At 48.6% G+C, this 70,430-nt stretch overlaps 2 protein-coding genes across 12 annotated transcripts in view; both read right to left on the bottom strand.

The window, feature by feature from the left end:
- BCORL1 (BCL6 corepressor like 1) overlaps positions 1–10,447 on the bottom strand; it is a 62,870-nt gene extending 52,423 nt beyond the window's left edge. For 4 of the 9 annotated variants that reach the window (XM_045994598.1, XM_045994597.1, XM_045994606.1 and 1 more), the window contains exons 1-2: positions 9,661–9,812; positions 9,025–9,104 (exon numbers count right to left, since the gene is read on the bottom strand). The gene's annotated coding sequence lies outside the window, so the exon portion shown is untranslated. Of the gene's footprint in view, positions 1–7,883; positions 7,932–8,015; positions 8,154–9,024; positions 9,105–9,660; positions 9,814–10,379 lie in introns of those variants that run through there. The other 5 variants (XM_045994600.1, XM_045994603.1, XM_045994601.1 and 2 more) reach the window with 5 other exon arrangements.
- Positions 10,448–47,487: 37,040 nt separating this feature from the next.
- Positions 47,488–67,293, bottom strand: UTP14A (UTP14A small subunit processome component). 3 transcript variants are annotated; one of them, XM_045996254.1, is made up of 15 exons: positions 67,190–67,293; positions 65,637–65,712; positions 64,343–64,413; positions 62,932–62,996; positions 61,383–61,525; positions 60,925–61,080; positions 55,595–55,714; positions 55,402–55,496; positions 54,677–54,800; positions 54,516–54,593; positions 53,656–54,043; positions 51,374–51,777; positions 50,405–50,598; positions 50,176–50,275; positions 47,488–47,915 (listed from the first exon to the last, which is right to left on the bottom strand). In XM_045996254.1, exons 1-15 carry the CDS (start codon positions 67,213–67,215, stop codon positions 47,643–47,645), a joined length of 2,313 nt encoding a protein of 770 aa, XP_045852210.1. In that variant the 5' UTR covers positions 67,216–67,293; the 3' UTR covers positions 47,488–47,642. The 3 variants fall into 3 exon arrangements, 2 of the variants coding, with proteins under 2 accessions (XP_045852210.1, XP_045852211.1); XR_006816907.1 differs by having other exon boundaries at positions 47,780–47,915; positions 50,497–50,598; XM_045996255.1 differs by lacking the exon at positions 50,176–50,275 and having other exon boundaries at positions 47,701–47,915.
- Positions 67,294–70,430: the final 3,137 nt, after the last annotated feature.

Genomic DNA, 70,430 nt, shown 5'->3' with positions numbered 1-70,430 from the left:
AAAAATAATAAAATTGAGAATAGCAGAAAAGCCATAAAGGGAACAAAGATAATCAATTCCAACAATGAAGGAGGCAAAAACGCAGAAGTTTGAATCTCACTCACATTTTCATATGACCAGTTTGTTTAGCTTTTCTACCCACTGCCATACATTTTCCCTGTTATTCAAGTACTACTTCCATCTCCTGCTGTAAGGAAGTAATTTTACTGCATTTAAGGAAAACACCTCATCATAGCTTTATGCTAGACCTAGGATCTAGCCACAAGATTTTATACAATTTCTAGATATCACCGATATCTAGAAAACCTAAGCAATCGCCATGAAATTAATCAGTCCTTGCCAAATGCAAAGTCACCTCAAAATGGCACGCTAAGTTACTAGGGTCATTTTTGGTTTGCTTTTTAGCGCTTCTCATTTCTCCTAGATCAAAATGAAGAGTTGGCTTTCCTCAGTCTTGGTCTTCAGCAGAACCATATGAATATCTGGTGTGTCTTTCACACTCCAAAGTTGAATCATTGCAATCTGAGACCTGAATCCCTTTTGTGATGCTTGTGTGTCTTCCATGCCATGCACTGTGGCAGTGGCCCTCAGGCGTCTCCATTTCAGTACACGGCATTCATGATAAGGATTTTTTCATCTAAAAAGGATTCCTCCTCACCGAACTTTTACCTTTTTTTTTTTTTTTTAAGTCTCCTGGACCTCTCACACAAATATTTGGAAAGGCCATTATCAGACTTTTTTTTCCACTCTCTCCAGACTACAGGCTCAACTCACTTTGTATAAATTACTCATATATATAAATATATACATATACATACATAGTGTGTATATATATATACACACACATATATATATACTCATCATAGTGTACATATAATATATAGTATATGTATATAATGTGTTGCCTCACAGAGTTTCAAACTCCCAGTACTAACTCAACCTCCCTACCTGTCTATACGTTCCCCAAGGTCAGAAAGAGTATTTTCTGCTTCTTTTAATAGCCACTCCCAATACTGTCTAGCATGATACAAGGAATACAATATGTGAGCAGTAAATACTTGCTGAACTACTGGGGAAAACTGAAAATTCTCGCGAGGTCATATGGAAACCAAGAATCCCATGTAAAAAGCCCTGGTCTGCGGATGCCTTTTACTTTCCTTGCTCTCTCCTAAACTTCCTCTTCTTTCTTTTCCTTGCTTCCACAACAAAGACAATCACAGAAATAAAACTGGGCCAGGGCAAAACGATAAAGTCAACTTCCAATTATCTGAGCATGGTTTAGCCACAGCTAATTTTTAAACCCAGCCAACTTATGGACTGCCTTCTGCCACTTACGGTAGATGTGTACTCAGGGACAACTCATTTTAATGTCTCCCTAAGCAGAATATAAATCGGAAGGTGAATCTGCTGGGTAGGGGGGCAGGTAGAGAATAATACCGCATTTCCAAGCCAAAAAGAAATTATTAATTTGTTAACTGATCTGCTGTTTTAAATTGGCCTGCTATCGCTCTCTCCCTATATTGGCACAGCTGACTGTTGGCACCAAAGTCCACTCTGGCTGCAGAAAGAATCTCTATTTTACAGTCCATCTCTTTTTTTTAGTGTTCAGAAGTTTGGTTTGATGATACCTGAGCTATTCAAAACATGTTTTCTCCCATCCAGTTGCTGATGAACATCCTTGTCATAGAGCCATACAAGACTCAGGCTCTATCTCCCACCCTTCGTAGAACTTCCAGATGTCAGAGACATCTGGAAAGCCCAACCAGTTGTAATTAAATACAGCAGCCCTTTTCAGAAAGCAATGGTTTTTTAAAATGTCACCCCAGTAAACTAGGCTTGGGTCATTTTTTAAGCATGGCCCAAAATGTCCCCTGAAGTTTCAACTGGATATACAGTCTTCAGTTCCTGCCCTAAAATACTGAGCACTGTTACAGCACAGCTGTTAAAGAAGCTGCCACTTCCACCTTAAAGGTGGGTGCAATAAGGGAGTGATGAGCCAAGCTATTTCTTCCTACCACATTGTACAGGCTAAATATGTACTAATACAACAGGAATATGGAGAAAGAGCACAGAGAATCAAGATACACAGGGAGCGCTCAGGAGCCATTGATAGTTTTAGTTCTGCCACCATGTTTACCACAGAGTCATATAAAAGGTCACAGGACTCAATGGAATAAGAAAAACTAGATTATAATATAGTAACAGATGTCATTTATTGGGCTCCTGCTATGGACCTGGTCTGCCACGTCGCTATTATCCTGTGCAATCTTCATAGTCCCGGGAGACTGGGGTTTTCCTCTCCATTTTAGAGAGGAGAAAACTGAGGTTCAAGAGAGTTGAGTGAGTTGCTTCCTGTGACGCAGCTAGGAAGTAGAAAATCAAGGACTCTGACTTAAGGCAGTATGTCTCCAAAGCCCTCCAGGTAATTCTGAGACATGCGAAAGTTTAAGAACCACTGCAAGACACTAACGTCTACAAGGTGCGACCAACTTAAACTGAGTAAAGCTTCATCATCACAAGACACCTCAGCACCTCATGGATCCAGGTGGAGAGTGCACTGACTTGTCCCGGGGATCAGGGTCACATACAATAAACTTCTCTACAGTCCACAGAACTTGGAAAAATGGAAGTCTGCTTGTTTTCCTTGTCCCCGGACACCAAAATTGTAACAAAACTTGACTGTACCCTTACATGGCACCAACACTAAGATTTCTGGGCATACCTTAGCAATGAGGTAACCAAATTTTGTTTCTTAGCCGAAAATCAGTAAAGAAGCCTGAAACACAAAGCTCTGCTGCCCCTCAGTACTCTCAATTTTTCATGGACGCTTAACTTAAGATCTTCTTAAAATCCAAATGAAGACGTATCCTGCCTCACATACCCTCAAAGAATAAATCTGAAAATTACCACATCTTACAAATAATAAATCATCGCTCTTCAAATTCATCACAATTCACTGACCAGGGAAAATATGACCTTGACATGCAGCCTGCAGCCACTTTTTAAACAATTATCCATTTTTAAATGTTTTATGGGGAAAGGGTGGCTTCAGCTTGAAAAAGAAAAAGAGGGAAACAGAACAGCATATTTGAATTACGGGGATAGAAGCAGAGTTAAATTTTACTCTTGACCAGAATTCAACTTCAGTTCACCAAAGAAAGTTTTCATCATGAAAGACTGCTTTCAAGTTATGAACAGTAGGAAAGGGTATGATTTAGAAAGAGAACAGTTCCTACATTACTTTCAGGATAACCATTCAAAAACGGGCATTAAGAAATCCTAGTTAGTATGTGAGATTATGTAAAATACTGTACTAGCATCCTAGTGGCTGAAAGGCAGATTACCTATTACCTCCCTCTTTGGCCACCCTGGCACTAAACCTTCTGGCAAGCATAGACTCATGCCTAACTGGAACTCCAGCATTAAGAAATTTCCTTTCCTTCTAAAAACTCAAAGGTCTAGGGTCCTCCTTCCCTCCTTACGTAATCATAAGTGGCTTGTCCCCCTTCCCATCTGCTGTATCCCAACAATGCTCACTTTCCCCAGGGCTCTCTGTTCCACTCTAGTTAGTGTTCATTTTCCCACCCAGCTTAACCATGAACTCCTCCTCTCTCCATCCCAGATGCTGGCTGATGCTGGAAAACAGCTCTCTACCCCACTGTGGCCATTCTATTCCATCTCAAATTGAGCTCAGCCTAGAATCAATGAACCAGTCCAGATGCCCAACCCCTGATTAGCGCCTCTCCTCCATGCGCCCACCCCACCCTCCAATTCTGGCCCAAGGCTCTAAGGCCACTGTTCTTTTCTCCTGTTTCACTCTGGAATTTCTATAATTCACCTCCCTATATCTAGGATTCCTTCCACTTGCAGACTGGAAAAACTGGTGTATTCCTACTTTCAACTTCTTTCAAGGCCATTCTACTTACATCGGTGAATTGCTTCCACCATCCAGTATGCTTATTTTAGTCTGAATTTTTTAACTAATGCTTAGACTTGTAAGCCCTGGATCTCAGCTAACCTCTGCTGCTTGGGCCCTCCCAGGACAACAGTTATCAAAGGTAACTTTTTACCTTCCCTGACACTTACTCCACATGACATGTGAGTAAACACCTTCTCCCTTTGGTTCCTTATTCTGCCCCCTTTCACATTCTGCATTTTTTAGCCTATATACTATCTCTAAATTCTCTATTTCCCTATGAGTAAATATATATATATTCCTTCCTACATGCCCGTTTCTCTACAACCCTGTTTTTACCCAAGAGAGTCCTCTCTCTCACACCAACCATAATGATTCTAGCATGAAAGCATAAAGAGCCTTAAAGGTTCTTCAAAGTTGACTTCGGAAAAACTTAGCCTGGAAATTTCAGGGTTCCACTTTTTCCTTAGTTGGCCCTGATGTGTAACCAGTGATGATCACTTTTCTTCCCCATTCACTGCCTAAACGACCCTCTTCCTGACTTTTCTTTTTGCCTTCCTTCTTTCTAGTATTCAAGTCCTTTTCTCCCATAATTCTGTTCTCCTAAATGAAGCCCCTCTCTGAAACCCATAATCCAGACTCATCATGTGAGATTCTCTGCCACCTGTACTAAACACTTCTTTCATATGTAGTGAACTATAGCATGAATAAAGCAAACAGACCCCTGGAAGAAACCCTTTTGCTTCCCCCACCAAAAAAAAAAAGTCTAGGCCACTGGTAGTCTATGCTCTACCAGCTCTGAGTAATCAAAACAGCCAGATCTTTGAGTGCCCTTGGTGCTGCCACCATTTCCCGTGGAACTCCCCTGCACTCTGCCCAATCCAGACTCCAACAAAAGAACTTGCCAGGGACTTAGCTTTCCTCTGCCCTATCCCAATAATTTGCTGTCTTTTTCTTACGGCCTATCCTAAAGAAACAGTCCTCCTTAACCCCTTCCTCCATCAATGACTCTCAAGAGCCAGAACAAAAAGAACCCTACCCTTGCTGTGTAGCTGGTAACAGGGTCAGCCCTCTTAAAGTCAGTTTGAGTAAGGCTCTGTGTCTGATGGCCTGGGCCCCTTGTCCTCCCCATCTATCCCAAAGGCAGCTGCCCAGCTGCCTTATCAAAAGATGAGTCTGCCTATCAACAGCCACATGGCTTACTCAAAATGACCATGTCCCTCCTAAACTCTATCAACCTTCAGATTCTCTTAACTTGAGTCACCAAGTCCCCTGCTCCTCCTAGCTCCCCCAGTCCTTCTTACTAACTTTGCCTCTCCATCAAAATTGTACAGATTCCTCCACAAACTTTTGCTTCTATTTGGAGGCTCTGGGTGATTTTGGGGATTGGGTTATCCCATTTAATCCCCAGTGGAATCCTCCAAATTTCTTTCTTGTGTGCTGTCCTCTTCAGTACCACATGGTGACATTGCCGTCTAATTTGAGTACCCCTAAACCCTGCTCCCTCTCCCCCAAAATAAAGCTCCCACTATCCCAACATTTAAGGACAGGTCAGGTAAACGGAGAACAAGATGACCTTTAAAGTCCCTTCCAACCTTGCAACTTTATTATAAACCTAATCCACTTCCAACACCAAATGCTTCCCTTGTTCATTTCACCAACGTTTCAGCAGCATGACTTTGAGAAACAGCCTTCTAAGCTGAAAGAGCCATGCGGCCAACCAGAATAACTCTAACCTACAACTGTACCCACAGAAATCTCACCAAAGATTTTTGCAATTATACTCCACCTCTGTCTATGGGGACGACCTCCAAACTGCCTTGAGAGTATTCAGCTGTCGCTCTAAGTTAGCAGGCCCCCTTCCCACTTTCGCGTAAAGAGCCCCTAAACCCTGAGCTAGACGAGTCCTGGCCAAGCGACGCCTGTCCTTACTGTCTACTCTAGGAGACATCAAGAATGAATAAATATCACCACATCGACAGCTTCCTACAGCCAACACTGAAAATTTCAAAACAATAAAACAAAAACATAGTGCTTGCACTGGGGGAGGGGGAAGGTGCGGGCGGAATAGAAGGGCACCTCCACTGGCCTGGGCTGGTGGCCTCCCGGGTTTGCAGTGTGCTTCCCTCTCGCCTTTCCCCTCGACCACATCTTTCCCTACAACAATCTCGCGTCCCTCCATAACACGAAATCCCCAGCCGAGGTGCGGTCGGCTCCTCCCAGCCCTATCCCGGACGTCCCTCGGCCCAGCCTTCCCTTCGGCGGGACCCCGGCGAGAAGGGCCCCCTCCACCGTCCAATTCACCTCCCTGTCCCTTCCCGGGCCTCTGGGCGCCCCTGCAGGGCTCTGTCCCGAAGCAGAACCTCGAGGAGCCAAGCCCACGAGGCCCGTCGCGGGACCCACCCCCCCTTCCTTCTCCCAGCACCTCGTCCTCCATGCAACCGGCCCCCGGGGCTCTTCGTCGTCGTCGTCCGGGCTCGTACCGCCCCCCGTCGGGGGCTCCACCCCCCGCCTGCCCCCGCCCCCAGGACGGCCCCCTCCCCACCACGCACCGCCTGCGCCCTCTGCCCCGGCACGGGACTCCCTTTGGCCTCCGTTCCCCGCCCAGAAGCGGCGGCGGCGGCGGCAGCAACGGCTGCGGCGGCCCCAGCAGGAGCAGCAGCGGCGGCGGCGGCAACAGCGCCGCCCCAGCCCCGCCCCGCCGCCCGCCGGAGCCCCACGCCCCGCCCGCCCGCCCCGCCGCCGGACTGCTCCCCCCGAAGCCCACCACTAAGCCCCCCCACTCCCCAGCCGCGATCCGCTCGAATCCAGCTCCGCTGGGCCTGCTGTCTGTTCCTCACGCCCCTTAGGACCCGGGGTGGGGGAGCCCTAGGGTTCGCAGCCATCCCTCTCCCTCCTTCAAGGGCTGGGGGATTGCCCCTGATTCCGAAACCCGGCCCCGTAACCGGAGCCTCCCTCCTTCCACCTCTCGGCTACGCTCTCAGACCCCTTGCCTCCAGGCCTGGCGCGGAGCGGGTGGAGAGCTTGCACGCCGGATCTCCCCCTGGCTTGATGGGGCTAGTATGAATTGCCCCCATCTCATCCTCCTTCAATTTAAGCCCCCTCCCCGCCGCGCCCGGCCCGGCGGCCCCCGCCCCTAGAGCGAGGGCAGCGGAGCCAGGGCGCTCCGAAGTCATCCCCCGCCTTTTTTCCAGGGACTCGGATAATTGCCCCTGCCCCCATCACAGCACTCCCACTCCCGAACCCAGGCCCCGCCGCCACCTAGGGGTACCCCTTACCCTACGGTTCCCTCACCCCAACACCGGGGAGAAAGCAGCCCAGAGGAGCAACCGTCGCACCTCCCCTCTGAGGTTGGAGGGTATTTTCTCCAGGTATCTTCAAGACTTCATCACGGACAGCCAACCCCCCCCCCCCCCCCCCGCCAAAAAACAAGCCCTTTCTCGCCCTGCCCTCCTGGCCAGCCTCCCTTCGGATCACTGGATCCTTGCATGGGGGGGGCGGGGGTGTTAGGGCCAGGTAGTTAACAAGACCATAGCCTCCACCCCCCTTTCTGAGGAGTGGGGTAATTCCAATGGTTCCCCCCCCAGGATCAACCAGACCCCCGTTTCCATGGAGACCCCCGCCCAGCCAGGAAGAAGACTCTCAGATCGTGGAGAACAAGTCTCACCTGGCTAAGGGAGAAGGGGGTGAGGAGGGGGTAGGATAGGGCAAGGATGGGGTATGAAGGTGGGAAGTGGAGGGGAGCTGTCCCGAAGGGAGGGGCGAGGACAGAGCGAGCTCCAGGGAGCGCTACGTCCGGGGACGCGAAGAGGACGGCGCCCCCGGGGGGCAAACACAGCGGCCGCGGGGCGAAGAACGGACACGGTCGGGAAAAGGCTTAAGATAGAAAGAAGCGGGTGGGGGGATACGAGAAAGCCGGGGAGTCAAACGGGGTGGAGGGGTTGGGGGAGAGAAAAAAAAGACGCACCTGTTCCCGGGTCGGCTCCGCGGGGAGGCTCAGGCCGCCACCCGGGCTCCCTCTTACCCACTCTGAGCCGCCACCCGCCTAATACTGCCCCGATCTGATGCCCCCCCCCCTCCGCCCCTTATCGCCACCGACCTCCTTCTCCTCTCTCTCGGCGGCGGCGGCGGTCGGACTCTAGGAACTGAGAGGAAGAAGGGAGGGCTCGGCAAAGCGGAGGAGAGACAGAGCCACACACTGGCAGCAGCCGCGGCAAGCGAAAGAGTGAGGGGGAGAGCGGTGTGTGTGTGTGTCTGTGTGTGCGAGCGAAGCCTGGCGGAGTGGGTGCCGGTCGCAGGGTTCGACGGGAAGTGGAGTCCGGCGGGGTTCGCGGGCGGCGCCAGCCGCCGCTCCACGGGACTACAACTCCCAGAATGCCAACTGCTGGGGGGGAGGAATGGGGAGGTGGAGGCGAAGGGAGGGAGCGAGCAAGAGAGGGAGGGACGAAAGCAGGGAGCAAGCGGCGGCGAAGGGGGCAGAGCCAAGCAGCCCCGGTGACACTGGGAGGGGAGGGGAGGAGGAGGGGATCGCTGCGAGGACCGAGCGGATTCCGGAGAGGGAGGCAGCAGCAGTGGCTGCAGCAAGCCGGGCAAAAAGCTAGACTCCCAGGAGAGGCGGAGGCACTCAATCCTAGGGGCTGCAAGAGCCCCACGCCCCCAGCCCTCAATGCCCCTCGAACGGGAAGGTTGAGGAAGAGAAAAGATCAGGGCGCCAAGGCCAGGGGTTTCTGTCTCTTTCCCCCAGGGCTCTCCACCATATGCCCCGACCTGACTTTCTCAGGCCACTGGTGCCCGATCCAGTGTGCAAATCCAGAGACCCCAGATCTCCCTTGCCCGGCAGCACAGAACAGACACATTCAGTCCCCTTCTCCCAGGGGCCTGAGGGAAGCCCCTCCGCCCCGTGCTGGCAGGGTGTGACTCCCCCCTTCTTCCCGCCCCCCCTCGTCGTCACCAATCCCCATGTCCCTCCCCAGAACCCCTCCCCAGAAGCCTGGGCTCGCTTCTCCCTACCTTACAAGAAACGGAGTCCCTCCAGGGGCGACTACCCAGCCCCCTCCTTTATACTGGGTCCCTACCCACCAGTATCTCTTTAGCGTTTCCCCCCTCACCGAAGTAATAGTGGGGGCGACCCGAGTTGGACTGGTGGCTACTTTCCCTCAGAGACTAGCCATCCTTGGCCACGACGACCCTGTGTAGAGATAGAGAAGCAAATTAATACCGCCCCCCAAAGTTCGGGTCCCCATGGAAATGGCTTACATGGAAAGAGGGATTGGTAGTGGAAGTGAGCTGGGGGTGAATTTCAATCCTCAAACCTCGTTCTAGGCGTGGAAATCCAGGGATTCCTCCCTTTCCTTAAAAGCCATCAAATCGCTTGGTGGGGGTGGGGGTGGGGGTAGGTTATCTAAACCCCAATGTCCACAAGACTCAAAGCGACGCTACATGTAGGAATAAGATACGAACTAGGCTGCTGCCGCGGGAGGGAGAGTATATCGCCACCCCCACCCCCAGGCCGTCGTCCACCCCTAAACACAAACCCCTAGGAGAGTCAGATGGCCTAGGAAGGGGGGAGGCGGCGGGAGTGCAGGAGAGTGAAAGGGTTGTGGCGGGGAGGGTCCGCGGCCCCCTGAGAGCAAAATCCAGATGCTAAGAGGTGGGTGGGGGGTGCGGCATAATTGCAGACGGTGTCTTTCCTTGCTTTTCCCGGAATCGCCGCCGAACACCGTCTAACACTCGCAGTTGCTTACCAGTCAGTCCCCTAGCCCCATTTGTGCGCGTGAGGCGGCCGGAGCCCGGGAAGCCCGGGCACAAACTCCGCGGAAGCTGGCCTTCGCTGCCGCCGCGCTGCCGCGGGCCTCCCTCCCTCCGCTGGCGGCCCCGCCGATCTACCTTCGCCCCCGGCCGAGGCCAGACCCCGCTCGCAACTCCACGCCCCTACTCCACCCCCGGCTCCCCCCTTCGCCCTCTCCCCGCGGGTCCGGCCCAGCCCCTAGCGCCGCCCCGCCCTACCGCTCGGTCCCGAGCCCAGCAAGTGCCCCGAACTCGCCCCCCGCCCCCACGCCCAGGCCAGTCCGGCGGGGCCTGGTTTCCCCCTCCCGCCGCGCCCCGCCCCCGAATCCACGTCCTACTTCACCACCCAACTCGGCCCGGTCCGGGTTCGGCCCGCGCCCAGGCCACCGGAGTCTCCGGTTCGGTCCGGTGTGCGGCCACCCACCCCGCCCTTGCCTGGGTGCCGGCCTGGCCCGCTGCCTGCGCCCGCCGAGCCGGCCCAGACGCGCGGTCCGGGTCTGGGTCCCGGTACCGGCCTCGGTCCCAGCGGCGTTGCCGCGTCTCGCCACGAGGGCTCGGTCCACGCAAGATCCGAACCCGCGCGGGGTGGGGGCCACGGAAAGCAAGTTTCTTTATCTTCCCTCCGCCCCCGCCGCAGGGCCGCGCCATCCCCCACCCCCCACGGCGCCCCCTTCACCTGGGCAGAGCCCCCCGGCCGCTGTCGCAACTTTGCTCTTCTCCACGCCGCCGGGGAAGCGGGCGAAGCGAGAGGAGGAGGGAGGTGGCGGGGGGTGCTGGGATCAGGCCGCTGGGCTCCGGGAGGACACGTGGGGGAGGAGGGGAAGGAGGAGGAGGAAGGGGGGGCGGGCCTGCAGTTCTCGGGGCTCCCCCTGCCAGCCCCGGGGAAGCCGGAACCTCTCCGGGCAGCCGCAGACCCCGCACTGGCCACGGGGGAAGAACGGAGCCACCTTCCCCGGCCAGCCCCCGGCTCCAGGAAGGCGGGGGGGCAAGCAACGCGTTCGGGGTCGGAGAGCGAGCGTTTTCGCTCGTGCTTTATGTGTGACTCTGTATCTCTGTTTAGTCTCCGAGTATGGGGGGGCGTGGGGTCTTGCCTGAGGGGGTGTGCCCCCGCCGGACGCCCCGCCTCTTCCCTGGCCCCCCACTTCCCTAACCCGGGCGACCTCGGTGCAGGGCTCTGGCGCTCGGGCCCCGAGGCCGCCCGCGGGCGCAGCCCCAGCCCCGGCGCCGAAGTGGGACAGGTGCTGGGGAAGGGAAAATGCCGGGGCTCGCTGCCTCGTCTCGCGTCTCCCGGGTGGCCCATCCTTCGTGACAACCTTCCGTGCTGCAAACTCCCTGGGCCGCCTTCAAAGGACAGCCCCTGGCCTGGGCGTGGAGACACCTTTGCGGGGGGGGGGGGGGTTCCTGGAGCGAGAGGCCTGAGGGAGGAGGAGAGGGAACGAAAGGTCTGTAAAGGGGGAAGCCTGCACGACTTGGGGCTGAAAACCTGGCTGGAGAAAAACTCGGCTTCTGCTCGCCACCCCCACCCCCACCCCCACCCCGGACCCCGGGCTCCTCAGTCACCAAACCGAGCCCCCTTGACCCTTACTCTTTACCCTAACGACTCCCCGCCTGGCCAAAGGAATAAATCCTCATATGTGTTTACATCCCAGGCCATCCCGCCATCCCCAGGACTGAAGGGCTGAGAAGCCTGCGGTCCACGCTGGAACTCTGATGACTTTACATTAACTCCGAGGAGGAGAGCAGCTTGCGAAGGAGCTGAAGCTGCTGGCAGACTTGCTTTCAGTCTTAGGGTGTTTCTTAGCAGCTCCAACCCTGAGCCCGCGGTTGGGACTTCAAAGGCAGCGCCTCAGCCTAGAGGGTATTAGGGGAGGTGCCCAGCAGTTCCTGGAGGGTTCAGGGCTTTGTAAACACGGAATGTGAAATGAAAAGCAGGAATTTTGGGGGAAAATCTTTGTGTGCAGATATATTGATATTATTTATTATGTATTTATCTACACTAAGGAAGCGGGAGGGTCATTTGGACTAGAAGGAAGCCCTGACGGATTGCTGTTTTCCTCCTCCTCCTCTCCCTGCCCCCCTCCTTTGTCCCAGGCCCAGAGAGGTTCCATCTCTAAGCTAAGGGGTGTCTTCTCTCATTTGGAAGGACTTTAGAGATGGCAGCTGAGACTTGCCTGGTATGTCTCCCTCACCTGGTTTAAAGGAGGAGTATTGCAGATGAAGGTAAGCCGCTAAGGTAGCAGTAGTGGCATTGCCGTTGTCTAAGGCCTGGTGTTCTGTGACCCCGCTGGCTTGTCCTCACCAGACTCAAAATCTACTGCCAGCGATGTGGACGTAACACTTACCATTTCACTTTACTTTGGGAACTTCTTCACTAGCTGTCTTACTTGGCCGGCCATTCCCACCCTCCTGTGCAACCCCCACCACACACACACACACACACACACACACACACACACACACACACACGTGCACACACATACTTTAAAGAATGTTCGGCCTAAGTTGCACCAAGGGAAAGTGAAAATCTGAAATGATTCCTTTAAACTAACCAACATACAAATTCTACAGGCACTATTAAGGTGTGAGGGATCACCTCTGTTGGGCCTGATAATGCAGGCCCCACCAATTCAGCTTTGATTTAAATTTGCTGTCTTCACTGATTTTAATTCTTCTGGTAATTACTAAATTTCCACTTCTTTTAAGGGCCTTGGGGCTACTTTGCTCTTCAGTTTGAGGCTGAAATGGATTCTGGACACCTCTGTTCCCCACTCATCTGTATCTCATCCTTTGGCTGCATCGTTTATCTGGCGAAATGAAGATTGGGGCAAGATGGTTATTTCCTGGCTGAAGCTCTAGCTTGTCTGAGCCCTTCCTGTTGGGGGCCACGCTTCCTGCCCTACAGGAGGTGATGGGAAATCAAGGAGCAGGGTGGGGAGAGCTGTGGGAAACATTGTAAAGACTAGAGATTAATGATTATTATATTTGAGACTAGAACCACCACCACCATAACAACAACATAATAAATAATAATACCTTTGTACAATCTCAGGATGTCTACAAAGCCCTTTCACTTGTGTTCTTTCATTTGTTTTCTCACTACAATCCTCAATTTTGTAATTGAGGCAACTGAGTCTATGAGCATATACGAAAGGCTTGCTCAAAGTCACATGGCTAGTGAGTTCCTGAACCAAGACTGAACCCCAGTAATCCTGACCCCACATCCAGAGTTCTTTTCAACATGGTCTAGCATCTCCATTTAATGGAGATGGAAAATGTTCCTTTTCATGCAGATTTTTAAATAATTGTCTCTTAGATCAATGACAGCTACCAGCCTGGGGTTGGACTCTCAGAGAGTCGGCTTGGTGTGATGGAAAAAGGATTGTTTGGAGAGTTCTAAGAACCAGATTCTAGTTCTGCCTCATTGATGGCTAACAGTGGAACCTCAAGCAAGCCCTAACATTCGAGTAGGGCCCACCCAGTGCCAGGCACTGTGTTTTGGGTCTTCCTCCCAATTCTAAAATAGGGAAATCAATGCACCTATCCTTCCTCTCTCACAAGCACACCCCTGAGCATCAAATGAGATAGTGGATGGGAAAGAATTTTGTGCACTGTGCACTGCTGGACTCATGCCAGTGTTACTATTATCAGCATTGGCATCACCGGCCTCCCTAACACAGAGACCTAGGGGTGACATGGGCCTGGGCTCTGTTCTCCTGGAGCTGACCAGACAAAATAGGGTATTTAAGGCTCATGGGGGTAATTGAGCCTCAAACCAACCTCCGACTTAATTCATAAGATAATTGTTCCAATTCTCTGCTTTGTTCTGAAATCAGAGGTCTTCCTTGTGTTTCTGGTAAAACAGCCCAGTCCTGTAACAGCGATGATGACAGCAACAATGACAGTAATTTCAGTGGCTTAGATCATTGGAGTGTCAGAAGGAAGCGAATTTGACGCTTCTGGTCGTCCCTTCATCCCTAGTCCGCCCACCCCTGGTCAGGTGAAAGTGAAGTCAGATCTGGAACTCAGAGTCTCAGGACCGTCAAAGGGCTCATTTTAAGCCACCGCAGCTGGAAGCAGACTGGGGAGAGAAGGGTACAGAAAGAGCCTTGCAAATTCAGGAAAGAAAGAGTGAGGCTGGTACTAGGTCATCAGAGTTGACCATGAGTTACATATGTTAGGTGCTCTATAATGCTTCCCTTGGTGCCCTGGGAGGGGTTGTGGGGGGAGAATTTATCACCCCTATTCGCTCTTCATGTATCTCAAATGCACTAACCTATTGCAGCAGGTTGCTGCTGGAAATGCATTCCAACAGCCCACTGCATGCTGAGGAAGGCCTATTCTCTGCCCTCTAAGAGCCCTGGGTCTAGATGGGGAGACAACATGTCTGGTTAAACTTAACTCTGTAAACAACTAACAGCCTTTCTGGGTTTTATAGCCAAAGGGGGGAAAATGAGGTAGGGGCTAAAATCACCCCCAGAGGCCTCTCAAGGTCAAGCCTCCCCACTTACCTAAGACTCCTAGGCACTTAACAAAGTTTTTAAGCAAACAGACAGTGTTAGAGATGGAAGAAACCAAGAAATGATCTGCCCTCCGGAAAAACTGGTGATGGCTGCCCACTGCCAACAAAATCAACTTCACCTAGCTTCCACGGCCCTCCCTGATCTTGTTCCAGCCTCCTTCCCATCCATGTCCCTCAAAAGCCTCTGTTCTCAAGAAACCAACCTTCTCACCATTCCTTGACAAGACAAGCGTTTTCTTGACTGCTCCTTCAGCATTTTCTATGCTCTTCTGGGCTTGTTGAAATCCCACTCAACCATTACTCATGCTGGTTCTTTATTCCACTTTCCCGGGGACCCTGACTCCCTCCTCATGGAAGTTAAATGCTCCTCAGGGTTCCCCCTGCCCCCTACTGAGCTTGGCTGGTCCTTTATTAAGCACTTCTACCCTCTGTCTCCAGCCAGATTTCCACTTCCTTGGATTTCTCAGCTGTGTATCACAGCCTCCTTTCTCTCCCCACAACATCCCCCACCATGACATGGAGTAGGCCTTCTACAACTATTTGTTAAATGAATGGATGAAAGGATGATCTAATCTAATCCTCTTATTTCATAGTCGGGAAACGGAGGCCCACACCTGGCTTCCCTTCTTGCCCGTGGAAGACTCAGTTTTAAGTTTTAGCCTCCTTTAGTCTTTCTCTTCCTATTTAGTGCCTACACAGCCTCACAATTTACACAGATATGGTTTGAATCCTAACTCTGCCACTTCCTAGCAATATCACTTTAGACCCTTAATTTCTGGGGTACCTGGGTGGCTCAGTCGTTAAGCGTCTGCCTTTGGCTCAGGTCATGATCCCAGGGCCCTGGGATTGAGCCCTGCATCAGGCTCTCTGCTCTATGGGAAGCCTGCTTCTCCCTCTCCCACTCCCCCTGCTTCTGTTCCCTTTCTCGCTGTCTCTCTCTCTGTCAAATAAATAAATAAAATCTCTCCCAAAAAAGACCCTTAATTTCTGTCTGAGCCTCATTCTTCTCTTATAAAATGGGTGCTAATAAAATACTTCCAGAAAATGTTACAAAGATCGAATGAATTATGGGATGTTAGGCACTTAAAACAGTGCTTGGCACCTAGTAGATACCCCATAGTGGTGGTTCTTTTTTAAGCATGAGGAATTTTTATTTTTATTTATTTTTTAATTTTTATTTTAAGTAGGCTCCACGCCCAATGTGGGGCTCGAACTCACTGACCTGAGATCAGGAGTCACATGCTCTACTGACTGAGCCAGGCAGGCATCCCAAGTATGAGTTTTTAGAGTTCAGAACTTGGGAGCACCTGCTTCATTCAAGCCTGGTGATCAAAGCACAACACAAACATAGGAAGGTGGATTTTTGGCAAGGAAAATGAAACAAAATTTAGCAAGACCTTTCAGCAAAACTATTATCTCTTCCCCCAAAGAGGCTAAAGAATATTGAGACTAGTACCCAGTTCAGTGGCCCGCATTCAGTGGGTGCTCACTCCATTCCACTTCCTCTGGCTGTGGTGGTGATGTTGTACAGGCTCAGAGATATTGGCATGGGATTGAGCTACCCTACTGAACTTACACATCTCTATGCCCACTCCTGTCCACGTGCCTACACTCGAGTTCCTTTCCACCCGGACAATCCTTCAAGCCCCACTTCTACGGAGCTCCCTCTGAATGCTTTTGCCTCTGCATTCTTGGCCCTGTCAGTAAGTACTGCTTAGCGCTTAGTGATTTTCCATGCTCTGTGACTTAGTTCTCCTTCCCCATCTGAGGGCAGGCACTTTGCCATAGAAAGCAGCATCCCCTACAATGCACTCCATGAATATTGGAGACTGATTGACAGTAGGCATTCAATGGGGGCACGGGTCCCCTCAAGTACTGCCCAGCATGCAGTTTGCCAAACCCCCATTCCCCACATGCACGCCACTTCTCAAATCCACCACTCACATGATGCCTAGCTTTTTCAGTAGCCATCTTGTCTCGTAGAACTTGTCAGCACCTGGAAGGAAAGGGCCACATTTTACTGTGTCCTCCACAGAACCCAGCATAGCCCTTCCAACATTCACTGAATGGAGGAAGCATGTAGTTTTGCCACTATAGATAACTTGGTAAATATACCATTCTTATTCCGAGTGTGTGTGTGTTTATATGTATTCTTGTCTGTCTGTTCTTGCTCATGAAGCTACAAGCGGCTCTAGAGGAAGAATTGTCCTAGGGGCTCTGTAGGGAGAATTGGGAAGAAAGTCACAAGATGATCAAAAAATAAGTTGAGACCTGGGGTTTTGATTTTTTAAAAAATCCAGAGAACAAGGGCACCTGGGTGGCTTAGTCAACTGAGTGTCTGCCTCTGGCTCAGATCATGATCCCAAGGTCCTGGGATTGAGTCCTGCATTGGGCTCCGTGCTTGGCAGGGAGCCTACTTCTCCCTCTCCCACTCTCCCTGCTCGTTCTCTCTGTCTCTCTGTCAAATAAGTAAATAAAAGCTTTTAAAAAATCCAGAGAACAATGTCTGCCTTCCACAAACATTCAACCTAAACTCTCACACCAAATTTTCTCAAACTTTAATATACATAAAAATCACTGGGAGGAGCTTGTTAAAATTCAAATTCCAAGACACCCTCCCACCCAGGGTCTTCCTGAATAGGTCTTCCTGAATAGTACCTCATACTCTGAATTTCCAATGTCTACTGGGAATTAGAAACCAGGGGTCTCTTGGGCTACACATTGAAATACACGGAGCACTTTTCCACTTTCATCTTCACCAGAGATCCCCAAACTTGTTACTGCCAAGGGTCTATGTCTTTCCTCTTGTAGATCCCATTAAACACAGTTATACATTACTTAGTATGTACCAGAAACTGTTCTGAGGATTTTACAAATAGTAACTCATCTAATACTCATAACAATCTCATAACACTCTTAAGCACTCATGAGTACTTATGAGTACTCAGAAGTACTCATAAGGTAAGTACTATTGTTTCCCCCTTCTACGGATGAAGAAATTGAAGTACACAGAGTTTCAGTGACTTGCCCAAAGTTGTTCAACGACTAAGTTTTTTAAAAATTGAAGTCAGATTCACTCATGTAATATAAATTAAAAACTACCATTTTAAAGTGCAAGATTCACTATCATTTAGTACATTCACAACTCGGTGCAACCACTGCCTCTACCTAGATCCAAAATATTTTCATGACCCCAAAATAAAACTTCATACCTATTAAGCAGTTGATCCTCTTTCCTCCCTACTCCCACCTCTGCCAGCCTCTTATCTCCTTTCTATTTCTATGGATTTACCTATACTGGATATTTCATGAGTGAAACCGTATGAACTGTGGCTTTTTGGTTTTGGCTTCTTTCATTTAGCATATTTTTTTAAGTAGGCTCCACGCCCAACAGAGAACTTGAACTCATGACCCTGAGAGCAAGTGTGGCAGCCCGGAGTCCCAGCATAAAGTTTCTGAGCTTCATCCACATTGTAACATGTATCAGCACTTCATTCCTTTTTGTGGCTGAATAAGAGTCCATTGTATGGATATACCACAGTTTGTTTGTCCATTCCTAGCTAACAAGTTTTAAAGTTAGGATCTGGGGGCGCCTGGGTGGCTCAGTGGGTTAAAGGCTTTGCCTCCGGCTCAGGTCATGATCCCAGGGTCCTGGGATCGAGCCCCACATGGGTCTCTCTGCTTGGCAGGGAGCCTGCTTCCTCCTCTCTCTCTGCCTGCCTCTCTGTCTGCTTGTGATCTCTGTCTGTCAAATAAATTTAAAAAATCTTAAAAAAAAATAAAGTTAGGATCTGAATCCAGGCAGTCTGGTTCCAGAGTCTGGGCTCTTAACCCTGTGTGTTCAAAATACTTACCTACTTAAACGAGATGTATTTTCAAGTAATAATTTGCCTTTTAAAAGTGTATCAGATTTGGGGTGCCTGGCTAGCTCAGTCAGGAGGGCGTAGGGCTCTTGATCTTGGGGTCATGAATTCAAGCCCCACTTTGGGTAAAAAGATGACTTAAATAAATGAAAAACTTTTAAAAAGTAAAAAAATTAATATGTATCAGATACAAATAAAGCTATGTCAGAACTTCTGATCATCCCAAGATAGTCACACTGAGGTCATTCAATTCCAGCTAAAGCCAACAACACTTGATGTTGCAGTTAACCTCTGCAGCATCATGCAGGTACATTTCACTAGACTGTATGCAATACAAACATAAGTCAGAGACTCTCTCCCAGGCTTTTGTGGGTTGGAGATACCGATTTGGGATCCACTGATGACAAATCCCTGAAAGATGCCCAGTCAACAACGAGAGGCCCCATCAAGTCACTCAGTGAACTCTAACAATTTAGAAAGTGGGCTCATTCATGTTAGAAAGATTTTCCACACCAAGAAGCTAAACAAGAAAGGAGATGGAAGTTAGCTTTGACTAAACTAGAAGATTCCCAAGTCCGGGAAGTCATTCTGCCTAAATGTTCTAGTTAACTCACCAGAGTTCTCTCACCAAGGAAACACATGGCCATATACTGAGGACCAATAAGACAGCCCTTTAACTGCCCCCCAAAATGGTGACAGCCTAAGTTGGACTTACCACTGAGGCCTTCCAGATCCAAAGCATCTGCTCTGACAGAACCTGAGGTGAGAATGTTATTCCAACACAACACTGATCACATGATTTTTCTCCTGACTTTTCAAGTGTGTGGACAAAAAAAAAAAAAAAAAAAAAGCTGTCTCTTCTGGAGTTTGTAACACCTGTGCTCCATGTCCGAGAGCCCCATTGGATGTTCTGAGCACCTCTCTCTCCAAAGGGATCCTTCGTTGCCCCATCAGAGATTGAAGCAACCAGACTAGATTCAAAACCGTTAGCCCTGGCTTCACTCAGCAGACTAAAACGAACATCAATGAGAGTCTTGAAGGGGAAAAACATGCCACAAAACACGTTGCTTGAGAGGTGAGGGGAGAATGATGAGCGATGAGGGCTTCTTCATTTTTATTGCCCCAGGGCCTAGCAGAAGGCCTGGCACAGATGAGAAAGCACTCAAAACATGTTTGTTGATTGAATGACTGAAAGAGAAACTTCTTCTTGGTCTGGAGGTCATTATGGAGGCATTGTAGAGCTGCTCTATGGGGACAGAGAATGGAGGGAGGTTGGCCTGTGTCTGAAGGGCCCTGCCAGGACCTATACAGATCATGTTTTTCTCTGCCTGAAAATTTCTCCCAGGCAAAGTTCTCGGAGCCTGCAAGTCTCAAAAGTAGATTCCTCTGAGCTCACTGTGTGCTTTATTCTACTGAAGTCAAGTCAGAGTGACTTAACAGTGGCATAGTGTTGTGGGGAGAATCTGATGAGAGCACCTGTATAAAAGCGTACTGAAAAAGATAGAGAGCTAGGGAATTCTTATTAACTTAGCCGTACTGGCTTTGCATGATCTAAATGCATTTGGCCAAGTAGCTTTCTATCTATGGGTCTTACCACTGAACACAAACGTGTGCAGACACCCCCCCCAACACATATATTATAATGCAGTCAACTCCTGTTTGCCAAAATCTAAATAACCACAACTGTCAGAGAGTCAGAATGTTCTTTTTGGAATACAGTGCAATAATCCCCTACATTTGTGCGGGGTTTTGCTGGACACAAAGTGCTTCTCCATCCATGACCCCGTTTTTTTTGTTGGTGTTGTTGACTGATGTTCAGAATGGTCCCAAGGCTTTGTAAGAGCCTGGAAAGCCTTGTGAGGAATCAAACAGTAATGACATATGTAGTGTGAGTGACCTTGGCTGTGTGTTGGGCCTCTGAACACCAGGCTCTTGTTGTGGCAGAGACATCGGGGTACGGTGACTCGCTGCTACAGACTTGCAAGGATGCACCAGCACTTGGGGGGACTGGGCTGGTGGGACAGGACTCCTGCCGCTGAAAGAAGCTGAGATGCACGTGATCAGAACTATAGTGGCAGCAAAGAAGGCAGAAGACTTGGAGCACCCCCCCCATTTCCTTCCAGCAGTCATTAAATGGGCAGACATTGGATGCTTGAGCTCCTTCCCCCAGCTTGTTCTGGCTATCGAGGGTACAGAGACAAACAAGACTTGTCTCCCAGACCTCTCTGGCCATATGATTCATGAGGTCTCCACTTCAAGTCTCTTCTTGTTCATTATAACCCATTTTGCCAGGGGACAAATGTTGAGGGAAGGGGTTCCACCTAATCATTCCCTCTCATTTCCTTCTCTCTCTCTCTCTCTCTCTCTCTCTCTCTCTCGTACACAAACTGCGTGTGTACACGATGCTTCACTCAGGGCCTCAAACACCCCAAGTCTAACCTGTGTGTGTCACGTACCTCCATTAAGGAGAATATTGAATACATCGGATCCATGGAAGCAAAATGAAAATTTGTAATTCGTAGTAATAATAATGGTATTCCCTCACATCTGTATAGAACTTAATAGTTTATGAAACCTTTCATTCCTACTCATTTGATCCCATGTCTTGTCATCATTTCATATTCAAGACAATCTTGTGGGGGCACCTGTCTGGCTCAGTCTGTTGAGCAACAGCCTTCATCTCAGGTCATGGTCCTGAAGTCCTAGGCTCAGGTCATGATCCTGGGGTCCTAGGATCCGATGGAGCCCTGTGGGGGGCCAGGGTTCTCTGCTCAGTGGGGAGCCTGCTTCTCCCTCTCCCTCTGCCTGCGACTCCCCCTGCTTGTGCTCTCCCTCTACTCTGTCAAATAAATAAATAAGTAAATAGAATCTTTAAAACAAGGACAATAAAAAGCCCAAAGACAATCTTCTGATTGTGCTCTCCATCTGTGAGTGAAGCAAGACAAAGGCAGGGCTAAGAGTCCTGCCCCCTGGTTTGTTTTTTGTATTTTTTCCTTTCTCTCCTCTCTTTCTCTTCATGTGCTATCTGTGGAAGTTGCCTCTGACTTCCCAGCCTCCTGGGAAGCTGGAACCCCAGGGAAAAGGGCTCCTGATCAGTAGCCACCGCCCCGCCCCCCACAAGCTGGGCTACCAAGCCTTTGGCTTCTGCCAGAATCAGTACCATGGGGAGGGAAGACTTTCTACTTTGGGCAGCCCCAAAGTGAGCACCAACCCACCTTAGGAGATTAGGCAGGCCCCAGAGAAGGGGAGAGTTTCATAAGAACAAGGAAAGGAGTGTGCCATGAAGTTTTTAGTAGATTGTGAAATGTTGCTTTGCAGGGTGCAGACATACCAAAGGAGCCTGGCCTTGCAAGAGAATATTCTAGTGAAGAGCAAAGAGGAGCCCCCATTGTATCCACTGGACTTGTAGACCCTTTTTTAAAAACCTATTACACTCATCCCCATTACCTCCCATACTTCGCTATCTTCTTCATTCCTCCTTCTACCTCATTCCTCTAATGCAGCCACGATTTTCTGAGCTGAAGATGCTTTCAGTCAAAGTCCACTCCTGAGAGTTCTCAAACATTCTCAGACTCCCTTATACCTCTCTCTACAAGGTACTGAGCCCATAGCAATGGCCACACCAGTCACACCCTCCTCCTAGCCCAGAGCTGGCCCCATATGAATGCCTGAGAAACTAGAGAGTAATAGGGGGTATAAAGCCACTGTGCTCTGGTGGTTTGCAGCAGATCAAAGCCTGTCCTCCCTGGTAGGAGGGGTCAGGGCTGTCCTGGCCATCGCAAGCACAGGGGCCAAACAGCAGGGGAAAGCTGCTTTTAGCGGGCGGCCGGGTTAAAAAGAGATGGTGGTGCTGAGTGACTGCCATGCTGTGCTGGGACCCCCGATCCCCTCCATTTATCCCTAGTTGTGACCCGCAGGCAGTTGAGGTTTCCAGTCTCCCCCCAGCCTTGGAAACTCCCTTCCATCAGGGAAAGAGCTTCATTCGGGCCCGTGAGCCCCTGGCTGAGCCCTCTTGCAACCCAGACGCTGACGTCTGGGGCCAGCCGAGTTAGTACTGTCACTCAGGCAGTGGCAGCCAGCGCGGGGTCGGGAGTGTGTAATTGCAACCACTTCCTGCCCCAGCTTGCCCTAGGGCTGGCCCCGCCCCTGAGGACAGTCGGGGCGGGGCCCAGGTACAGTGAGGGAGTCCGATTGGTGGTGGGGGGGCTGCGGAGCAGGGCGGCTCTCAAGGGAAATCAGCTGAGACTCATAAAGGGAGGGGGTGCCCTCGGTTCCAGCCAGCCTGCTGGAAAGGGCCGGGGCCTCGGGGCATTCTATTGGCACATTACGTCCCAGCAAAGGAGGATCCAGAGAACAGTCCCTTTCCGACTGGTTTAAGACCAGTTCCAATATTAGCTTTATTCATGAGGTCTGAACACTCCAAAGCCTCAAAGGAGAGGGGGAGGGGAGAGCTGGGGTCTACACCTTAGGGATGATCTCCACTTTGGCTTTGGCACTGCTCTGCCTGAGCAAGTGAGGACAGAGAGAAGACATTAGGGGTGGGGGCTGCTGAAAAGACCCTGGTGGTACGCAACACCGGATTGAGCAAATGCCTCTCCCTTCCTGGAGACCCCAGGATTTGATGTTTGTATCATCGTTCTGTCTACCCAGGCCTTGGAATGCCCATTGTGTGCAGTGCCAGTTCTACAGCAGGTAGCCTGGAGGTACAAAAAAGGCAAAAAGGCGGCTCTCTCCCTTTGGTGAGCTGGACATCAACTGGGCACTAGAGTGGCGAGTGGGTAAAGTGTGCACTCTGTAGTCAAAGATGGCGATTATGGTATTAGCTGTGTGACCTTGGGCGGCTTGCTTATCTTCTCTGAGCTTCAGTCTCCCGGTGTGTGAAATGAAGGTACTAACACTTGACTTAGAAGGTTGCGGTAGCGATAAAGTCAGACACATACGGGAAAGCGCTTTGAAAGCTATAAAGCACTCTACAAGGCAAGGAAGGGATGCTCATGGTAAATGGGGGTGGAGGTGGGAGGGAGAACTGTGATGGGGGAAAATGGGTAGGCACCAAAAACTTGGGTGCAAACTATCCACGAGAGTGTTAAAGGAGCACGCACGCTGTAATGGGGCTGCCAGAGGCGGTTGGGGGCTTAAGTGTGCCTCGGCTTCCAGTTAGAGGTGGGTCTGAGAGAGGAGATCCGCCCCCAGGGAAAGGCAGGCAGGCAGAAAAAGCTGTAATTTCTCTCCTTTTGAGAAGGACTTGAATGGTCCGGGTTGTCTGCATCATGCCCAGTGAAGAGAGGCCAGCGGTGGGTAACGAGTTCTGTTTGGGGGGAGGGGGCTGCCTGTCAGCCCTCAAAGTGTAAGGCAGCAGCTGGAAGCGCCCGCTTACTTACATACCACGCCTGCAGCGTGCACACAGCTCGCTGGAATGAGCCCGGAATGTCTCCTCTCCTCGCCCTCTGCAGACGGAGAAGAACCAAGGGGAGCCTGGCGAGTCGAACACATTAAATGACAGCTGCAAAACTGTAGGCTTCTCCGTCCCTTTCTGGTCCCCTGGGAAGGGCTGCCCAGGCCCAGGGTGATCCCTGCCCTCCCTTCCCAGATCAGCAGCCACATGGGGGGGGGGGCATCCTCATTTGCTAGGTGGATGTTGGGGGAGGGTGTGCCCTGCTGTAGTGGTGGCACGTGTTACGAGGATGCACCCACATCTATGCATGTCAGCAGCCACTTGTGCAGATCCAGACAGTTGTCTGTGTACACACACATGTCATACATGTGCGTGCTCCAAGTGGTGAGAAGGTGGGACAGATTTCTGCTGCTGCGTGACTTTGGACCTTCTTATCTGGAAAATGGAGAGTGTTGTACCAGAGCATCTCAGAGGGCCCTCTCAGCCCAAAAATTCACTGTTTCTACACATAGGGCTATGGCTGCTTAAAAAAGTCAGGGCAGAAAAAAAAAAAAATCAGCCGAACCAGTTGTGATGTTGGCTGTCGACACTTTAGATGTTTAGGTTTGGAGATTCAATTTTCAAAAGGCCAGTTAACTTGGCATCATGTAACATCTGTTCATTTTCCAAGTAGTGGTCTCAGACTGACACAGGGACTGCGGCAGGAATGTGTTTGTCTCTTTGCTCTGGTTGTGTGTTTACACATGTGTGAGGGCATCTCTGGGTGCATGTTTAATCAAGTATACCTTCTGCCCTCCAGGATCTCACAGTCTAGCCAGGGAGAGAAACATGGAAACAAAAAATTACAATGTGACAATAGTAGTATACATCCTACTATGCTGTGGGAGTAGAGAAGAAAGACTAATTAATTCTGCCCAGGGGTGAAACTGTCTGGGACAGTCTCACAAGCACTCCACAGCTAGTGAGTTTTACCTTCCCCTTCCTACTTCCAAACTATTCATTCTGTTCTCCGCCCCCCCCCCACCCTTCTCTCAGGAAGTCTAGGAAGATGTCTTCAGCACCTGGAAAGGATTGGCCACGTAGCATACTAAGATCCACAGGGCCCACTGGGATCTAACCTGACCTGTATCCTTCTCAGCTACAGGCCAAGAGAGGCTCAAGCAGGGCTAGCTGAGGCTGCCTGTGGCACTGGTGTAGCTCATCTGGGCGTGGAGTTGGAGGCCAAGAGAACTGAGAATTCAGTCCTTCCTGCCTGGCCAAAGGGTTGTGCAGAAAGGGAGGAGAGATCATGCAAAAAGACATGCCCTTTGCGTTTTCTGCCCCCTCCCAATGGGCCGCATCAGGCATCCCCCCTCTCCCTTGCCCAGCGCCCCTGCTGAACAGCAGTGCCCGTTAATGAGATGGTTACTGAGGATAATGGGGCAGCCTTAGTGGGGAGGGCAGATTAGAGCGAAGCTATCTAGCAGAGGGAGAGGAGACAGTAACTGGACCAGGTTCCACCCTTTTCCCTACCTGCCCAAGAGATGGCCGTGTGAGGCTAAGCTCCAGCCCTCCACCTCCACCTAATCTAGTGTCTTTCTTCCTCTCAGGGGGCAGAAGGTGAACACCCTAGGGGTCTACCACCCCACCGGGCGGGCCGGGAGCACTCCCTTCCTCCTCCTACCCCTCAGAGATGCTACGGCGAAGGGAACCCTGGGAGTGTGTCTTGAATGACCCCCAAACACATCTGGATTTTTGGAGTTCAGGCCAGCCCCCGAAACGGACCCCAGGGAAGTGAGCCAGAGGGAGGGGGCGGGGGAAGTCTCAGCGCGGAGTTAAGGGCCTGCAGTTTAGGACTCCCGGCCCCACGACTAGGACCGTCCCAAACTTCCTGTTTCTTCCGGCCGCTCTGACCCCGGGGCTGCAGCTCCGAGATAGCTCGGGGCCTGGAAGTGCATGCTGGGTAAGCGCAGACGGACGGAGTAGGCGAGCAGCTTGCTGTCGCCGCGGCGCCGGGCCGGTGTGGGCGCGCGCTCGGCTTCCTTCCCCGGCGGTCACGCTTTGCATGTGGGATGGGCAGCGGGCAGGTGGCAGGGAGGCCCCCACGCCGAGGGCCCGGGGCGGAGCCTTCGCCGGGGCGGGGGCGGAGGGGGAAGGGGGAGGGGGCGGCCCTAGGGGCGGGGGTGTGGGCCGGGAGTTTCTGCATTTTCAAGGGAAGCAGAGTTGCCTTTGTCGGAGGCCGAAGTTCGAGCAGACCTCGCGGCGCGGAGTGCAGGAAATCCTGAAGGGGCAGCGCAGCCGGCTTAGCCCTGGCCGGCCCCGAGCTCTCGTGCCCCCCAGAAGCCCTAAGGGGATCGTTTAGGAGGAGTAGAAAGAAGCCCTTCTTTGCACAGCGGGGAGAAAACTTAACGGAACTGGTGACCCCCCATACCAAATGCGGGCCACACTGAGCATTTTAAAAAAAAGTAGTGCAGGCAAATGCTCGGCTCCGGAGAGAAGCTAAGGCGATCTCAATCATTGAAGGGTGGAGGTCGGGACGGACAACCGATCCCTCAGTGTCTCCGTCCTCAAGATGGACCGCATGGGGCGGGAGGGGCTGAAGCAGGCGACACCTGACTGCTGTTCCTGAGGTACCTTCTCCCCAACAACCCGCTTTCCTTCCCCGGCGTTGCTCCCGCTTTAAAATGGTGGGGGAGAAGAGGGGCTGTGGAAAGACGGTTAGATACATAAAGATGATTAAGTCAGAATAGACGGTTAACCTTCACCTCTACTCTCACCTTCCTTTGGGGCCCGCACCCCTTGTGCGCAACGGGGCATCTCCCACTCCCACCACCTCTGGATATTCCCCACTCGCCCCAGCTCTGTCAGATGTCTGCATGCATCTGGAAGACGCAGTTATGATCTCACTCTGGGGTCGATGTTTCATATAGGACCAGGCAAGGTGGGAAGTAGGGCACACAGGACACTGTCACAGGGGCCCACTTCACACGTTATGGCTCCCATTTTGAAGATGAAGAAACTGAGGGAGCCCAGAAAGCTTAAACATTTGCTGAGCTCACACAGGGAATTAGTAATAGAGGTTAAAACACAGCTTGGAGATGGTGGAGGGGGGGTTGATGCTTAAGACTCATTAAGCAATCACACCCCCGACTAAGTCTCTCCAGACTCCCTTCCCACTGCTAGATGAATACTACCTTAGCAGTCTTCTCTTATCCTCCCTCTGATGGGACGCCAAGTCAGGGTTCTTTGATTATGTTTCTTTCACCCATGCTCAACCAGGAGTACCTCAATGATGGAGACAGGGTCTTATTTTTTTTTTAAGATTTTTTTTTTTTTTTTACAGAGAGAGACACAGTAGAGAAAGGGAACACAAGCAGGGAGAGTGGGAGAGGGAGAATAGGCTTCCCACGGAGTAGGGAGCCAGATGCAGGGCTCCATCCCAGGACTCTGGGATCATGGTCTGAGCTGAAGGCAGACGCTTAATGGCTGAGCCACCTGGAGACAGGGTCTTAATACTTATTATGTTCTCTCAGTGCCTAGTAAAGTGTCTGGCATACAGAATGTATTCAACAAGTATTTCTTTACTGAACAACAGAATTCAGGAGTCCAGGGATGCCTGGGTGGCTCCGTCCTTAAGCATCTGCCTTTGGCTCTGGTCATGATCCCAGTGTCCTGGGATCGAGTCCTGCAGCACCCCCTCCACATCGGGCTCCCTATTCAGCCTGCTTCTCCCTCTCCCACTCCCCCTGCTCGTATTCCCTCTTTATCTCTCTCTCTGTAGAATAAATAAATAAAATCTTAAAGAAAAAAAAAAAGAAATCAGGAGTCCAGAATCTGGCCCTTGTCAAGTCAAAGTGCTCCTTATCCACTCATCCACTTACATACCTGGCTTAGAAGTACCCCTTTAGGGACAAGATATTTCTATTACTACATATGGCCGGTACTGGATTCTGCACTTAGAGAGGCTTTCAAAAGTAGGCACAGCAGGTGAAGGGCCATCTTGGGCTGGCTGGTTAGTTCACCTAGCCAGGGGCAGTCTCAAGCTGCCCAGTTACAAATCTGTTATGTATGTTATATTTGGTGCCCTGGTGCTCTTCTCCAGAACCAAAATATAGCAGGCAGTGCAAACATTTATGCAAATGAACCAAAAGCTCTGCTGCTTTCAAAAATAAGTGATGGAGGGCGCCTGGGTGGCTCAGTGGGTTAAGCTGCTGTGTTTGGCTCAGGTCATGATCTCAGGGTCCTGGGATCGAGTCCCGCATCGGGCTCTCTGCTCAGCAGCGAGCCTGCTTCCCCCTCTCTCTCTCTGCCTGCCTCTCTGTCTACTTGTGATCTCTCTCTGTCAAATAAATAAATAAAATCTTAAAAAAAAAAATAAGTGATGGAGCCCATATCAGTAGTTGCAGTGTGTCTTGGCAGGGTTTGGAAGGGGCCTTGCCCGCAGCTTGCTAGTTCTCTCTTGGGAAGCTGGGCACAGTGAGAAGCAGTGTCCCCTACCCCTGGCATTCCCCCCTCCCTTCCAAAACTACAAACAGCCACAAACCACATGGCCCACAAGCAACAGAGATTTGTGTCCTTTGGAACCTCCCAGGGCAGGGGTCAGTCAGGAGGTCAACGGGGGTGTAGGCATCGCACAGTCCAGAGTCATTACTCTAATGCCCTCTGGGAGAGTTTTGAATCAATGGGCCTATTTGTCCTCCCTCCAGGGAGGACTGGGGGTAGGGCAGTGGGGGTCTATTATCAAGCCCACCCCCATCCCCCATAAGACTGCTTCCAAGAAACTCACTCTTGGCCTGGCATCCTGCAAATCTCACCATTACCCAAGAAAGACAGAAACCGGAAGTGGGATGGTTTCTATGGGGATGGTCAGATAGGATGGGTCCTTTGGGTTCTGTTAGAAATCTAGAATCTAGACTTTTATTTGGGAGGCTGGAGCATTTACGAAACCAGCAGGATGACTTTGCGCCCCATTGACCCACATTTTGGTTAAGTAGCCAATTTCAGCAAGTTTGTGCCCTGGCCCATGATTGTCCTTGTTCCTTCTGGGAGAGTTTTAAAGTCACTCCTTGTGCGAAAGAGATGGAATAGTCTAGTGGTTAAGGGCCTGGGCTTGTGCATTGGCCAGACCTGGATTCCAAACCCATCTCTGCCACTAACCAGGTGTGTGGCCTCTTCAAGTTACCTTCTCTGAGCCTTAGTGTCCTTATCTGTTAAACTGGGATAATTATAGTGCCTCCCACATGAGACTGTTACTGGGATGAAATATGATGTGTACTATATACTTGGCACTTTGTAGGTGCTCAATAAATTGTAGCTATGGTGACCATTCTTGCTAGGTTTTATTCCCTGCAAGTACTATTCTTGGTACCAGTCAAGCTTGGGGTATTTCTCAGCTCAAGTCCCTCCCTAAAATCCTGGAAAGATAGGATTCCTTCTGGCACCCATCCTCTCCCAACATTTGGATAATTTGTTATTGGGGTTGGCCTGGGATAGGCCTAAGGCACAGCAGGTGTGGCTCTGGCCACAAGCACTATCCTCCAAGGGGATTTAGTTTTATTGACTGGAATGGTTTTAGGTGGTCATTTGAGGGGCTCAGGGCAACTCTCTCCATAGGGTCTAACATGCATACTTGGGGTAACTAGGGCTAGGCCAGTACCATGGCTCTTGCCACTAGCTAAGTGTTCTTCTGCAATGAGGCAGCTTTGAAAATGTCTGGTCTGATTTACTTGATAACTTTCATCTTAAATGGCTTTTGTTTAAAATTTTACCCTGGTGTGGAATGAGAGTTTTCGCGTTTCATTCCAAATTTTGGCGGTGGGGGTTGGTAGGATGGGAAGGAGTTGCGCTGGCTGAGTCCTAAGTGCTAAGCAAGGTAGGCAAGGGAACACAATCTGGTTCTGCCAGAAGTTCACGAAGATGCAGGTCCAGCTCTGCTTTTACGTGGCACTTTCATCACACTTTGAGATTCGTCCATTTTTATTGAGTTTGTACTGTAAAGAGTTTGTCTCTGCCATGAAACTCAAGCTCCCTTAGGTTGCAGACCTCGTCACCCGCCACAGACCAGGAACCTTCCGACGGCGGGCCGAGCCTCCCCCTCCCACCCCCCACTTAGCTGCCCGTTCCCAAGCCTAGGTACCGAGAGAGCTGCCTCCTGTCCTCTGAGCGTCTCCCCCACCCGTGACCAGTGCTTTCCTTGGTATTCCAGACGCCCGGAGGCTCAGCACCCGCAGCAGAGAGATTGGCGCGAACAAGGCCGGGAAAGGTGGTGCAGGGGTGGGGGGCGAAGAGGGGCGAACTCCCGGGACCTCTGGCTGGAAAGAGGAAGGGAGAGAGTTGCACTCGCCCCCGGAGGGAGGAGGCCCTCGTGGGGGGAGCTGCAGTAGGGTGCCCCCGAGTCTGTCTTGGCCCTTTTGTCTGTCCTCCGCGCCGAAGCCCCCCTCCCCAAAGAGGGCTGGCAGCAGGAGAGGAGGGAGGCCCAGCGGGGGAGGGGAGAGGGAGGGAGCACTATGGGGGCTGGGAGAGGCTGGAGGGGTGGAGGGCCAGAGGCCCTGCGGAGAGGAGCGGCCGGAGCTGCCCGGAGCTGCCCGAGAAGGCGAGGAGGAAAAAGCGGAGGAAGGAAACCCATCCTGCCCCCAACACCCGAGTGTCTCCTGTTACCAACCGAAAGGTGCAGCCTCAGGAAGAGGTGATCGGAGCCGTTGAGAGCAGGCAGTCACGTGAACCGAAGAGGGAGAGAGAGAGCGAGAGAGAGCGAGCGAGCTCCGGAGAGCCAGCGCGAGAGAAAGCCGACAGACAGACCGACCGACAGACAAAGAGCCCGAGAGGGAGGCCGGCGGGGACCACGAGAGAAAAGAGGAGCGGGAGGGAGGAGGGCGGCGCGCCCAGTCCTTCCCCTCCCTTTCCGTCTCCTCCCCAGTCTCAACTCTCTGATCACACACTTGGGGGGCCTAGTGACTGAATGGGGACCGGAGAACCTGTCCTCCTGCCAAAGGGGCCCCTTGTTGCTCCGCTGTCTCACTGCCCCTGCAGATAGGTTTGAGGCTTCCTCACTCCTGGAAAGACAAAATCAGCTATCATTAGGCCTGGTAAATACTCCTTTCTAGCTTGCAAAAGAAGGACAACTCCCTGTTATCCGCAGGAGCTCCCCCAGGGTCCTGGGAATCCGGAATCTCCCAGACCATAGAGATGCCCCAACCTTGAAGTCCATGAGTCCATCCCATTGGGCAAGAACAAATGAGGCAAGGGCTAGGAGCCCACTGAGTCAGGCACTGTGCTAGGTCCAGGGGGCTGCTGAGATGAACAGCGGAAAGGCTGTGGCCTCCCTTCACGAAGCTTCTCCTTTCCAGGGAGAGGAGGTCACAGACAGAAATGACTAACTGTGAAAGGGGCTCTACCCAATGCCAGGAAAGTGCTAGAGGGAGTATGGAAGAAAGAGAAAGGACTGAAGAACTCTAAGGCCTCTTGGAGAAAGTAGGATTTGAATGAGGCCTTGAGGGCTGAGGAGAGCTCTGGATTCTGGGGGATATGGGTGCAGGTGGAGGGCTTATTCTGAGCGGAAGGGCAGGAGCCCCTGCCAGTTACTTCTAGCAAGAACTTGCACTGGTTCATAATTATAAAGATAAATCTATTGCTTTAAAACAAATTGAATTGTAAACATCACTATTTTTCTTTATCTAATTGCAGACCCTCCTGTTGGTGCTGATTACTGGGAATTAGCTATAATTTTCCAAAGTGCTACCAGTTCAATGAAAACTTGCCTCACTCCACATTTTGCATTGGGGAAGCTCAGGTCAGGAGGAAATGAAGTCATTATGCTGTCCCCTGTCCCCCTGTCCCACAGAGATCGGAGGTGGCCACCCACTTGGTGAGTAGAGAACAGGGGCACCCAGAGGTTTGCCTTAGCCCTGCCCTTCCCTCTCATCATTGCTTGGCCTCACCCGGTGGAGTCACTAAGCAGGGATTCTAAATCCAGGTTCCAAGTACCAGTAAGCAGGTCAGGTGTTCTTTGGCCATTCTGGTCCTTTCTTCTTGGCGTATTAATCATGTGAATTCCTTTATCGGTTATCCTTTTTAGCTTGCAAAACACAGTCAACTTCCTGTTATCTACAGGGCTTTCCAGGGGTGCGCTAAGAATCCAGCATCTCCCTGACCTTAAACCTCTTTCCCCTCCAGCCTGCTAGGAGCTGGGGCCTAAGAACAAAGGGGTATTTCAGTGTTCAGTGTGGGGAGGGACCGGGTAGGAATAAGCCTTGGATAGCAGGCCCAGCACATGGAGTTCCCAAGGCTAGGGATATCACTTGAGATACGGCTGGCCAGCTGGCCAAGTTGCTCAAAGCAAGGGGACCCAAGCTTCCTAGGAAAACTTTCAGCCTAATGGCACCCTTCTCAACATTCTAGTGAAAAGGCTGAACCCTCCCCAAGCAGCCTGTGCATACAAGGCTTAACATCATCACTGTTAGCTTGTTCATGACCGGTACTCATGTATTCCTTCATTCAGTCTTTTGTCCCACAGACATCTGTTCAGCACCACTGTGTACACCTCTGTGCTCAGAACCGGGGACTTGGTCCCTCCCCACCATTAGCTCCTGCTCTGCTGAGAAAGAGATCACAGGTTCTATGGAGCAAGAGAGAATGCTACCCTTTGTTCCTAATCCGGGAAGGGTTAATTAGATGAAGAAAGGGACAGTTGGGAAAAGGTAGAAAAATGACATGTTCATTGTCAAATTTTGGAAAATAGAGAGTAGCAGAAACGTAAGTTTTAATCAATAATTTTTAACGATGCCACTTCTGAGCTATGTGGATTTTAGCGAGCTGGCCTCTGGGAGCCTCAGTTCTCCCTCCTGTAAATTGCCACCCAGGGCTGCTGTGCAAAGGCGTGCGATAATTTAAGTAAGTTAAATGCCAAGACGGAACCTGGTACATAAGAGGCTCTTCGTATTTAGCAGGTATCTAGTAGCGTTATGTAGTTACCGTCCAAAAGAATCAAATGCTGCTAGCATTTTGGGTACATTTCCCTCCCATTTTTAAAATGCATTTTTCCCATGCAGTTTGTGATTCAACTCAGGTTACCATTGTATAGCTTGACTCTTTAGTTTTACTTAAAGTTATAACAAGGATTTCCCCCATGTTATCACAAAGGGTCCCTGAGAGCATCATCTTAGTGGTCATGTCCATTGTTTAGATTCCGGTCCCTTTCTAAAAGCTCCCAGGTTATGAGTCAGTTATATTTCAATAAAGCTGGAAAACAAAGAAGGAGAGCTTTCCAGCCTGCTGTCTCCTTCATCCTTTACCCGTCACCACCCTAGCCATGCCAGGCCTTTACTGAAGACAGTTATGGAACATGTTTCCCACCCCCACTCCCATTCAGATCCAGTCATTTCTTGAGACATTGATTGGGATCGGTCCTTTCATTTGGGCATTTCTGCCCTATCATACACTCCTTGGCAGCCAGGACAGTCTCAGCCCTTGAGGTACCCTGTTGTAACTGGATACAACCACTGCCTTGGAGGACTCCTGCTCTCTCCCTTCAGCATCATTGCCTTTCCCCACTCCCCAGCCTGCCTGGACTGGAGGTTCCTCAAGGACTCTCTGGATGCCAGTCCCGTTTCCACCTTTGCAGCCAGAGAGGGCACCTCCACTGCCCTACAAACTCAGTTTTGATGTCACCAAGAAAGTAGGCCAGAAGGCAAGCACTGTAGCCACTGGCAGGCTTCTGGAGGGCTGAATCAAGCTCTCCTGTGTCAGGAGGAAGGTTAATAGGTCCCTTTCTCGCCTCAGTCTTGCTCCAGGTGAGAATGAGAATTACAGAATAGGGAGCCAGGGAGGGGATGGGCTGAGAATGCGTGTTTGTCTTGGGCCATTTCTTTTTCTCATTAGGTAAATCCCTGCAGCCTTTCGGAATTTCTCCAAAGTGGAACGGAACTTGTCAAATAGATGGCATGGCTTGCTGCAGGGAGACCCAAAGCCAGCAGACATGTCTCCCAACACAGTCCTCCAGCTTTTAAGGCAAGGAAATCATTACATGTCCAGAGGGTTCAGTATTGAGCAGGCAGCCTAGGGTCCTAGAACATGACACTTTTCTTGGAGGGAAGAGAATAGAAAACTGTCTGGGGTTCTAAGAGAGGTGTGGGATTCTAGTCAATAGGACAGTCCCAAGGGCGAGAGCTCACTCAATAGAGAATGTCACCTATTTCAAATCAGTGGGGGAAAGAATGGGTTATTTAATTAATGATTTGTGGCTATCTGATGATTTGGAGTGTGGCGGGGGAAGTTAGCACCTCATGCCATCCACCAAAGTAAATTCCAGAGTTAAATCTTGGTAACCTGATCAGTCAGGTTCTTGGTTGCAAACCACAGAAACCAATAGTAACTGAAGCAGAAAAGGAGTTTGTTGGAAGGCTACTGGAGATTTCACTGTGAGTGGAAACAAAGAACCAGCCTCAGGAAAAGGGTAGGAACTAAGGGGAGCAGGCACAGTCAGGATCATGCCACAGCACAGGCGACCTTGCTCAGGATGTCGGAAGTGTGTGGTCCCCTCCAATGACTTGCTGTTGCCCTTCTAGAGGCCTGGCTGCTGAGACCTTCAGGAATAATTACTGCTCTCCCCTGCAGGGCTCTATGCTGAAGTACCAAAGTCCAAAGGGAGAGAGAGCATCTGACTGACAGACCCTGGGCCACATCCCCATTACCTTAGCTGTCAGTGGATAGGGAGAGGGAATATCTATTTACCTTCCTTGTCTCTCGAGATTTGCTTCAAATCATCAGGGTGTTTGGAAACTGAGCAACCAAAACCAAAAGTGACCAATTACAGTCGCAAGTGTTTCTTGAGCACTAGCTGTGTGCTAGGTGTTGGGCTGATTGCCTTACATATATTGTTTAATTTAATCCTGAAAACAACCCTGCAATTTGCAAACTATTATTTATGTCCACCTTATAGAGGAGGAATCTGAAGATGCCCTTGGTCACACAGCTAGTAAGTAAGGGATGGAGCTGAGGTATGGTCCCAGGGTGAGAATTTGTGTTTATGCGCTATGCTCCAGATTGGTCAAGAATGACCAAAAAAAAAAAAAAAAAAAAATAGACCAACAATAAGACCATAAGAAACCTAGAAGAAAGTAGGTGAATGAATATTCCTTTGATCCAGAGTGTAGGGAAAGTCATTCTAGGCATAGAGATAAACCAAGAAACAATAAAGACACAAAAATACACTTTTGGTTATGTAAAAATGTAAAACTTCTGCATTTTAATCCCCTTCACCCACTTCTCCTACCCCTCACCCCCCTCACCCCTTACACCTCTGGCAACTATTTATCTGTTCTCTGTATCTATGAGCTTGTTTTGTTTTGTTTTTAGATTCAACATGTAAGAGAGATTTTGTCTTTCCCTGTCTGGCTTGAGGAAAAAAAACTCCTGTATTTTAAAAATGATGATGCCACAAGCAAAATTAGAAGGGCTAAAGTCAAGGAGTACTTGAAATATATGACAAAATTGTGGTAGCTTTGAGATATAAAGAAGTTTTACAAATCTACAAGAGAGGGTCCCTGGGTGGTTCAGTCCTTAAGCATTTACCTTCAACTCAGGTCAGGATCCCATAGTCCTGAGATCAAGCCCCACATGAGCCCCACATCAGGCTCCCTGCTCAGAGAGAAGCTTGCTTTTCCCTCTCCCACTCCCCCTGCTGTGTTCCCTCTCTCACTGTTCTCTCTCTCTGTCAAATAAATAAATAAATAAATAAATAAATAAAATCTTTTTAAAAATCTACAAGAGAAAGACCAACATCTCATTAGAAAACCAGGCAAAGGACAGGAATTGGCAATTCACAAAACAAGAAATATCAATGGCATCGAACTAGGAAAAATATTCAGTATTACAGAAGCACAAATCACATATTGAGATACATTTTTAAAAAATAATCTCTACATCCCACATGGAGCCCAGACTCACTACCCCGAGATCAAGAGTGGCATGCCCTACAGACTGAGCCAGCCAGGCACCCCTCGACATGCACTTTTTTGCTCATCAAGGTGACAAATATATATGTATACACATATATATATTTTTTAAACACCACCTTTTAAAAGAAGATTATTTATTTATTTATTTATTTGACAGACAGAGATCACAAGTAGGCAGAGAGGCAGGCAGAGAGAGAGGAAGGGAAGCAGACTCCCTGCTGAGCAGAGAGCCTGATGTGGGGCTCAATCCCAGGACCCTGGGATCATGACCTGAGCCGAAGGCAGAGGCTTTAACCCACTGAGCCACCCAGACACCCCATATATGTATATATTTTTATTTGTTTTAATTATATTTATTTATTTAGGGATGAAAACTTATTTATTTCTTTATTTAGAGATCTCTGCTCAGCAGGGAGCCTGCTTCTCTCTCTCTCTCTCTGCCTACCCCTCAGACTACTTGTGGTCTCTCTGTGTCAAATAAATAAGTAAAATCTTTAAAATATATATTTATTTAACTAATATTCTGTCAGTTTAGGGAATCAACTTTATTGAGGGATATTTAGCTACATCCATTTAAATGGTACAGTTGAATGAGGTTTGACATATATATCCCCCCATAAAAGCACTACCACAATCAAGATACAGGACATTTCCATCGCCCCCAAAACTATGCTCATTCCCCTGTATAGTCCGTGTCTTCTTCCACCTCTGTCCCCAAGTAACCATTGATCTGCTTTCTGTTATTATGGTTTCATTTGTATCTTCTGCAAGTTTATGTAATAGGGTTATGTGCTGCATAATATTTCGGTCTGCTTTCTCTCACTTAGCATCACGCTTTTGAGATTCACCCATGTCGTTGCGTGTATCAGTAGTTTGTTCCTTTCCATAACTGAGGGGTTTTCTGTTGTAATGGATACACCATGTTTAAAAATTCATTCACCTGCTGATCATCATTTGGGTTGGTTTCCAGTTTGTGGTGACTGGTATACTGTGAATAAAGCTGGTATGAGTATTCTGGTGGGCGTGTAAACTAGCGAGATCTTTTAATAGGTCAGTTCGGTACGGTGTGTCAAAATATTTAAAATACATATACTAAAATTACATAAAGTCCAGGATCTGCTAAAAAATAATCCATTGGTGGGAAGAAATGGGTAAGGGTGGAAGTGGAACAAGATTAACCACTAGTTGATAATTATTGAAACTAGGAGACGGGGGTTTGTCATACTATTTTAGTTTTGTATATGTTTGAAAGGTTCCATCGTAAAATTTTAATACGTATACGTCTTGATCCAGTTGTTCCTAAAATCAGATATGCACAAAGGATGTTCACAAGGAATTATATTTATAATAATGCAAACGGGAAAACAACCTAAACACCCAACAAAAGATACGGTAAATAAATTATGACACACTCATTGGATGGAATGATAGTATGGTGTCTCTAAAAATCACGTTTTCAAAAAATAGTTACTGACATTAAAAAATGCAATGTACATTTTATATGAAAAATGCAAGTTACAGATCAGTTATACACAGCATGCTTCCATTTTTATTTAAAATATATAATAAATATAAATAAAATACTGGAATGTTAATGATGGTTAGGTATGTGGTGGGATTACAAATGATTTTTTATGAACTTTATAGTTTCCTGTATTTTCCAAATTTCTACAATGGGCATGGGATACTTTGATAATATTTTTAATGGAGGAAAGGCAGTATTTCATTTCTTTTTGGTACTTTGCATGTTTTCAGATTCTTTTCCCTTGCATTGTCTTATTTTTAACACTACAAGATCAATAGAACAGCTTTTTTAATATTCCCACAGACCCGAAGTAGTATATTCTCAGAACTAGATGGAACCCTGGAGATTAAAACTGATTCCTCGATTGTTTAGATGAAGCAGTTGAGGATCAAAGAGAGGAAGTGACTTGCTTGACACCAGGCCCACTCTAGGGACCTTATACTGCCTCTCAGAACAAGGTATCCCAGTTAAACCCAGTTTCTGACAGGGACAGGACATTCTTAAATAGGATGCCTCAAAGATGAGACAACTGCTCTGACTTCTAATACGGGTTCTAACCCTGACCACATGCTGAACCCTCTCCCAGTTAATCTAGGCCCCCATGGAGGCCCTAACTTCACACACAGACCAATCTCTCCAACCCTGGCCAGAACCTGAATTCTGATCTGTGTTGTACATTGAGCCTTTTTCTCCACTCCATCCCCGCCTCCTCCATCATACAACTCTGTATGTTCCAAAGGGGGTTGGGAAGAATGTTTGTGAATCAGTAGAACCTCCTTACATGAAGAGTCAAGGGAGGCAAGGGCAAGGGCAAGTCAATGGCACCAACGGAGGGTGCTCAGAGCTAGCGTTCTGACTTGGGGAGAGTCTGGCTTCTCTTGAGAACAGCTCCCTCACTAGTCCCTGCGGCCACCTGAGGCTTTCAACCAGTTGGATCAAAAGGGCAATTCCCAGAGCCTTTCCCTGGGTCCCCAAGTTAGCCCAGGGAAGGGAGTGGCCCTGTGTTGGGCTGTTCTGGAGAGGCCTTTGGGAAACAGGGGCGGGGCTCAGGGGTGGGGAGGGTTGAGAGGGGCTGGAGAGGTGCCAGAAAAGATGGGGGGAGGGGAAGAAGATGCGACCCAGGACTCAGGTTAAAGGAACTGGAGTGACAGAAAGGAATGGACCATCCCCTCTTTGCCTCCATTTTTAGAAGCTCTGTCAAAACTCCTCAAAGCTGGGAACCCTATAAGAGTTTACAGGGAGTCACCCAGGGATAAAGAGGTCACCAAAGCTAGAAAGGAATTTCCCTTCCTGAGAGATAATTGGGCCAGTCATGTCTCCCTCAGCGCCTCAATCCCCCACCCCTTCCCATCTGTACAATGGGGCAGCATAACTTTGGGATATATGAGAATGCACAAGACAGAACTGGGTACAATGTTCTTGCGGCATCTCTAGTTCCAGGCTCAGCTGGGAGGGAAGTAGAGGTAACTATAAGAGATTTACAATCAATTCTGGTGCCTTTACTGACAGGCACTGGAAGGCTGGGCATTTAGTCTAGACTATTTTAAGGGCCAGGACACTGCTCACCACCACCCCAGCTTAGGTTGGGGGGAAGGGAGCTCAACTTTTGCCTCCCCAGCTTAGGTTGGGGGGAAGGGAGCTCAACTTTTGCCTCTCAGTCCTCCCAGGCCTGGCAGGAGAGACCTATCCCAACTGTCACCACTCAAAGATTAAGGTGAGCGCTCAATGCCCTGCAATTTACTAAGTGGAAAGAATTCCTTTGGTGGCATGAGGTGGCCTCATCTCACGGTCTGTAGGACATTGTCCTCCAACACTTCCCTACTCAGTGCTCCTGAAATCTGGAAAGTGGGCTGTGTCTTTCCAGCTGTAATTGTGTGTGGCAGAGGTTGTTTTTGTTTTGTTTTGTATGTGGAGTTGTTTTTTGTTTGTTTGTTTTGCAGGAAGGAGGTAAGGAAATGGAGCTGGGGGAGGTGAAGTAGATACAAGGGAGGGAAGTGGAAGGTAGTGTTGCAGGCGTCAACATGCCTAATAGATTTCGCTTTCCTTCCCACAAATGCTGAGGAAAAAAGACCTGCAAAGCTGGAGAGTAGCTTCAGGGTGAATCTTCTGTGGTTTAAGGCTTTTCAGACCCCAGTTAGCCCTCTACCCACCTGAGCAAATGAAAGCTAAGAAGGAAAAAAAATACAAAGGAGAGATCAAGGTAAACACATGAATCTCCTTTCTACCTCATGATCTTTGTAGAGAAGATGCCAGTGGCAGCAAAGCTGGAAACCCAAGCGACAACATGGAGGAAGCAAGAGGACCAAGGGAAGAAAAAGGAAGCGTACCACATGTCTTCCTTGAAAGACTTTCCTTTATTTCTCTGTAGCTCAAACCCTGAGCTCAGAGGGCTTAAAGTGTGGTCAAGGAAACAGCTTACAAGAAACAACCAGAGAACAAGGTGGGAGACCAGAGCATGGAGATTCAGGTAAAAAAAAAAAAACCAAACTAGATGAAAAAGTTGATGAAAGGCGTTCAGAATCAGGGAAGGCTTCTGGGAGGAGGTGAGTATTGAAACTTGACTTAGAGAATTTCAGTGTGGAGAATGGTGGAGAGGGTAGCCCTGGCTGGAGGAACACCATGAAGCCATCTATGCGGGGTGGGGGGTGTGCAGAAGAACAAAGGCTGCAAAGAGCAATGTTTGTTGAGGGAGGCAGCCTGGTTGTAGAGGAGGGTGCTGGTACAAGGTCATTGTGGAGATCTGAAGAGAATGTACTATACTGGTGGGAGTGAGGAAAGAGACTTTGTTTCCCTTTTGAGAAGGGGGGGCACCAGGAGACTGAGATTGTGGGGGAGGCTTCCCCAATTCCCTGAACCCCTGGGCGCCACACACACACACACACACACACACACACACACACGCAGGGCTCAACCCTCTGCCCCCTTGTACTTCCCCCTCCATGCTTGCAGGGCTAAAGGGTGACTTCTAAAATGAGCAGACTGATCCCACAGATGAAACTCAGTGTATTTTTTTACAATCCTACTGTGAACATGCGGCTCTCTGCGTGGGTGTACATGCGTGTGTGCACGCATACTACTCTGGAAGGGCACACACAAAGCATGTCTTGTACTCTGTAAAACGGAAGCAGAGCAGGTGGCCGCCTGCTTGGCACCCTTTGAGGGAGGCTGCATGGCAAAGTGAGAATGGCACAGGACTTGGATTCAAATCCTAGCACTGTCACTGCCCATCTACGGGACCCTTCACCTCTCTGAGCCTCATTGCCTCATCTGTCCAATGGGGATCACTGTACCTGCCCCATAAGGTTGTGCTGAGGGCGAAATGAGATCAACTGTAAAGCACCCGGCTCATAATACGTACTGAAGAAGGAACAACTTTTTAATGGGAGTTGCCCACTCCCCCAGCCCATGTCATCCCCAGGAGCCTGCCCCTGGGAGCCCGAATTCCCATTTCCCAACAAGTCCCAGCTCCTTTGTTGAAAGTGCTGTTCAAGGCAGGGCTAGGCACTGTGGGTGTGGGAGGGGGCCACAAACATGAAGCGGAAAAACATGTGGCAAAACCTCTACAGTTGTGGATTCCAAGTGTGGGGGTTCATTACATGATCCATTTCTTTGTGTAGCTTGGAAATGGAAACAAACTATAAGAGAAAGCAGAAGCACTCTTTGGCCAAGAAGGTTGCATTTATCTCAGAGGAGAGAAGCAAGCCAATAACTAATTTTTTATGTCTGGCCAAACCGGCAAGGATGCCCTGGAAGCCGACTAGAAGGTGCCAGTGCACCCCTGCTGGAGAGAAAGGTGACCTCACCTGCAGCTCCGGTGGGCCACTTCCTGGAGGCAGGGGTATGGTTCAGCCCATCCTTTGAGAAAGAGGGGTTTTTTGCAGAGAATGGGGGGCTGGTTATAGTGGTCCAGGTCCAGGCTCAGAGGACAGACAGGTGCCAGCCACACAGACCTTGGACGGAAAGTGAACGGTGTGCTTTGAGAGCTGCAGTCCAGTTGGGCGTGGCAGGAGAGAGAACACATTTTAACCCCTTAACCCTCACTAAGCAGGTGTGGAGAGGGCTTCATGGATGAAGTTAACCTGCTCTCTGCTGGTTAAGTGCAGGGCCAGGAAGGGGACTGTTTCAGGGCTCAGCTGAGAGATGTGGGTGGTGGAGAATGGAGCTTGAGAACGAACCTCTTTGCGGGGGTGGGGTATGTTGGGAGGGGCACCGCAGGTGCAGAACTGCAGAGGAGAGGGCCTAGTGGGGTCTGGTTAGTCTGCTCAGGGGCCTGAGTTCAAGACAGAACTTACAAGCAGGCAAAGTAGAGCATGATAGACAAGGAAGGGTGGAAGTTTTCTCCCGCCAAAGCCACCTCAGCCTGTGGAAGGCTCAGAAAGCCCCCATAGTCCGTGTCCATTCTTTTCTAGGCACCCAAGGATTTTTTTTTTCAGGTTAAAGAGGCCACTATGCAGTTACAGGCCCTGGGGAAGAGGGGACATGTGAAGCCACTGTTAACTCTTTACCTGTGGGGAGAAGCTTATCCACACTAGGACTTCCCAGTCCTCCAGGGGGAGAGCAAGACTCTCTGAACTGGAAGGGATGAGGGGAGAGGGGAGCGTCAGTGAAAGAGAACAGGGCTGGCAAGCGAAGAGCAAGAGTCCATTTGGCTGAAGACCGACCTTCTTGGCAGGTGGTGGGGAAGTCAGTGGGCTTCAAAAGGAAAGGGTGGGGCAAGGAAGCAAAAACCAACCACTTTGTCCAGGTCACAGTACTCTCTTGGGAGTCCTGTGTACCCCTCTCTGCCTTCCTTCTTTCCTCACTCTGGACCCTCTGAATATGTGATTCCCACCTGTGTCCACACACAGCAGGAAAGAGGCAGTCAAGAACAGCCCAGAATATTCTTTACAGGACAGGTCTGGCAGGCTGCTCTTCACCTGCAAGGGCCAGCTTAACCCAAGCTTCTTAGGTAGGTGTCAGGAGAGAAGGCCCCAGAATCCAGCAACCGTGGCACAGGACAGTGGGCCTTAAGAGCTGGGGCTAATCCTAGGTTAAAGGCATGGCCTTACGAAGTTGGAATTAACCAACCCAAAGCATCCCTTTGCCAGGTGTGTTTGGGAGGGTGTGGGGACACCTGGAGTCCCACTGAGAGTCCACATTCACCTTTCATGGCTCGTATCCAGCAAGTCATTTGCTTTTCATCTTTATTGCTGATGGTTTTTGAATGTCTACCATTTACTAGGTACTTTGTCGTTATCAATAACACTTAATAGGCATGGAACACTTACGATGAACTTGACTTGTAGTCTCTTGGTTCATCCGCACAACAGCCCGGCGATGCAGGTACTGCTGGTGTCCCCCATGGTACAGAATGAGACACAGAAGGCCACACAGCGAACAGCTGGTAGAGGCAGGATTCAAACTCAGATCTTGTTAGCTCCCAAACCCACATACTGGGTGTTTCAGCTGCCTACTCCACAGTCTCCAGCGTGCTTTGCTGCCTTGCTCCTCACCAGCTCACAATTAGTAGATTAGTCATGTGTTGACACTTCTAGTCTCAGTCTAATGGCTTGTTTATTTAACTGATGGATGCTGCTCCCCATTTGAGGCCATTAGCATTTAAACAAAACAAAACAAAACTGTTGAGCCTGGCAAAGTGACACTGTGTTTACTGTTTTTCTCCCAGTGTTAATTGTGAGCATTTTCCAAATATGTATTTTGATGTCCTAACGGTCCCTAAAGAGAACCACCCAGATTTTAGTAATCTCATGCAGCTCTAGTCCCACTCCCCTTAATGTCCTCGGTGAGGGGGACAAATGGCCCAGGGAGCCAGTCTTGGCTAGGAAGAGGAAGAGGAATGGTCACAGTCCTATTCTGAATAATGAGGAGGCAGAGAGGCCGGCCTGGCTGGGCCAGCAACTCTGTTCTTGGGGGCTAAGCCCTGGAGCACCCCCCTTCCATGCTTGGGGAGGGAATTTCCTATTTCTTTCCAGGACAATAAGAACATCTGTGCCAAGGCAGAGGAGGAGGCCGGGCGCTCCGAGGCATCTCTGCCCGAGTCTCTTGACACTGTCCGATTGTTACTGTTTCAGTTTCTGCTTGGATCACTGACCATGTCCATTTAGAGCAGGCTGGCTTGGGTGAAGACAGTGTAGGGCTGAGTAAAGGCAGAGAGGACCTGTCTGCCTGGGGGACAGGCTATGAGGTGGGCAGGGAGCTGGAATGACTCTCAAAGTGACCAGGTTACAAATGAGGCGCTGCAAAGTACAGGGTGAATCTTGCATCCATAAATGGGAGGAAGGGGCACTTCCACTGCCCCTCCTCCCCCGGAGTGAACTGCTGTTGACGGTGTCCAGTTGTTTGCAGCCTCCTGCCTCTGACAGATTGGGGTTTAGCCTGGCCTTGAGGGAAATGGATGAGAGAACTACAGGTTTGATCCTTATATGGGACAGTTTGTTTCACAGAAAAAACTGGCTACTTCCTTCCTCCCAGATCCAGTTGCAAACTAATGGGAGTGAAAGTGGAGAGTTTATGGCTCCCTGCAAACCCATTCCTGGTACTAGAAGGTCACATCATGCCATGTGTCCTGATCGTGAATGTGACGGGATCTGGCCCCAGCAAATCAGTATCAGATTGGGAGTGAGCTGAGGCAGCTCCTTAGTTTCTTCCTCACTCAGGACAACCAGCTCTGGAACTGGGAGTTCTGGGGACCAGGAGGAGGTAAGCATCTGCCTCCTGCATAATTAGCCCCACCAGTCAAAAAACATTCATGGCCCATCTCTTTGGGCACCACGCTGTGCCTGGCACGAGCTAATAATCCCTACCCCGTCCTGGCCCTCCCAAGTTTACAACCTTAAGGCACACAATAATGACGGGTCCCAAAGGCGGTGGTTAACAAACACATACACTTGTCCGCCAGTCACAAGGGATCCATTGATTGAACCACAGCGACTAACAGGGCCCCCTTCAAAGAGCTTCTAGTCTGGTGGGTAAATATGTAAGACTAAGCGAGGGCCCAAAAGAGGTTCAGCAGAGAAACACGGTCAACTTGGGCATCATCGAACACACATTTCTTTAAAGTGCCTATTGGCACATGGCTGGGTTTTCTGCCCACCCGAGCAGGGTCTCCAACCCCGGACTGAGGGTTTATGCCAGTCCTCCACGCGGGTCAGTACAAAGGCCCAGAGGCAACATCGGTCTGTGCGGCGTGGTGGGGAGACCTGGGCCTGGTGTCGAGGGCCCAGACACTTGGCGTGGGCTCTTTTCTGCCTGGGTGGCCGGGCGGGCGTGTCACCGGCCCTCGCCCCGTTGGGCCTCACAGTCCGCTGTTGAGGTCCCTTGCGGAATTATCGGGAGAGCCCCCCGCCCCCAACCCCGTCCCTCCCGGCCCCGAGTCCCAGGTAAGCGCTTTGCGCCTTGGTGACACAGGTTGGGGAGGGAGCCGGGAGGCCGCTCCTGTAAAACCATCCCGGGCGGCCAGCTCCCAGCGTCTCCCCGCGCGCTCCAGCCAGGCCTGGGCTGCGGGAGGCGCCGCGGCCGGCCCATCGCCCAAACACTTCCGACGGGCGCCTGCGTTCAGGGCGGCTTCCCCGAGCCGGGCTGGGCTGGGCAGGGCGACCCGGCCAGGTTTCGCGTTCCTGGGTCACGCACCCGCCCGCGAAGTGCCCGTGGCCCCGGGGCGCCGAGGCTTCCCCGAGGGCGGGCGGCGTGCAGCTTCGGCCGGGCCGCTGCAGGGCCTGGGCGGGCGTACCAGCGAGCGAGGCGGGGCGGAGGGAGCGCGTGTGCGGCGGAGAGCGCGCGGGAGCGCGAGCCGCCGGCCCGGGAAGGGAGGGTCGGGTAGCAGCGGTGGCGGCGGGAGGAGCGATCCCGGAGCCCGGGAGGTCGGCCCGGCCGGCGGGCCGGAGCCGCGCGGGGGGGGGGGGGCGGAGCACGGAGGGCGGAGATGGGGCCGCGGGAGGGAGGGGGCCGGCGGGGCGCGGCCAGGGGGCGGGGCGCTGGGACCTGGGGAAGATAAGAGCTCGCTCGCAGGGAGAGAGGGCGGGAGTGAGGGAGGGGCGGGGGACTTAGAGACCAAAGAGGAGACAAAAGGACGGGGTGGGTGGGAGGGGCATACACAAGGGGGGGTAGGGGAGGGGCGCCGGGGGAAGCCTCGGAGGGAGGGGTATGAGTGTATGGGGGGGGTATGGTGTGGGAGGGACTTAGAGAGGGACGTGAAGGGACAACATAAGAAGGGAGTGCGGGGGTACGGAGAAAGGGGGGGGTGGGCCGGGAGTGCTCCACCACGCTGGCCACGAAGGGGAGGGGAGGCCGCGAAGGGGAGGCCGTTGGGAGGAACGGCCACACGCAGGGAGGGGGATCCTGGGGATGGACAGTCCTCGAGGAAGGGGGGCCGGGGCTTCGGCAGGCTCGGGAGGGGAGTGCTGCGAGAACCCGAGGGTGGAGGCGGATGGGCGTGTGTGGAGCGCCCAGGGCAGGGATTTAACACTACTGATCGGGATGACCAAAAGACCATGGTGGGGACCCGCACAGACGGGACGGGGCTCCTGTAGCAGGACGAAAACTGCCCAGGGGAAAGTGGGACCTACGAGGCCTGAAGAAGGGTGGCGGGGGCGGCCTCGGGCTCGGCAGGAAGGCGCCACCACCGCCCTCTGCCCGTCCCCAGCGTGCCCCGCCCCGTCCGGGGGCCCTAAGGGCAGCGGCCTGGGCCGTGGGGGAGCCGAGCCAGGGCGGTACCATTCGGAACAGAGAGGGGGGCTTGGGGGGGAAGGGAGGAGCCAGGGGTCAGAACCCTGTTGGGGGCGGGGGGGCCACACCCTGGGAAAAAGGCTTGGGCACATCCAGAATGGACCAATCAGCGAGCAAGGCCAGGGTGGCGTCAAGGGGCAGCTTTGGCCAATGGGAAGGGAGAACACTTCGGAGGTTCGGAGGAAGAAAAGAAAAAAAAAAAAGCTCCGTGAAACAACAATCGAATCCGTTTGGGGGCTTGAAAGGCTGGGAGTGGGCGTCGTTTATAGCACGTTCCAGCGCCTGCCCTCCCCTTTGAAGGATGGGGTCGCTTGCATCACTCCTGGGCTGCGGGGAGCACACGGAGCTGAGGAGGGTCCCGGGAAAGTAGATGAGGATTGGCCATTTACTGGGGGCACTTGATTGGGCGCTTCAATTTGGGGGGGGGGTGGTGGGACAGAGGTGGCAGCTTTGTGCACAGAAGAGTGAGGATAAGGTTATGGTCTCTTAAACGGAGCCACGAGTGGGCACAGGTCCCCCATCCCCCTACTGGCTACTTAAGTGTCAACCAGCAAGTAGATGGAGGATGATCTCAAACCAATGAAGAACTTAAAAATACACCCTGGGCTCTAAACACAGTCAACACCCTCATTTCCCTTTCCAGCCCCAGGCTGGTGCTTGAGAGGATTGCAGTGGTATTAAGGGCCCGCAGCTACCATCGGGAGTTTCATAGAAATTTATGGTGTGGCTTTTGGCTTTGGAGTTTAGTCTCAGTTCCTAGTGCCTACTTAGTCATTACTGCGTAGCCCTGGGTATATCACTACTCTGCATTCTTCCACCTTTAGTTACTAGTAGTTACTAGTTGGTTACCTTTGAGATCTAAACATTGTGGAAGGGACCTGGAGAGTGGTGTGCTTGGAAACCAGGGCCACATTGATTTTGGGGGAGGGCTGCAAAAGACAACTCTGTGGGGTTGCAGAGCTTTTGGCCCAGGGATTCCATATGTCTGTGAAGTTCCTCAAACTGTATGTAAAATAGTGTCCATGTTTGTGCAGTTTTCTGGGGAGGGTTCATTAACTCCCATCAAATTCTCAGAGGGCTCTGTAGACACACAAAAATGAACCCACATCTTGGACTAAAAGGGCCAGGGAGTAAAGCACAGTAATGGTTATGTCCTTATGGAGTCTTAAGAAGTTTCTCCAATTCCTTGTTAGAAATCTCAGGTGCAAGGGCTCTTTCCATATAGATACACATTTGCCAACCAAAGACAGGCAGGTTCTTCAGAGCTGAGAAGCCCCGGGGAACTGCCACAGAGCAGTTGGATTGGAGTGCTGGTCCTGAGTAAGGAAGGAAAGGGAACAGAGCTTTACTTTTGGAAGCTCACCTACCTCATCTGTAAGATAAAGGTAAAAACTGTCTTCAGAATGAGAAAGGAAATGCCAACTAGTCTAGATAGCAATGCCGGAGAGCGGGGAGGCTCAGGCCCGAGAATGAGGGAAGTGGCTGGACTAAAGCTAACGCCAGCTTTAGCAGCTCTGGAGGACCAGCCCAGGGCGTGATCCAATTGCATGGCTCGTGCATGCAGTTTTTAGGTTCAGAGGTTAAGAGTATACGGTATTTAGTCACTATCCCTGACTCTTTGAGTGTGTTCTAGGGGATTGTGTCTGATATGTATTTCAGATCATAGGCTCTGGTAACTTCTACTTTAAATTAGGACTAACTACATAATCCTTGGGGAGAAAGTGAGGTTTCCCTGACAAATGTGAATGGAGAAATGCCATGGGGATCACCCAAAGGTATCCTGTCTGACTTGCGACAACACAGAATACATTCTAGTTAAATAGATAAAAATGCATTTATTTCTAAAATGCGGCTTAACTACACTTACAGTGTGCTAAACCAGTCTGGTAATTGATCCTGCAGCTCGGAGTCAAATCGGGCCTATGGAGGAGCGGTCAGGGCTCCTAGTTCTGGGAACCAAGATGTCACTCCTCCAGCAACTCAATCTACAGAGTTTTTCTTCAGCTGTTTTTTGTGACGTATGGAGAGTTGTTTTGGATTCCTCTGTACAACAGAGAGGTCCGACCTTGAGGAAGACCGGTAGCCCACATCCTCTGCTTTTATAGGCTTAATGATGTGACCTGGCTTGGTGACAACCTTCGGCGTAGTCAACTTTTGGAAGGCCCTCTGCGTGTTCCATGTAGATCCTATAGGGGTCTGGATGGTCCTTTCAAATTGCCGATGGTGTGTGAATGGATATGGAAGCACCCGCACCTGGAAAGGAAGGCAGAATGACTTGTCACGAGCCAGGCCTGGAGTGCAGCTGGTGAACTCTAATGGCAACTGGCCAGGAGTTTAGTGCCCAGGTCACAGTTCTATGTGGCTGTGGTGACTGAAGCTACTGAGGCGTCAAGGCATCCCCAACGCCCCCAGTCTAACCTTAGAAGTTCCAATCTGCTTGAGAACATCCGCCCCCCCCAACCCAGGCTTACCCAATAATCTAGGAATTGAAAACCCACCCTGACATTGCCCTGTAGTGTAGGAACACTACCGTAGCTCCGGGGGGAGCTGGACAACTGCAGCTGGCCCCAAGTGGGTCTTTCTATGCTGAACTGTGACTGCAAGACATGTCTGGGCACTTGTGGGTCCCTGTCAATGTTGTGAACCCCTACCCTCTTCAAGCTCTTTATTCCTTGCTTTCTTCTCCTTGATACACAGGACTGACATTTTAAGGAACCCAGAGGTTGACCATGAATCCTGAACTACACCAGGCTTTGATGCTTAGTTAGCTTCATCCTCTTTTGGCATCACAGAGTGTCAGAGCTGGAAGGCCTTACATAATGGCAAAGGTCATCTCCCTTGGCCCCAGAATTTGGCTTAGAGAGGGGAAGTGATTTACCCAAGTAAATTATGAGTAGTGAGGGAGAATAGAACCCAGGGGTCCTTTCCTTGTTTAGTACTCTCTTCCATTACAAAAATGGTACCTTCAGATATTTATATAATAATCTTTAAAACACTTCCCCTGAAGGCCAAAGAAGAGGAAAGAAAAAAAAGCAAGCAGAAAAATCAGGAAGTTACAATCAGTAGTCTTTGGAGATATTCAGTGGAACACTCGAGAAGCTGAGCACTACCAGGCAGCCCTGGTGGTAGTGAAGGAAGCAGTTTTCTTTAGGTTAAGGGATGTCTTATGTCTTAGTGAGGTTGCTGCCTAGATCTGTGCATGTCATGTAAAGTAAGAGAAAAAAAAAACACCTGGGCAAAATATTCAGTCTTGGGAGGATTTTCTTTTTTTCTTCAGCTTGAAGCATACTTTGCTGCATGCTGGGACCTGCAGTCTATAGCTTATTAAAAAGATGAGGAAAATCAGGGAGACTCTTGGAAAACTGTCAGTTTATTGTGACTGTAATTTTTTTTTTTCAAAGGCAAGACTCCTGATTTTACTGAGGTCTACACTGCCCTTCCTGTCCTGGTGAAGCACCCTTTTAACCCTTTTCTCTCTCTTTTATCCTAGTGATCATTGCCTATTTTGTGGTTATAGATCTACAACTGGGATTACAGTGGTTACAATTCAGTTTCCGCACGGATTGGTTCACAAAGATCGATCAGTAAAGTGTTTACTGGAATGGTCATTTCTTACTTCTCTTTTGTACCTATTAAACAGTTCCCCCTCTTTTTCAGAAGAAAAACTACAACTCATTTCAATATTATACTGGCTGGGGACAGGTCTCAGGGTCACAGACTTTTAGAATTGAAGGGAACATAAAAGTCATCGAGACCGGTCTTACTCCTGAGTCCCCTCTACACATGCTCATATCCCCGGGGCAACCCATTTGCCCTGTGGACCAGCAGAAAGTTTTTCTTTTCTCTTTTTTTTCTTTTTCTTAAAGTAGGCTCCATGCCCAGTGTGGGGCTTGAACTGGTGGCCCTGAGATCAAGAGCTGCATGCTCTACCAACTGAGAACCGGAAAGTTTCTCCTCAAGCTGAACTCCGTTCTTCCCAACTGCTACTTTATGTGACTATACTCCACATGACAGCCTGCAATATACGTGAAGACCACGATCTTGCTCCCGTTTGCTTCTCACTTGGGTAAATATCCCTGGCTTGTCACTGGACACAATTTTAATTCCACTCGCTGTCCTGAACGAGTACCGGTTTGTCTTCATTTTTCTTAAGATGCAGCTCAAACCTGTGGCCTCTCAACATCATCCTGACTACAGATACAAGCCTGAGGAATGGTAATTCTTAGCTTGGTGAGACCTGTCTGCATTGGAATTGTCTGGGGTGCTAGCTAAAATCTCCAATCTGGGGGCTTCACCACTGCTGCCAAGATTTTCCTTTAAACCTCAACCTCTTCCCAGTCAGAAATTAAAATGCCAGAATTGATCTGGAGTTATTAATCTTAGAGCCAGTCAGTGGTAAAGAGAACAGCTTTGTTTCTGTGGTCAAGATCACATATCCCTCTTGACCACAGAGCACTAGAATATTCCTCTCAAGCAAGAGAGCTAGGCAGCAAAGGGTTTCTCTCTCCCTCACCTGATGAGCTGCTGCATGGACATTTCGCTTCTCATTGATAATCACATTTGGCAAATTCTTGTCTTTTCTTGGAGGACCCTCAGGGGTTTTAATGAGAAACCTGGAAAGCAGAACGGCAGGATGTCTGACTAAGAACATTAAGGACTCAGTCAAAAGGGCAGGGAGGATGCATGAGGGTAAAGTGGAAGAACCTGGTGCACTTCTGACAGGCTTTCTTCCCTGTTCTTACCGGCGTCTCTTCTTGGCACTGGGCTTTAGGCCCATACCACCCCACTCGCCCCAGCCAGGCAGAGTCAGGTCCACGTCCTTTGGCTTACTCGCCTCCACAGCTTCCCGCTTCTCTTTCAAGAAGTCTCTGATGACATCATCCCCGGCAAAAGCTTCCTTTATCATCTGCTTTTGATCCCTCTCCTCTTCATCTTCCTGGGAAAAAACAAGAATGAGTGCTACAGCTTGCCTTAAGAGCCACGGATGAACCGTGGTGGTTCCTAGGGAGAACACCTGAATTTTGGGTTGTGACATTTTAGCGCCCCCTAGGGGGAAAGCGCTGAACAATGATGGTCTTGCAATATAAATGGATCAGTAGCCAATCATGCTCCAATTTTCTTTCCTCTAGGGTAAATATCCCTAACTCATTATCATATGACACAATTTTAAACTTTCAGTAAGGAAGCTGCAGCAGAGGAAGGAATGGCCTGTGTTAGGAGGAGGAGCTCCAAGGGGCCTGGCCATAACGCGGGTGTCCTCCAGCTTATATCCTTGAAAAGACAGGCGCCAGGGCTCCTCAATGGAGCAGTTTCAATTACTTAATCAGACAGTCTTGGACCATTTCAGGTCCCAGTGAATAGAGCACAACCTTGGCAACAGCTCAATGATTCACCTTTTGAATTGTCCTGCCCGGGATCTGGTCAGAGCTCTGAGTGCTTCTCTCCTTCCTCTGAGGGCAGTTTTAGAATCGCCCCAGGGAGGGTTTGATAGCTCAGGATTTAAGATGTGGGAGTCTCAGCGGCACTCACACCGTGGTGTCTACCGAACGGTCACGGGACCAGCCTGGCCGCTTGCTACTCTGGGCCTTTCAACTGCTGGCACGTGCCCCCAGCACCACCAAACTTCACTGAGTCTCCTCCTCATGCAAGAAGGACACTTTTTGAACCAGCTCTGATCTCCCACAATGGCCCATGCCCCTGGCTCTGCTCACCAACTCCTCCACTGTTGTGGGAATGGCCAATGACTTCACAGAAGGAGATTTTGTGGTCAGGAGGTTCTGCAGATCAATCATTTGCTCCTTCCTTTTCTTTTCCTTGGGAACACCAGTCTGAGTATTTGGGTTCCTCTCCGTCTGCTGCCCTTCCCTGCCAGGCCTGGGGACCTCCTCATTTTGAAAACATCCTTCTTTGGCCAGCTCTTCCAGCTCCTGCACAGTGTGTGCTCTCTCTGGCCTCTGCAGCAACAGGGGCTCCTCTTCTGCCTTGGTAGGTCCCTCCCTCTGGACCACCGGAACTGTCCTCACGGAACTCATATTCTGCTTCCCAGACTGATTTTCCTTGTTGAGTTTCTGAGCCAGTGCCCTCAGTTCAGACAGCACCTCCTGACTGCTAGAATCTGGGGGAAGAAAGGAAAGCTGTCAGAAAAGAAGGCTGGAAGTTGCCTTGTCACGCAGCATTTACCAAGCACACTCAACAGCGAGCATTTAGGTGCTCCCATTCATGGGGCTCGGCACCACGGGGAAGAGAGGATTCCGTTTGCTACATCTCTTGGAGAGTTCACTAATCATTGCCTATCAAGTAGCAGGCAATAGAGTTTAACAGTTAAAAGCAGCATGCTGGGAAGCAGATGTCCTGGGTCCTAGTCCCAGCTATGCCAGCGACTCACTGCGTAACTGGAACAGTGGTTTCATTTCCCCTTGCAGTAAACCCCGCTTGGAGAGATGGCCCCAAGTTCCAAATTTTAAAAAAAGCTGTTTTAACAGGTAGCCTCTGCATGCAACGTCACTGTAATTTATTATTTGTAATTTACACTATCATTTCCTCTCTGTCCCAACCAAATCCAGCACTGTTTTATCTGAAGGCAGCATTTCATAATCTGCTGTGTCCAAGTCAGGTTGCTTGGCATTTTCCCGTCACTGGCAACATCTGAGCAAATACCACTAGGCTCTGAGAGCCCTGAGGGAAATATGGCAGTGACATACTTCTAAACTCTCCTTTGCTTGACTTGATTTGCTTCCATTCCCAAGTTCATCCTGCTCCCTAGCTTTGGCTTGAAGCCTCTGAAAAGCAACTTAAATGTGCCTTTTGACACATGTATGTATATTCCGCAAGGATCAAGGTCCTTGGCTCATTTTATTTGGGGTCCACAACTTCCCACTATTTTAGGACACTATTTGCTGGAACGTTTGGGAATATTCTATTAATTTATCATCCAAGGCAATCCAAATCCACCTTTCATACCACAACCAACTGCTCTACACATTTAGCAAGAGAACCAGCTTTTGAGGAAGCCCAGGACTATTTGGCTGGTGTCCCGGGGTCGTATAAAGACTGCTCCCACGATCTTGGCTTACAATGCTGCTTTCCAAAGGCCTCTTGGAAGTGACTGCTTGTAACTATTAATCCCAGAACTCTCCAGCTGAGAACCCTAAGTAAAGGTCCTATAATACATTCTAAACAACAGTTCTTTCGAAATAGTTTTCACGGAAAAATAGAATCTTGCCATCATCTGAATCCATTATTTTTATAGGGAATAAAATCAGACCCCAAAATCTGCCCAGACAGCCAAGCAATTTCTGAATGTAGTTTCCTAAGCAGACTTTCTCTCCAGAATGGGAACTTTCTGACCTGTCTCAAGGGTGCTAAGGTTGTTAATATAAAATCTCTTGAAGGTAACAGAAAATATAATACACAAATTGAGTCTGAGCACGGGGTGACAATTCTCATTTGCCAGGTAGCCTGTGGAGTCCTTCATTCCTGTCAAGAAAGTCTCACCCCACACTGGCACATATCGACGGACATCATTAAGTGCTAAAAATGCCACCCTTACTTTACAAACAAAACCGAAAACTGCAGCAGTATTTCGAAGAAATTTCATAATGCCTCAAAATCGGCCTCTGTCTGTGAGTGCGAACGGCCTTCCAGACTCACTGTTACCATATGCAGCTGGGTCTGGTTTGTGGGCACCGGTCATGTTAGCTTCTTCCCTTACTTCAAGGATGGAGTGGTTCTGTCTCTGATGACCACAGGCCCTCAAGAGCAAAAACATGTCCAGATACACCTTGTACAGCCATGCAGATAACTGTGTATTCGATGCCTTTGGAGAAAACCGGTTACTATTAATCTGTCTTCTCTTCAGGGGCCCACAGTATTCTCTGTAAAGTCCCTAAAGCCTCATGACTCTGCTGCATGTGTGTGTGGACAGTTTTCCTCTCTCAGTTCATCCAAAACACTCGCACTGAGCAGTTCTCCATTCCAGTCCACCACAACTTACCTTTGGGCTCTTGCCTGCTCACTGGCTCGGCGTCCTGGTTGAGCCCAGACTTCCTCCGCAGTGATCGCCTTTCCTCAAATTCATTCAACAAAGTTTCTTCTTCTGCCCCTGGTCTGTCTTCTTCCTCACTTTCCGAAGCCTCATGGGCCACAGGTTCCGGAAGTTGTTCAGGGTCCTGGCCTTTGGCCTCTTTCGTGCCTCTTGAGTGATTCCTGAGCATCCAGGGGTTCGGTCCATTGGCGTCCATCTGGATCTCATTCACTGCATCAGGGACAAGTTCACCCTCTTCCTCCACACCCTCCTCCTCTTCCTCACTGTTGGAGGCCACCTGGAGCTTCTGCGTCAGTTCTTTGTTCCTGGCCAATTGTTCCTGCATAGCCTGGCGAGCCTGGAGGAAGAAGTCACAGCACGAGCGCCTTGTCATTAGTGACTGCAACGACACCTTTCCTGCTTCATTTCATAAAGCTGCCTCCTCTCAATTTGACTTAAGTATTTCTCACCGGTGCCTACTGTTTAAACTGCACATATACCACTGTGTTAACGGCTATGGAATAAAATGGGAGACAAATTCTTTGTCCTCAAGAAAATCAACACGTGAAACAAGGTTAAAAAAAAAAAGCTCCTCTCCCCTTTAACTGGACTTGCCTTCAATGCTGTTTCCCTTTCATCTCTCCTTTTCCACCTTGTTCCTGGTTCTTTTCCTCTCTGCCTTAGAGATTTTTTGATGCCTTTTTAGAATCCTGGTTTTCCATTCTTCCTCAGGGCTCTTCCCCAACTCTGCTTCTGCTAGCATCCTTACGGACTGATTTTCCTTTCTGTCCTCCAATTCCATCTCTTCTCTCACCCCGAGGATCTCTTACCTCCAGGTCATATTTGGCCATAATTGCCTTTGACTTGGCCCATTTCCCACTGTTCTGGTGCTTAAGGCTCATTCGCTCCTGGAAAGAAAGGGCAGAGTGAGATCCTTACCACTTTTGGGGGGAAAGTCGATTCAAGGGGTGGGGGCGAGGGGCAGCCTCACCATCATTCTGGCCTTTTCGATTTTTTCCAGTTCTTCCAATGCTGCAGTAGGATTGACCTTCCGCAGCTTCTCAAACTCCTTCAGGGCTTTCCTGGCCTTTCCTTTCTTCAGGACCTTGTGATACCTATGGGGTGAGAGGGCAGATTTAGCTGCAATACTGATGCCACACACAAAAAAGTATCCCCGCTCCCCAAGGGGGTTTCCCTATGCAGGGGCTAGAATGGACATCACAGAGCTGGCTGACTATAGGGAACCAGTTTGGGACCTGAGAGGACTGGCAAGCCTCTCCGTCCCTGCAGCCCCCAGGGGCACACCTCTGCAGAGCAAAGAGTCCCCTCTGCTTCTAGAGCGCAAGGCAAGAGTAGAAGAAGTTCCAAAGAGGCAAAAAGGCAGGAAGGAAGCCCTACTGGCCTCAACAGCTGTAGAATTCAGAGCTCATTCTGCAGAATCACTCCGTGATGTCCTGGAAGGGAGAGAAAGTAATTGAACAGTCCTCTTTTTAGCAAAACCGAGATTGAAAGCCAAAGCCAGAGGAGAGGGCACTACCGAAGCAGGCAAAACTATGAGGTTGGACTGAGAAAAAAAAATGCTAGTCACTCCTATTTGGGACCTCTTCCACATGACCCCAGTTGCTATGTCCAAGGTTCTTTCCTACGGACTCATGATTAGCCACATCACTTTCTTCCAGGGCGCATGCACGGCCATGTCAATAGGGGCCTCCTTACTTTTTGCTCTTGATTTTCTTTTCTCTTCGAGCCCTGGCCTCATAGTAGGACTGCAGGGCCCGGGCCCTCTGAAGCTCTGCTCGGCGCATCTTAGCCTACAATGAATGACATTCACAGTGACTCCTGGGCTTGAGGGCAAATGATGGGAGGAATAGGGCACATCTGGATGTATCAAAGGGCCTGTTACACTTACCTCTTCCAGGCTCATGGCTTTCAGAGAGGCCTTTTCCACGGGAGTCAGTAAAGGGTCTGTCATCGGCTGCTTGTTCTTATGAAGGAGGTTAAAAACTTCCTGCTCCAGGGGAGTTCTTGCCTTAAGGAGGTAACAGAACATTCCAAGTCTTAAGCCATGCTCCTAGCCTCCCTGTTTACAATCCTATGACCATCCACTTTATAATACTATAATGGGAATCACAAACTGGAAAGGACTGGCTGTTACAGCAAGAGAAAGGGTTCCAGTCTCGCTGTTCAGCGGTGTAGATAAAAACCTCACTTTTCTTCTGATTTAAGACAACTTCAGCAAGGGGATTCTAAAGCTCCTCTCTATCATCAAGGGGATCACTCTGTTCAGATTATCAAAATATGTAAAACAGAATACCATTCTCTTAAATATGAAAGCAGGATGCCCTTAAGGTAAATGCTGGCAGGATGGAGGAACAACAGTACCATACTGTCAGTTTTGATAGCAGCAAAACAAAATGGTCCCCATATTACGTATATTTGAAGTACGTATGTGCATTACTGTATAGTCAGGAATTTAAGGCTCAGGGGTGCCTGGGAGGCCCAGTTGTTTAAGCGTCTGCCTTCATCTCAGGCCACGATCTCAGGGTCCTGGGACGGGGTCCCGCATCAGGCTCTGAGCTCAGCGGGGAGTCTGCTTCTTCCTCTTCCCTACCCCTGCTTATGCTCACTCTCGCTCTATCAAATAAATAAATAAAATCACTTAAAAAAGGAATTTAAGACTCTTATAAGCGTCCTTTAAAGAATACTTCTAGAAAATAGGGGGAGGTTAGGTCTTAGCTTCCTGACAGTTCAAATTTAACTCTAGTCATTTTCTAATTTTGTTTCTAATCCCTAAGTTCCCAGTTAACTTTGCATGCTAGGTAGTCTATATATATATATGAAATGAATGGACTGAACCAGTTACTTCACACGTCAACAAAAGATGCTGTTTACTGCTTGACTGACACTGTGAACATGGTTAAAATAATGAGGCTGATCATGCCATGGTCTACTTTGGCAAGGCACAAAGATACCCCTGGGCAACAGAGCCAGTTTCAAACCTCACACATGTATTATACGTGGTTTTCTTCAACAGCCATATACATCATGGTGGGTATTAAATTTACAAGTATCTGGACAAATGCATAAACACAGATCACCACATGTTACACGGTGTTATTGATTTAACCATAAACCTATTCTACTGAATGGTAAAGGTGCACGTTCTTCCATTTTTAGTATTTGCAGTAGTGATCAATCACAGGCTACAAAATGATTTATATTACAATGTTGTAATCTCCCTCCAATTCAATTTACATTTATTGATTGCAGCTACATTCCAGGCACTTGTGCAGGGTGCTAGGAATACACAGTTAAGATTGTTCCTGTCCTCATAGAGCTCATAGCCTTTCAGAGGGAAGAGATACATGTACCACTGGCAACATAACAGGTCACATGTTAGTCCATAGGAGCAATCACAAAGTGAACAATAATTTTTTTATTATTTTTTAAAATTTCTTTGACAGAGAGAGAGATCACAAGTAGGCAGAGAGGCAGGCAGAGAAAGTGGGGGGAAGCAGGCTCCCCGCTGAGCAGAAAGCCCGATGCGTGGAAGGCAGAGGCTTAACCCACTGAGCCACACACGTGGCCCGATGAACAGTAATTTTAATTAGGAGGTGAGTTAGGCTTGGAGAAGGACTTTTTGATTTAGGCTTTGAGGCATTAAGTACAATTCTGTAAGGGTGGCGGGGGGGGGCAAATGGAGGGGAGTGTAAATAAAAACAGATATACAGAGAGATATGTAAGGGAAAATGTTTTGTCCAGTGTAGTTAAAACACTAGGCGCTTCTGTTTCATTCTGTAAGTAGAGAGCCTTTTGAAGGATTTTAAGCAGGGAGTGACAATCAGTTTTGTGTTTCGGAAAGAAAAAAATCCTGGTGATCATGTAAGGATTTATATGTAAAGGCCAAATGACAGGTGAAAATGAGAAGAGGAACCAGGGATCTGAGAGCTATTACGGAGAAAATTTACATGAATAGCCCACTACGTGGGCTGGGGAGGGGTGGCAGTTAAGGGGGGAAAGGGGGAGGTGAAGGAGGGGTAGAAAGAGTAAGAATCAGATGGCTGAGGTTCCCAACTTAAGGGACTGGGGCAGTGAGTTATGCTGTTGACTCAGATACAGAATGAAAGAAAATGTCAAGCTTACTTTGTTGTGTGTTAAGTTTAAGGTGCATATGGGAGGCCCAGACGAGGCCTACTGGTCGTATGGAATATGGGACTGGAGCTCAGAAGAAGGCATCTAGACTGATGTGTATTATATACAGGTGATAGCCAAAAGCCATGGAATTTACAGAGCAATAATAAAAGGAACTAAGGAAAAGTCTGATAGATAAGGGAAAAAAAAAAAAAAAGCAAAAAACAACAGACCAGGTCATCACAGGCGCTAAGGGAGGAGAGTTTGTTTTTTTTTTTAAACCAGTGTGATGTGTTAATAGTGTCTGACAGGCTGACGCCTCAGAGGGCTTGGGATTTGGCGTTTCAGAGGCCTCTCACTAATGCCCTCTGAGACAAGATTCAGTAGGGTGGTAGGGAAAGAAGGTAAGAGTACAGAGGCAGCAGTGGAGACCAGCTCTTCCCAAAGCATGTTCCTCATCAGCTAACTGGATGTACTTTATTTTTTTAAGGTTTAAAATTAAATTTATTTGATTTTTATTTGTACACTCTGGGTTAGAGTAAGTCAAAGAGGTTTCTTTACTGTCTTCTCATAGCCTTTAAAATGCTAGTGTATGTTATGAACTGCCAATTTCCAGCAGGGGCATGCAATGTTTTCTAGCAACGGAACCCTGCCTTTTTGAGGGCATATTGAGACACTAGCGTTTTTTTTTTTTTTAAGATTTTATTTATTTACTTGACAGAGAGAAATCACAAGAGAGGCAGGCAGAGAGAGAAAGGGAAGCAGGCTCCCCGCTGAGCAGAGAGCCTGATGGAGACACTAGCGTTTTTGAGAACACTTTGAGTAATGACAGTGTAGGCTGCTAGGGGCTGGGAAGGTACCTTACATTGTTTTCTAGTACTTTGCAGTTTACAAATGCTTTCTCATGCATTATCCCATTTAAATATTCTTGGAGTGAAATGGAATTTTAGGAAGCTGGGCCAAAACTATAATGCAGACTTTTCGGATTCTTAATCTTCAGAGTCCTTGGTACTTTGCATTCTAAGTTGTAAGAAGAGAACTCAGGTGCTGCCCAGAAAGCACTCCCCAACCTAACCATTTCCTTACTGCTCTGCGTCATACTGGCCTAATTTCTCAAAAATGAATCTTACAGGGCACCTGGGTGGCTCAGTTGGTTAAGTGTCTGCCTCTGGCTCAGGTCATAATCCCACAGTCCTGGGATCGAGTTTGGGCTCCCTGCTCAGTGGGGGGGTCTCCTTCTTCCTTTGCCCTTCCCCTCTGCTCGTGATCTCTCCCCCTTTCTCTCTCGCAAAAATAAATGGAATCTTTAAAAAAATGAATCTTAGAATAAATGGTACAGTAGTTTTATGTATAGCATTTGGGGGGGCTCCACTCTGTCTTGCACAGGGAGCTCCTGGAGAGCAGAGGTTTTGCCATTCTTAATGCAACCTATTCCTCCACCATCTCATGTTTAATAACCAACTAGGCATTTTCCACCTATCTCCAAGATGACATTGTCATTTGGAAAAAGGTGCAGAAGAATGTGCAGAAGCGCACTACTACTCTTTTGATTAAAAAAAAAAAGAGAGAGAGAATAGCAATGAAACTTTTAGGTTAACAACAACAAAAAACTTACGAAAGTGGTTATTTCTGAGTGAGTATGGGGGTAGAAACGAGCAGATGGGGGACGGGGTGGGGACAGACTTTTCACAATATATCTTCTGTACTTTTTATTTTTGAGTCCTACAAATTGTATTACCTCTTAATTTTTTTCCTAAAGTCTCCCTTCCATCCTGTAGCCACTTTAAACCTGATCTCTTTTTCATGTGGAAAAGGAAGCATCCTAGAAAGAGAATGATAGCGACTTCAACAACAATATCTGAAACAGAGCTTAGCCCTGTAATAAGCAACAACTTGCTCAATGTCTAGCTATGGCACCAAGCCACATTTACTTTGATTAGCGCTAATTAGCTCAAGTTCCTGACATATAGAACATTATCATCTCTGGATTCTTAGCATAGAAGATTCATACAAGAAGCATGAAGACGGCATCTATCCATAGTTTAGGCATTGCTGCTTTTTTTTGGAAGATTTTATTTACTTATTTATTGATTTGACACAGAGAGAAGTCACAAGTAGGCAGAGAGGCAGGCAGAGAAAAAGGGGGAAGCAGGCTCCCTGCTGAGCAGAGAGCCCGATGCAGGGCTGGATCCCAGGACCCTGAGATCATGACCTGAGCCGAAGGCAGAGGCTTAACCCACTGAGCCACCCAGGCACTCCAAGGCATTGCTGTTCTTGATTATTCCTACTTAAGAGAGAATATCCTGTTATAGACTCCATAAGCAATAGCATATTGAAAAAGGAAATCTAATTGAAGTTGTTCACAGACTAAACACTGAGACTTTGGTGACCAACACGGGATTACCGACAAAGGCATAACTACCATTCCACCCCCAGTGCCATCATTTACTACCACCATCGTTTCATAAAAGCTATTTTGATGCTATTAAAATGGAAAGCTTAACCTCATAGTAAAGAAGAGCTGGTAACCTTAAATCTGCCATACTTACAATTATCCTTTTTAGTTCAGACAAATAAAAAATTTGCCAGGGATCAGTGTTTGGACAACCCAGCTCTGAGATAACTTTTTTATTTTCTGTAGCTCAGAGTCATGAGTTACTTGCTAAACTGCTAGTCATGACCCGCCATACATTGTATGTTAATGTGGTAGTCCTTTATAAGCAAACTTTGGTTCCTCTGCTCATATGTAGTCCTACTAAGGCTCAGTAATGCTGCTGAGCTCCTGATTTTCCCCAGATCAGAATGTGGCTGTAGAAGATTTTTGAAAAACTGGGGTGTGAAAAAGAAAACACGACCCTGTTCCCTCTCTACTGGCAATCAGATGCTTTCACACAAAAGCTTGAAAATAACCATGCGCCGTGTGCTGCAAGTGGATGAAGGGCGACTACAGGGTGATTCTGCGTATTGCAGGACTGACCATGAGTCTTTCTACCCCCTCTCTCCCTTCCTTGACTGCTAAACTAAAGACTGCAGCTGGGGTTTTGCTTTACCAGGTCCAATCACATCAATCTCACCTGCCAAGGTGCAGTTTCCTGGTGTGGCACTCACCTTCCAGCCACTGAGCACATGTTCAATGGGAGCAAAGGCTGACTGCTCCTTCTTCAGGGGAAAAACCAGCTGCTCTGCTTGCCGGTTCTTCAGGACGATGGGATCCCATTTGGAGAGGGCTTGTGAGGTTTTATTGAATGCCACTTCCCTGTGGATCTGAAGCAGGCAAAGTACACGAAAGGAAAGAGCCACAAAATCAAGCACTGAACTCTATGGCCCAGCAGGGAATCAGGAGCCAACGTTTCTTAGTCCAAGAAAGAGTCAGCACATTAGAGAGTAGCTCTTGCTTACGTCTAAGGACACATTCCCTCGGAGGTGCATTTTAATCTTTTCCGTGGCAATCACAGCTCCCCACCGCCCCCCCATGTTCCAGGCTTCCCCCCCTTTCCCTTCTTACCCTATTTTTCCTTGTCAGTCCGATTTCTTCCCCTTAATAGACCACTTTCTCTAGAACTCACCCTCTCAACCTCTTCTTTGTTAAGGGGTAACTCCACAGTCTTCTTTGATTTGACTCTATTCAGTTGCTTTTTCACAGCAGCCAATGAGGATGAAGTTTTAACAGGCCCAAGTAGATCTGAAAGGACTAGCTTTTCTCCTGATCCTGCAGAAAAGGCCAAACTTTCTGGTCAGACTGAGAAGAGAGGCAAAAATCTCCACATAACATAGGGAGACACCTCAGTAGAAAATGCTGGTAGACAGGCCAACGTGTAGGGAAGCAGGAATAATTCTCTTACTTTAACCGCCAGCCATAGTGACACTATTGCTTTCCTACATTCCCAAATGTGTTGATGGGTGGAAGAGAGGAGAAAATTATTTATTTTAAAAATACATTTGCTTTTCTCTTGGTCTTTCTGCTTCTACTTTTGCCTTGCTGTACTTCATCCTTCACACAGCAGCCAAAGTGGTATTTTGAAACTGTAAATCACAGGCTGTCAGGATCCTGCTGAAAATCTTCCAAAGGCTCTCCTTTAGACCTAGAATCACGTCATTCTAAAGGACACAGCCCAGTCAAACTAAAGCAGCCACTTAGTCACTTTACTTCATCACAGTGTTTTAATCTTCATTATCTTCCCCTTGATCTTCCCTTAGAATGTTAGATTCCATGAAGCATTTCTCCCATATTATTCTTCATTGTAGCCCCAGTATCTAAACTATCCTGAAACTGACACATGGTAGAAATATGTTAAGTATTTGTTGAATGAACAAGTTTGAAGAATACATTGTTATTTGTTCTGAGGGGTTACATTAGTGGTTATTAGAAACTTAGAACTCACTGGAGCTGCCTAAATTGTGAATATGGTGAAAAAGATATGGCATCTAGACTTCGTATCCAGGTTAAAATCCCAACTCTGCAATTTACTAGATTGTGTATTCGCATTAGGGGCGAAATCTCTCACCCATGGAAGGGATGAAAATTGGTTTTGGAGGTGGGGGAGTGGTGAAAAAAATCCTAGATATTCCAAGCTTCTGTGTTCCTCCAAAGCTCAACCCTATCCAACAAAACTTATTCCTTGTTATCTGATTTCCTGGCTATGGGGGTGGGAGTGGGGTGGGGGAGAGGCAATAAAAAAAAGTCTAAAAATGCTTCTCAGGGAACAATAAAGAAAAGAGGTTGAGAAATATTATACTAGGTGAAGGTCCTTGAGTTAAGTAACTTGACTTCTCTGAGCTCCAGCAGATTATCTGCCTGTCCAAAATCAAAGCACTGTAAGAACTGAAAATAAAATCATGAATGTGATTAAGCTAGTGAGAAGCAGCTGCCTTCAGTCATGTCCCTGTACCGCAGAAGTAGCTCATCAGTGGGAGACCTTGACTGTGGTCTTCACATCTTTCTTCTAGAAATGGAAGAAACTCAAGCCCACCTTTCTTCACCCACTCAGTTAAGTATTTATGGTATGATCCATTAACCATAACAAAAACAGTTCCAGGGGGTGGGGGGTGTGAAATGACCATTATGCTTTTAACTTCACAAGCTCCATGAATAAACTGCTTCCTTTGTTAACTTACCTTCAGAAGTGACACTGAACTCTGACACCTTCAGACTAGCTTCAGATCTCTCAGCCAATTTCCACCTGAAATTAGGCAAAGCAGAATATAGTACATTTCCCCACGTTTTGCTGGGGAAAGCACTTCTCTTTTCAAACAAGGCTTTGGTTTCATGTATTTCTCTTCTAGAATCAGGTTTTGTCACAAAGAAACCAGGAAATCTGTTCCTAATCTAGACTTGGTTGTCTAACCATTTCTTTTTTTTTTTTTTTTAAAGATTTTATTTATTTGACAGAGAGAGATCACAAGTAGGCAGAGAGGCAGGCGCAGAGAGAGAGAGAGAGGGAAGCAGGCCCCCCGCCGAGGAGAGAGCCCGATGCGGGACTCGATCCCAGGACCCCGAGACCATGACCCGAGCCGAAGGCAGCGGCCCAACCCACTGAGCCACCCAGGTGCCCCTGTCTAACCATTTCTTAATGTAGACTCAGACACTCAAAAACACAAGACAATATGAGGTAGGCACAGTGGAAAAGGTATTGGACTTGGTTTCAAACATACCTAGATCTGAATCCTGGATCTGCCACTTAGGAGCAGGGGCAAGTCAATTAGCTTTTCTAATGGGGATTAAGTAGTTCCTAGTCAATATTTCAAAAGACTCTAAGTATGGATTAAGAATTCAAATGCACAAAGGCCTAACACAATCATTTCTTTTTTTTTTTTTAAAGATTTTATTTATTTATTTGACAGAGAGAGATCACAAGTAGGCAGAGAGGCAGGCAGAGAGAGTGAGAGGGAAGCAGGCTCCCTGCCGAGCAGAGAGCCCGATGCAGGGCTTGATCCCAGGACCCTGAGATCATGACCTGAGCCAAAGGCAGTGGCTTAAACCACTGAGCCACCCAGGCGCCCCCTAACACAGTAATTTCTAACAATTACATAATGCTTATTATATGCGGGGCATTGGTTTAAGATCTTTACACTTACTCACGCATTTAAATTTCACGACCCTCTGAGGTAGGTAATGTTTTTAATCTTATTTTCTAGTTGAAGAAATTTAGAGGCAGAGGGGATAAAAATTTGGTTACACAATCTATTTCTAAAGTACATGCTCTTAATAATATGCTGACACTTTTGCCTTCATTGTCTTAGGCACTCAATGAATTTTTTAAGACTTTATTTATTTAAAGATTTTTATTTGAGAGAGAGAGAGGATGCGGCAGGAGCGAGTGGGGGAGGAGCAGAGGGGGAGGGAGAAGGACAAGCAGACTTTAACTTGGGCTTGATCCCAGGACCCTGAGATCATGAACTGAGCTGAAACCAAGAGTCAGACACTCAAATGACTGAGCCAGCCAGGAGCCCCAGCACTCAATGTTAGTTACAGATCTGTTTCATGAATCAGCTAGTTATAACCTGTCCAAATGGATGAGAATGTTACCTATTCTTTCCATCAAGGGAACTGATTGCTTCCAGAAGCTTTTGATGCTTTCTCTCTCCGTCAATGTCCGCCTAGACACAGAAAAGGAAAAACCACCAGAACAATAAGGGAAAGGAAAAGACAGCATGGAAATATCTTGTTCTTTTGGTCAGTGGAGGATTGGGGAATCAGATGAGGTCTAGGGTACAGGCATTCAAGCTCAAACAAAGAACTGCTTTAAAAGCCAAACTCCTTCATTATATGGACCATAGTACCTAGTGATCTGTAACTAATGTCATGCCTCTGTCTTAATCAGTCTTGAGAAGAAAAGTGCTATGAGAATGTTTCTGTATAGAATATATAGCATGGTCTGACACAGAAACATTTTTAAAAAACACATTTTAAGTAGTTTTGTCAAGAGAATAGAGAGTTAGAATTCCTAGAGCATCTGCTGGAAAGCCAGCTTAATCACATATATGCATATTCCAGTCAGACACAGACAGTCCATTACTTACGATGGTTTGACTTACAATGTTTTGACTTGGTGATAGTGAGAAAGTGACACACATTTAGTAGAAACCGTATTTTAAATGTGAATTTTGATCTTTTCCCAGGCCAACAAGGGATATGATCCTTGTGATGCTGGCCAGTGGCAATGAGCTGTAGCTCCTGGTCAACCATACGATCATAAAGGTAAATAACTGATATACTTAGAACCTTTCTATGCCCAAACAACCATTCTATTTTTTTAATTTTCAGTACAGTAGCCAATACATTACATGAGATATTCACCACTTTATTATCAAATAGACATTGTGTTACATGATAACACATCATGTTAGTGTTATCATGTAAGTGTTCAGAGCAAGTTTAAGGTGGGCTAGGCTAAGCTATGATGTTCAGTAGGTAGATGAATTAAATGCATTTTCAACTTATAATATTTTCAATTTATGATGCGTTTGTCAGGATGTAATGCTATCTTAAATTGAGGAAGATCTGTAATTAAACACCTCTACAAAAACCTAAGCTTGGGTAATAGGGAAATCATAAAATGAAGGCCATGTTTTTTGGTCTTATATACTCAACTATACTTAGGCTACTTGGAAACAGTGGATCTTATGCAGTCTTCAAGTTTCCATAGCACTTAATAAAATATCTTATACGTGAAACACTAAATAACCATTTGTAATTTATTTGCGAGACCTGAAAAATATAAACAATGTTGCCACCATTTTTTTTTTTATCGAGGAATGTGCTGTCTACCCTGTGAGGCAGAAAGGGAACCAGAGAAGGCAGTTTAGCAGCTGTCACCCACCTCATCTTCACTGAGGCTCAAGGGGTAGTCTTTGGGCAAATCCTCTAGTTCTTCCTGTTGGCTTAAAGCCAGAAGGCTGTTAAAGGAGATAAACGAGAAATATTATCAATTGAAATAACTTCTATTACAACAATCTCTAAAACATAACTTCAGTATTTAAGCACAGAATGGGCCCATCCCCTGGAAGAGGTACAAACCAAGCAGTGTGGGCATTTTAGAAATTTGCCAAAACATTAAATTTAGAATTAAGTCAGGCATCATCCCCATGGGATGAGCAGTGGGTGGTGCTACCCCTACAGAACTGCATGGAATGAAAAAGAGCTAACTCTCTTCAGTGATTGGTACTGTATTTTCCACTGACTTCTGGGAGGCTGTAAAAATCTCAGACTCTAGGTAAGGTGATAGAAGGCACTGTTGCTGGCCCTTGAGGCCATGCAGTTTTACCATTCATATTTCTAGATAATTTTTTTTCTTTATTTGACAGATAGCGATTACAAGTAGGCAGAGAGGCAGGCAGAGAGAGAGAGAGGAGGAAGCAGGCTCCCAGCTAAGCAGAGAGCCCGATGCGGGGCTCGATCCCAGGACCCCAGGATCATGACCTGAGCTGAAGGCAGAGGCTTTAACCCGCTGAGCCACCCAGGCGCCCCTCTAGATAATTTTTTAAAGGTTTTATTTATTTGACACAGATATAGAGAGTACAAGTAGGTAGAGCAGCAGGCAAAGGGAGAGGGAGAAGCAGGTTCTCCGCTGAGCAGGGCACTCGATGTGGGGCTCCATCCTAAGACCCTAGGATCATGACCGGGCCGAAGGCAGCTGCTTAACCAACTGAGCCACCCCGGCGCTTCTCCACTAAGATTTCTAAGCATCCTCCAAACGGAAGATACCTTTACAGGTGCAGCTTACTCCAAAGTGACACGTTGATCACTTGTTCCCAGAAATGGGGAAAGGAAGAATTCGACGACAGCAGCTGAGTTAACAGTGTTTCCTGGGGCTTCCTCGGCAAAGTAGGTACTTAACTAAGGAGACTGGTACCCTGAACCAAATTATAGACTCTATTACCTAACAGTATGTATCAATCTTTGCAAGGCAACCCTTACTAAACGGATTATATTTAGTTCCCCTATCAGGGGGAGGGGATAAAACATCAGAGGAGAAAATGTCACGAATGATTCCAGTTAGCAAAGGCTTCCAAGATAAGAGGAATTTATAAAGTAGGCACTCCCAGCGCAGAAAGTTAAATGCGCCTCGGCGGCGGCAGCAGCAGCAACACCAAACTAAGTCACGTGATGAGGAAAGTGCAACAAATTAGCTGGAGAGGGAGAGTCCGCATCAGGACCAACAGGGATGAGGCTAAAAAACTGGCAAGTGGAGGGAGTGAATTAAATTAAATCACAAGGACTTTTCAAGGATGTTACCACGGAAATAGTAATGAATGGTGAGGTCTTGGAAGAGGAAAAACTGTTGTCTGTTAAAAGGCGGCTTCCAATGTTCAAAAGTCGGGGGACCCAGCCCCAACGACACCCAGACCCCCCGCTCCGATCTTTATTCCTCACCTTTCCGCAGCTCCGACCTCGCTCATCTCAGCAGCCTGTCTCTCACATGGGCCAGGAGCGGAAGCCGAAAGGAAAGCAATTTCCGTGCCGGCCGCAAAGCAATTTCTGCTTCCGCCAATCACACGCTGCGTGTAGCGTCACTTCCGCCCCGCCCCAAAGCCCATAAGAAGCTGGAGACGCTTCGGGAGGGGCCTGCTGGAGACCGGGACACTGGAGTTTAAAGCCTGGCAGCGGGCGGAGCTTTGCTCCTCCCGCCACCCCCGCCTACTCCACATCATCTCTGGGGAGCGCCGATGTCCGCGCTCCCAGCTTGTGGTTTCCTCGTGGCCCAAGGTGGGTGAGCTTAGGGCGAGGGCACTGTGCTGTCGGTGACTGGCCAAGCCTTGGTTGTCGCTGCTTGATCCGAAAGGAAAGGCTCCCACGCCCGTCCGTGTTCCACAGCGTCCTGCGAGTCCGGCACCGGCCAGCTCGAGGCTTTCTAGAACGCCAGGGAAATGGCCAGCATTGTGTTAGATCCCCGAGATTCGGCGGTGAACGAAGCAAGTTTCCTCCCCTCGTAAGAAAAAAGTCCTCTTTCGTCTTGTCCCCCCCCCCCCCCCCGCCCCGTCATTGCAGCTCCAGTTCCACCTACCCTAGGTAACAGAGCTTCTTCCAAGAAGGGCTGTGTTGGTGGCTGCAACTTCCTCACTTCACATCCACTGTTAAGACTTTTTTTTTTTTAATTAAAAAGCAGAAAAGTAACATACGAAAACACACACGTCCTCTATTTTAACCCGCTTCCGTTTTGCTTTTGCCACACTATTCCGCTGAAACTGCTCTGAACAAGATCCTCAGTGACACACTAGGTTGCTAAATAAAACGGACACTTCTCACTCAGTCTTTGTCTTCCCAGAACTTTGTGTGGTATTTGATACTGTTGGTTTGTTTTTGTTATTCATACTCAGGAAATGTTTTTGACATTTACTGTGTGCCAGGCCTCTAGGCACAGGGGATACACTGGTGCACAAAACAGACATGTTCCATGGCTTCATAGGACTGACTTTCTAGTGGGATTATAGAATTATAGATAATTTGTCGGTATTGAAACTCCATCCTGGGCTTACATGACAACACTCTCTCCTGGTGTCTTAGCTTCATGGCCATCTTCCTCAGTCTTCACTGCTGGATACTTTTTCTGTACTTACTCCCTAAATGATGATGTTCCCCAGGCTCTGTTCTCAGCCCGTTTGTCTATTCCATGTGCTCTTCTTTTTTAAAAAAAGTTATTTATTTATTTTAGTAATCTCTACATGCAACGTGGGGCTTGAACTCATCACCCCAAGATTAAGTCACATGCTCCACTGACTGAACCAGCCAGGTGACCCTCCACATGTTCTTAAGCTTTTAACACTTGTATGAGAATTCCAAAAGCTGTATGTCTAGCCCAGACCTTTTTCTTAAGTTCCAGACTAGCATCACTGATGGTTTCCTGGCAGTCCTTTTTGTCCCACAGGCACATCAGACATGAAGTATCGAATAAACTTCTGTCTTTTCCACCAGGGTTTCATACTTTACATCTCTATGACTGGCACCATCAACTGCTAGTTGGTCAAGTCGAAAGTCTGAGAGTCATCCTTGATTGCTCCCTACCTCATGCTTCACAGTTGCTCCTCACATTGTGTTTATTTTTCAAGATTTTTTATTAATTTATTTGACACAGAGACAACAAGAGAGGGAACACAAGCAGGGGGACTGGGAGAGGGAGAAGCAGGCTTCCTGCTGTGCAGGGAGCTGGATGATGCAGGATCATAATGACCTGACCCGGGATCATAATGACTTGAGCCAAAGGCAGATGCTTAACGACTGAGCCACCCAGACGCCCCTCACATTGTGTTTTTTAAAAAGATTTGTTTGTTTATTTTAGAGCACACAAGCACAGGGAGAGGGCTAGCGGGAGAGGGAGAGAGAATCTCAAGCTGACTCCCCGCTAACTGCGGACCCTGACGAGAGACTCCAACTCACGACCCTGAGATCATGACCCTAGCTGAAATCCAGAGTTCAAGAGTCGGCTGCTTAACAGACTGAGCAATGCAGGTGCCCCTGATCCTCACATTGTTGGTTTTACTTCCCGAATCTCTCTTGAATATCTTCTCACCTTTCCATCATCATCCGTCAGACCCTTGCAATTTCAAGCCTGTGGTACTACTGAAGACTGTTAAAGCGAAGGGGGGCATTATAGCCTTTCTGGCATGAGTTGTGAATGGGACTCTCTGGATGACTCTTATCTCTGGCACTTACTAGCTTTGTAATTCTTGAGTAAATCACTTAACTTCTCCATTTATTTGTTTCTTCACCTTTAAATGGTACGATTGTACATTGGGTAGTTGTGAGGACTAAATGAATTAATACACATAAAGCACTCGAATAAATGGAAAGCCCTTAGTATAATACCTGTCACACACTAACTGCTCAGTGAATGTTAGTTATAATAATCATTTTGTACCAACTTTTCAGTCCTTAGTCTCTCCTCCTTCAATCCTGTAAGTCTGATCATGTCTCACCCCTAACTGAAAAGTTGCAAATAGACCCTCATCACCTTTAAGATAAAATTATAAAAATCTCTTTGGTCCTTGTCTACCTCCCCAATCTCTTTGGAATTGGTTGCTGCTTCCCCCAAGGCACTACAAATTAGATTTTTATGGACAGATGATGTTCTCTTAATCTTATAGGAAATATGAATAAAAGCATTTTAAGAAAACATTGACATTTTTTATTGATCTATACTTAATCTAAGTAAAGACTGTGTGTTTGCTATGCAAATGCAGCTTTGAGGCAAGTTCCCTAGGCAGCTCTAACTGGATTGCTGTCCCATTCCCCTTTTATGTAGAATTATGAAACAGTAATGCGGCATTTCAGCTGAGACCTAAAGGAAGAGAAGGAACCCGCACTGTGGAGAAGGGGAAAGAGTGTTTTGGGCAACAGAAACAATGTATATTTAGAGGGCCGTCTGGGCTGGGAAGAGCTTGCTGTATTTTAGCAACTGAAAGGCCAGTGTGGCTGACTGGTGGTGAACAAGAAGGTAAATATAATGGAGAGGGATGGAGAGAAGGGCAGGATTCAGGTCTCGCAGGGCCATGTAGGCCACGGTAGAATTCAGATTTTACATAAAATGGGCCACAATTTATTTGTTATGTAGGGGTTATGTAGGAGAGTGATATAATGTAAATTTTACTAAAATCACTTTGGCTTTTGTTCAGAGAAT

Source organism: Meles meles, chromosome X (assembly GCF_922984935.1).
Source record: "Meles meles chromosome X, mMelMel3.1 paternal haplotype, whole genome shotgun sequence".
Lineage (NCBI taxonomy): Eukaryota > Metazoa > Chordata > Mammalia > Carnivora > Mustelidae > Meles > Meles meles.
The sequence above is the reverse complement of the archived record's forward strand: the minus strand, read 5'-3'. Positions and strand labels throughout refer to the sequence as shown.

Excerpts from the sequence above, each read along its gene's own strand:
- UTP14A (XM_045996254.1), bottom strand. The coding sequence starts at position 67,215 with ATGAGCGAGGTCGGAGCTGCGGAAAG. Across the intron at positions 65,713-67,189 it reads GAGGTCGGAGCTGCGGAAAG|CCTTCTGGCTTTAAGCCAAC; the intron begins GTGAGGAATAAA and ends CTCCTTTAACAG. Across the intron at positions 47,916-50,175 it reads TCCATGCAGCAGCTCATCAG|GTGCGGGTGCTTCCATATCC; the intron begins GTGAGGGAGAGA and ends CTTCCTTTCCAG.